General features: G+C 39.0%; 4 protein-coding genes and 1 long non-coding RNA gene across 7 annotated transcripts; 3 read left to right on the forward strand and 2 right to left on the reverse strand.

The window, feature by feature from the left end:
• The first annotated feature begins 6,015 nt into the window (after positions 1-6,015).
• LOC107761594 (uncharacterized) lies at positions 6,016-9,287 on the forward strand. Its single transcript, XR_001642617.2, has 2 exons — positions 6,016-6,483; positions 9,049-9,287. It is a non-coding gene; the product is annotated as an uncharacterized LOC107761594 (long non-coding RNA).
• Positions 9,288-19,999: 10,712 nt separating this feature from the next.
• Positions 20,000-23,581, reverse strand: LOC107808993 (uncharacterized). 3 transcript variants are annotated; one of them, XM_016633570.2, is made up of 2 exons: positions 20,670-23,581; positions 20,000-20,473 (listed from the first exon to the last, which is right to left on the reverse strand). In XM_016633570.2, exon 1 carries the CDS (start codon positions 22,757-22,759, stop codon positions 20,792-20,794), a length of 1,968 nt encoding a protein of 655 aa, XP_016489056.1. In that variant the 5' UTR covers positions 22,760-23,581; the 3' UTR covers positions 20,000-20,473; positions 20,670-20,791. The 3 variants fall into 3 exon arrangements, with proteins under 3 accessions (XP_016489056.1, XP_016489057.1, XP_075100743.1); XM_016633571.2 differs by having other exon boundaries at positions 20,000-20,476; XM_075244642.1 differs by having other exon boundaries at positions 20,619-23,581.
• Positions 23,582-31,305: 7,724 nt separating this feature from the next.
• On the forward strand, positions 31,306-32,165 carry LOC142175995 (uncharacterized). Its single transcript, XM_075243019.1, has 3 exons — positions 31,306-31,482; positions 31,531-31,707; positions 31,770-32,165. Exons 1-3 carry the CDS (start codon positions 31,306-31,308, stop codon positions 32,163-32,165), a joined length of 750 nt encoding a protein of 249 aa, XP_075099120.1.
• Positions 32,166-35,754: 3,589 nt separating this feature from the next.
• On the forward strand, positions 35,755-36,180 carry LOC142175996 (secreted RxLR effector protein 161-like). Its single transcript, XM_075243020.1, has one exon. It carries the CDS (start codon positions 35,755-35,757, stop codon positions 36,178-36,180), a length of 426 nt encoding a protein of 141 aa, XP_075099121.1.
• Positions 36,181-44,288: 8,108 nt separating this feature from the next.
• Positions 44,289-44,666, reverse strand: LOC142175997 (uncharacterized). The gene has a single exon (XM_075243021.1). It carries the CDS (start codon positions 44,664-44,666, stop codon positions 44,289-44,291), a length of 378 nt encoding a protein of 125 aa, XP_075099122.1.
• Positions 44,667-72,089: the final 27,423 nt, after the last annotated feature.

The raw sequence follows: 72,089 nt of genomic DNA on the forward strand, positions 1-72,089 counted from the left end.
TCAAAGAGCAAAGGCTTTTACCAGGCCAGGAAGATCACGGCCCGGTAGAAGACTTGGCAGGCACCAACCTCACTTGCACGACTACTTTGAGTCCACTTCTTGGGACATTGTGCCGTGCAAGCTACCGGCCAGAGGTACCACTTCACCCCACGGAAAGCAAAAGGGGTGAAGTGCCACACCAGGCCGGGGTAGGAAAGTGAGCAGCCCTTTATAGTCCCAACACCCTCGTGAGCAGCGGTGTATAATCCAAATACCTCCCCAAGATGGAAGATATCGGCTTCCCTATCTCCTCATCTCGAGCCAACGACGACAGTAATAAAAACAACAACAACAACTTCGTTTAATCTCCCTCGATAAGGAGGGGCCCCGGGAAAAGGCCATGGTATAACTAATGAGAACGCCACCAGGCAACTTTGAGGCCACGGGCCTTAGACATGGGAAACGACAGTGGATGAGGATGGAGACAAGAAATGGTAGAAAGACCTCCCCAAGATGGAAGATATCGGCCGCCCTATCTCCTCATCTCGAGCCAACGACGACAGTAATAAAAACAACAACTACAACTTCGTTTAGTCTCCCTCGATAAGGAGGGGCCCCGGGAAAAGGCCATGGTATAACTGATGAGAACGCCACCAGGCAACTTTGAGGCCACGGGCCTCAGACATGGGAAACGACAATGGATGAGGATGGAGAGAAGAAATGTGAGGAAGGCTGATTGAAGAACACTTGAATAAGGAATTGATTCCAGAAAGCCCCCATTTATAGAGAAAGGGCAGAGTAACCGGTGGGCACAATCAACACTCTTTTGAAAAACGCAACCGACGATGCCATCATTGTCCTTGAAAGACGTATCGACAGGCGCAATTAATGCATTTTGGGAACTGAATTGGCAGCGATATTATCGCTTAGAAGGACGATGATCGACTGTGCATTGAAAGACGCTAAAAAGACAAGTCAAAGGGATGCCTCGGTTGCCACAAAAGCCTATGTCATGAGTATGACATCATCAGCATAACATTATCGCAGAAATTCAGAAAGATGGTTATCAAGGTTGTTTCTTGTCATTCTACTCTAAGAAACGCGGGGACTATCTATATACGGTAAAATCGGAGGGTCCAATTTTTCATCGTTATGATGCCTCGAAGGCTCGAAATCACGGTCAAGTTTTATCCCTCGAGGGCCATCGACGCTCGACCTTGGGATAGTATGAGACTGACGGTTACAAGAAGAAAATGGGGAGTTCCCAAGGCGTGAAGCTAGAGCTGACAAAATCTGTCAGGCTAGTTTGAGCCCGTATCGTGACATTAACTAGGTGTCCCATCTCCATATCTTTGTAATAAATGCACGTGTACTATGTTGGGATTCCCCCCTCTTATATAAAGGGGATCCTTGTCATTTTGTAAACGTCTGTTGCTCCATACTAAATACACTAGAACATTCTCTCTGCTCTTTAACACATTATCTTGGTCTCGTTATCTCATTTATTGCTCATATTTATTATGTTCTATTTATTATTCATCATTTATTGCTTGTTATTGGCCATAAAGAGTCGTCTTTAATTTATTTATAAATGTTAGTCTCCATCGACCACCTTCGATAGCTCCCAACCGAGCTTCAGACTTGACCTCGAGACCCTCGAATAGGCAAGCTCGAGGCCCCGATTGTCTGCGATTCAATTTGGTTAACATCTCATTTTTAAGCTCTTATCTCGTTTCTAAGTCTTTCACGTAGCATCAACTGCCTAACAACTAGCATAAAAATAGATCATGTATTTTTAGAATCACTAAATCAAATTTAATTGTTATTACCATTTTCACGGTAAACAATCCCATAAATGTGTCAATTAAGCCTACTGCAGCGTGCAACTCGATCCCATAAATATCACTCACAAGCCGACCCTCAGGCCCCAACACAGTTATCAATCTCTCAAGTCTCGGGCTCACAAATCTCATGACAATCAACCCAAATAATTATAACATTTTGTAACAATAAATGATAACAAAGACCGAGATATGATATGCATGAATGTGACTAATTACATGATTGCAATTTAAGCAAATAAATCAACATAAGAAATGACCTCAGTGAGTCCCAATAGAATAAGCATATAGCCTAAGCATGATTTATAACATGGATAGCAACTCAATTACTCTAACACATAGGGATTACATGAATAGCAACAAGATTTGATAACTACGCCGTACCACAGAATCAACTAATTCACAATCATTATGGTGCACGCTCACATATCCATCACCTAACATGTGCATCACCTTAACATCAACCATATAACATGAAATCTAGGGATTCATACCTTCAGTACCAAGTTTAGAAGTGTTACCTCAAACCGGGCAAATCACAACTCCAACAAGCCCTTGCCTCGCGAATCGGCCTCTGAGCGACTCGAATCTAGCAACAAACAACGTAATATAATCAATACAAGCTATAAGAATCAATTCCATACGATAAAGCTAAGTTCTTTAACCAAAGTAAAAAAGTCAACCAAAAACGTTAACCACAGACCCACATCTCGGAACGCGACAAAATTTACAAAATTTGAACACCCATTCAATAACGAGTCCGACCATATCAAAATCATCCAATTCTGACCTTAAATCGCCTTTCAAATCCTCAAAATATAGCTTATGTTTCCATAAATTATCCCATTTTTTTTAACCCAAAACACTAATTAAATGGTAAAAACAATCATAGATTCATGTATACTAATCAAATCCGATTTAGAGTCACTTACCCCAATAAAATCCTTGAAACCACCCTTCAAGAATTGCCCAAAACCGAGGCCTCTAGCTCAAAAGATGAAAAATCGGGCAAATACTGCATGCCCAAAATTAGGCCTCTAGAATTGAACTAATATACTGCTGCCCAGATGCCCTTCTTCGCGAACACGAAAAGTGCCTCGTGTTCACGAATTACAAAATCTTCAGCTGCCAAAACTCCTCTTACGCAAAAGCGAGACCTCCTTCCCTAGTGAATGCGATGACCACAGAACCAATCCCTACGGGAACGCGACCCATCTCCCGCGAACGTGAAGGCTTAATGCCTAGTGCTCAACTGGACTCAACTTTCTACGTGCATGCGAGTCTCTTCTTGCGATCGCGATGCACCAACTCCGTAGACCTTCATGAACGCTTGACCTTCTTCGCGAACGCGAAGAACAAACTTCACCAGTCACCCAAATACACATTGTGAATACGAGACCTCTCTCACGAACGCATATAAGGAAACCAGACACCAGAAATTATGCAACTCTACAAGGCCAAACTCAATCTCGCCCGAGGCCCCAGGACCCCATCCAAACATACCAACACATCCTAAACCATCAAACGAACTTAGTCGAACCCTCAAATCATATCTAGCGACATCCAAAACCTAAATCGCACCCCAATTCAAGCCTAATGAACTATTGAACTTCCAACTTCTACAACCAATGCCGAAATACATCAAATCAACTCCGATTGACCTCAAATTTTGTACACAAGTCATAAATGATACAACAGACCTATTCCAACTTTCGGAACTAAAATCCGAGCCCGATAACAACAAAGTCAACTCTCGGTAAAACTTCTCAACTCTCCAAACTTCAACATTTCCAACTTTCGCCAATTCAAGCCAAAGTCACCTACGGACCTCCAAATCGATATCCGGACACACTCCTAAGTGCAAATTCACTATACAGAGCTATTGGAACCATCAAAACGTTATTTCGAAGTCATTTACATATAAGTCAACATCTGATCAATACTTTTAACTTAGGCTTTCAACCTAAGGACTAAGTATCCCAATTCATTCCGAAACATCCCCAGAACCAAACCAACTACCCCAGCAAGTCACATAACGACAAATGATCATATAACACGCAATAAATGGGAAAATGGAGCTACCATACTTAAAACAACCGGCCGAGTCGTTACAGTAACCTCATAATCAATACCACTCAGCCCAATATGGGGCCTGGCGTATGCATCACCTCATTATCATTATCAAATCAGCTCTATGGCCCATGATCAGTTATCAACCGCTCAAGTCTCAATGTTCAAATCTCACAGTACTCAACTCAAACCGTGTCATACATATAAGGACATAAACAAGATGTGAGATAACATATAAAGAATACACATATGTAACATTCTGACAGAGAATATGACTATAATTAAGGCAAAAAGCTCAATATAACAAGAATCGCCCTATTACGTCACAGATAAGCACAAAACCTAGTCATGATTTGTAGCATGAATAATAGCTCAAGTAGTCATACAAGTAGTGAAAACACAGAAATAACAGAACACGATAGCAAAACAAGGCATATAATAGCTTAAGGTCTACTCAAATAATGAATAACCCCAGTGTACGCATACACACCCGTGACCTAGCACGTGCATCACCCCCAACATATATTTAATACCATAACCAATGGAAAATTACCCCAAACCAAGTTAGACAAGTTATTTATCTCAAAGGGCGTGACTCAATATCCAAAAAGACCTTCCAACATGAATATACCTCCAAACGATTTGAATCTAGTAAAAAGTAACTTAATAACATCAAACAAGACTATATAAATTGATTTCAAACAATGAAGCTCCAATCTTTATCAAATTGCACAAAGTCAACCCATAAATCAATCGGGACAAACTTCTCAGAACCCAACCAAAGTCATAAATCCCGACTAGTCATTCCAACACGAGTCCAAATGTACAAGTTTCATCCAAATTTGACTTTGAATTGGGGTTCAAATCTCAATTATTCATTCTCTAAAATTTCTCACAAAACCCCCAATTTTCTCTCTTAGATTCATCAACCAAAAGCCAAAATCAAGGGTAGAATCACGAATAATAATCAAATTTGAGTTAAGAGTACTTACTCAATCAAAGTGGGTGAAAATCACCTCAAACATCACCACAATCCGAGCTCCTAAACTCAAAATACGATAAATGAAGCCAAATCCTTGAATAAGAGTGTTCTGCCTAGCGTTTCTCGCTTATGTGGCCTGGCTGTTGCTTCCACGACAGCGCATCTGCGAAAAAATCATCGTGTCCGCATCTGCGGAGTAGGCAGTTCCCCAGAGTTTGCGCATCTGCGAAAAGAAGTTCGCTTTTGCAGAACCGCACTTGCGATGATTTTTCCGCAGGTGCGGTCAACGGGCTTCAGCTGAGGACAGTGTTGCCATTTGCAATCCTAGTCCACTTCTGTGGACTCGCACATGTGGACCAAACCTTGCAGGTGCAAAAACACCAGACCAGAACTGTCATCCAACTACAAAATGTTCCTAAACACACCTGAGGCCCTCAGGACCCCGTCCAACGACACCAAAAGTCCTAATACTTCCCCAAAACCTATCCAAAGGATCAAAATACCGAAATTAACATCAAAATCATGAATCATCGATCAAGATCAATCTCTTAAGTTCATGAAAATCCAACTTCAAACGAAGCATCCGATTTAAGACTAAATAATCCGGAATAAACCCAAACTTTGCACACAAGTTCCAAATGACATAACGAAACTACTCCAATTCCTGAAACAAAATGTTCAAAACCCGATAGCCTCAAAGTCAACTCCTAGTCAAACTTATGAACTTTCCAAACCTTCAAATTTTAATTTTCGCCAAATAGAGCTAAATTAACCTAAGAACCTCCAAATCTAAATTCAGACATATGCCTAAGTCCAAAATTACCACACAAACATGTTGGAACAATTGTAACACGAATCCAAGGTCGTTTATACAAAAGTCAAATCTTGGTAAACTCTTACAACTTTATCGTCTAAGCATGAAGTGTTCCAACTCACTCCAAAACCTTTCAGAGACCAAACCAATCATCCCCGAAAGTTACAAAATAACAATCAAGCATACAGGAAGCATCAAGTAGGGGAACGAGGCTCAAACACATAAAACGACCGGCCGGATCATTACAAGTAAAGTGATGTGGAATCTCCTAAACCAAGATTAATATTTATCTGATCTCTCAGCTTTTTGCCATTTTTTGCTCTATTACCCTCTCTTCTCTACCCCGAAGTAACTTTTTTCTATTTCAGTTATATTCCTCACGTTCAATTCCCCTTTCCTAAACTGTCACTTTAACAATTTTTTGTTATGCCATGTTTTCTAGATTCCCTTAAATATGGCTTTTTGCTCTCCTCTTTTTCATTCCCAGGTAAAACTCCTCTTTATGTAGTTTATAATGCCTTTATCTCCTCTTCTCTTCCCACTCGCCACCTAAAATTCGTCTTCCTCTTCGGTGCCTTTTTCTCAATTCTAGGTTATCACATAAAGAAATCAAACAATTCATGCCATATACAGAAATCAAATAATTTAGTTTTTCTTTCTGTGGGTCTTAGTATGGTAAGCTGAATCATCTACAGGATAATGGAAGAATTAGTTATCTAAGGCTTATTGGAGCATATTCATATTGTGTACGTTTCTAAATCTCCAAATCTAGCAGATTATTTTTTCCAGAGGACAAGGTAAATATTTTTCATCAGTTAATGATAGAATTTAATGTTGTTATGTTGAGAAATGTTATCGTTTCTCTATGACAACTGTGGGAGATTATGTGGATACCAATTTACAGTTTTTTGATCAGTTTAGATTTCTATTCGAAGACTATTCTTTCGAATTCTATTTTCCTAACTTGCTACTTGTTTCCACCTATTTACTTCATCTGTTTAAATTCATTCCTACGTTGTTCTCAGGTATCAAGTTTTATTCTTTTTGCAATATTTATAAATCATCTTCAATTTTGTCTATTCTTCAATTTCATTTTATTTTAAATTACATATCAAGATGAAAGCTGAAGAGCGTCAACATGAGTTTGTTCTTTACAAATTTTTTAGTATGTAATTATATATCACTTGACTCAATTGTGTAAAAATATCTTGTCAAAGGATTGTTTCTTCTTCAGCTTCCCGGGTCATATCCTCCTCATTATTGTTAATTCAAATTTCTACTTGTGTCAATATTGGTTTAAATTAGGTTTTATTAAAATTTACGGTTTCTTTTGCTTAAAAAAAATGGTGCTAAAGCCGTTTATATACTAGTGTATCTTCACCAAAACAGAAAAACATCTCTCACTATAATTTAGAGAAAATCTCACTTTATACCCATTAAGCCTAAACTATTTACCCTTTAATGCCAATACCCAAACTATTGTAACGACCCGGTCGTTCGGTCTGAGAGTTATAGCCCTGTTTCCCCTATTTATGTTCTTTGTGTGTTGTTCAGCTGTGTTGTGTTGTATCAAGTTGGTAGGTTTGGGTTCGGAATAGTTTTGGAGTAAAATGAACATTTAGTCTCTTAGTTAGAAAGCTGAGTTAAAAAGTCAACCGGAAGTTGACTTATGAGTAAAAGAATTCGGATTTGGATTTTTATGATTCGATTAGCTTCATTGGGTGATTTTAGACTTAGGAATGTGGCCAGAATATAATTTGGAGGTCCGTGGTAGAATTAGGCTTGAATTGGCGAAAGTTGGAAGTTTAGAAGTTCTTAGGCTTGAATATGAGGTTGATTTGGTGTTTTGGTGTTGGTTTGGGTGTTCTGGAGGTTCGACTAAGTTCGGGTAGTGATATATGACTTGTTGGAATTATTGGTTTAGGTTCCGAGGGCCTCGGGTGAGTTTCAGATAGGTTTGGGTTGTGTTGCACTCGTTTTTCTTATGTTTCGACGTCGTTTCTTCAAGCATAAATGATATCATATTAAATAAATGAGCTCTGATTTCTTTTTTGATTGAAGCATTAGATCTGTATTGTAATTACGGACCCGTAGCAAAAAAAATCGTCAAATTTGGACATCGCATGAGGATTTTATGGTCATTTTACTACGAAATAGGTTGGCAGATATTTCAGAGTAATTACGAAATTGCCACTAACGGCGTATTTAAAAAATCTACACCATTTGCAAATATTGAAACCAACATATCTTATTCATTATAAGGTCAAATTGAGTGATTCAAAAGCCTAACTTGACTAGAATTTCACAAGGAATCCATTGGAGGCATAGAAAGCGAGTTTTGAGATCGTTTGGCACGAGAAACGATGCAGAATAGCTGGCAAAAAATATATAAAATTAGGGTTTGTTCATTCGGTCATATTTTGAGTTGGGGAGCTCGGATTTGGGCGATTTTGGAGGCAATTTTCACCATATGGATTGATGTAAGTAACAGTTCTAACTCTGGCTTTGAGGGTATAAACCCGGAGAATTTGATATCATGTGATTGTTTGGAGGTGATACCCATGCTAGGTGATGGGTGTGTGGGTGTATACCCCGAGGGATTGAGACTTGGACTGTGCTGTGATGCCTCATGGCCATCATCTGTGTTTACATAGTTACTTGTTGTTGAACTTGTCTGCCTTCGTGTTAGAGATCATGTTTAGGCTTTATTCATGCTCACATTATTTGTACTCACTCATAGAAATTATTGTACATGTTTACCTCAGTCTCTATTATTTGCTAATATGTTGTGATACTTGATGTGGGCTGTGTTCCCTTATTTGTTGATGATGGTGAGGCTAGTGAGGTACATGACTGAGTGAGGCTGAGGGCCTAGTTGTGAGGATATTGATACCATAGTGTGTGAGTTGTTCGCGTAGCACGTGAGTTGACCGTGCGGATCCAGGTATTGATACTATAGCGCGTGAGTTGTCTACGTAGCACGTTAGTTGACCGTGCAGATTCAGGTATTGATATGGTAGCACGTGAGTTGTCCGTGCTTAGCTCTTGGGCTTTGGGAGCCCCTCCGGAGTCTGTACACACCCCAGTGGCATAGAGTATTGAGTGTTGAGTGCTGAGTGATGGAGTGACATTGCTGTAAAGTTGCATTTACTTTTGCTGTTGCTGCATTTATCTGTTAAATTTCTTTGTGGTATTTACAGAGTTATGGAATTTACCTGTTTATTCATGTTTATTTTTTAAAAATTATGAAAATAAATAATTAGACTGTTTTACTTAGCTCGTCACTACTGCTCAGTTCCTTAGTTATTTATGTTACTATTGAGTTGGTTGTACTCATACTACATCCTGCACTTTATGTGCAGATCCAGGTGTGTTAGAGCGCAACGATCGTTGATTTCAGGCCGACTATTTGTGGAGATTGCAAGGTAGCTGCTAGCGTCCGCAGGACCTTGTTACTCCTTTTGTCATCTCTTTTTTTGGACAGTTAGACAGTTATATATCCTAGTTCATAGTTTTAGACGCTCATGACTTAGTGACACCCCGATGTTTGGAACTCATTTCCGTATTTTATATTATTTATATTTAGAATTGGTTTAGTTTATCAGGAATTAAATTATTAAAAATATTTTATTAAATTTTTATAATCAAATTAGTAGTAATATTTTGGGAAATAGGCTTGCCTTGTAACACGATAGGCACCATCACGACATGGTTAGATTTTGGGTCGTGACAAGTTGGTATCAGAGCCTAGGTTATCTAGGTCTCACGAGTCATGAGCGGGTTTAGTAGAGTCTTGCGGATCGACATGGAGACGTTTGTACTTATCTTCGAGAGGCTGCAGAACCTTTAGGAAAATTTCACATTCTTGAATTCTTATCGTGCGGTATTAATTCAGCTTGAAGTGTAACTCTTTGAATTTCTTCCACGCATTCGTATGCACACATGAGCGCTCGATATCATATGTGCATCGATGGATTATGATTCCCTGAATGAGGTGCGAGATGTAATTTCTGTGTGTTGATGTTGGGTCAATCTGGAGGACTTGAGGCCGAGTTTTGACTGTAGATTAAGCACTGAGGTGTTGATTGTGTGAGCGCGTGCTTGTGGACCTATATCCGGCAGTGTCCCTATTAGTAGAAATGGTGGCTGGATGGATATGTGATGAGTATGATGTGACCGCGAGATGAGTTCATATGATTTGAATGTGACGAGAAGGTATTGCTGAAGGTTTCACCTATTTGAGACTCCAGGTATGTTTCTAGACTCGTTCGAGGACGAAGGTTTGTTTAAGAGAGGGAGGATGTAACGACCCGGTCGTTCGGTCTGAGAGTTATAGCCCTGTTTCCCCTATTTATGTTCTTTGTGTGTTGTTCAGCTGTGTTGTGTTGTATCAAGTTGGTAGGTTTGGGTTCAGAATAGTTTTGGAGTAAAATGAACACTTAGTCTCTTAGTTAGAAAGCTGAGTTAAAAAGTCAACCGGAAGTTGACTTATGCGTAAAAGAATTCGGATTTGGATTTTTATGATTCGATTAGCTTCGTTGGGTAATTTTAGACTTAGGAATGTGACCGGAATATAATTTGGAGGTCCGTGGTAGAATTAGGCTTGAATTGGCGAAAGTTGGAAGTTTAGAAGTTCTTAGGCTTGAATCTGAGGTTGATTTGGTGTTTTGGTTAGTGCTGTATTCTGGGTCGGGCCCGGGCCTTCGTGGGCCAAACGGGCCGGGCTTTGTGGGCCTGGGCTCTGGCGGTCCCGGGCCTGGCGGTCCCGGGCTTCGTGGGCTCAATGGGTGGAACCGGCCCGTGACGGGCCTAAGCCCACATGGTCCTGTGCTTAACGGGCCGGGCTCGTGGGCTTCGCGGGCCTAGCGGGGTTTTTTTTTTAAGGCAATTTCTTGTAGTATCATGGCTATATTAAAAATATATATGTAGTATATATGTAGATCTAATTATTAAAGTGCTTGACGAAAAAGAAAATAACAAAACAATAGTAAAACACTAAATTGTCATGCATAATATATTTTCTTGTAGTATATATATTGTATCTTATGTATATATATTCTCTTATATATTTTCTTGTAGTATATATATTGTATCTTATGTATATATATTCGCATAATATATTGTCTTGTAGTATATATATTGTATCTTATGTATATATATTCTCTTATATATTTTCTTGTAGTATATATATTGTATCTTATGTATATATATTCGCATAATATATTGTCTTGTAGTATATATATTGTATCTTATGTATATATATTCTCTAATATATTTTCTTGTAGTATATATATTGTATCTTATGTATATATATTCTCTTATATATTTTCTTGTAGTATATATATTGTATCTTATGTATATATATTCTCTTATATATTTTCTTGTAGTATATATATTGTATCTTATGTATATATATTCGCATAATATATTTTCTTGTAGTATATATATTGTATCTTATGTATATATATTCGCATAATATATTGTCTTGTAGTATATATATTGTATCTTATGTATATATATTCTCTAATATATTTTCTTGTAGTATATATATTGTATCTTATGTATATATATTCTCTTATATATTTTCTTGTAGTATATATATTGTATCTTATGTATATATTGTAGCTTATATATTTTCTTGTAGTATATATATTGTATCTTATGTATATATATTCGCATAATATATTTTCTTGTAGTATATATATATTGTATCTTATGTATATATATTCTCTAATATATTTTCTTGTAGTATATATATTGTATCTTATGTATATATATTCTCTAATATATTTTCTTGTAGTATATATATTGTATCTTATGTATATATATTCTCTTATATATTTTCTTGTAGTATATATATTGTATCTTATAAATAATTCTAAGTAAAGACAAAGAAATATTGCGAAAAGATATTCAAGGGTAGAAGCAATAAATTTTATTACCAAAAATGGCATATCTTTCTTAGTCATCCTTCCCCCAATGGAATGAGCACAACAAGGTACTAATACCACCATTAGAAGGAAAAAAACTAAGGAAGATGTGCCAAAATACAAGTTACATATTAGTCTATGTATTATCTCTAACAAATCTCATAAATCCTTCAAGGTTCGGAGGAGGTTGCGTTGGTGGTGGTGGAAAAGAAGCTTGTTCATCACCACTTCCGGGCGAAGCCGAATCCTCCGCAAGTTCCGCTATCATTTCTTCATAAGCTTCATCTATCGCCGGTTGTGCTTCTGCAATTCCAAAGTTTCTTCTTTTCGAGCGGATCCAATCTCTAAACAGTACTGATTTTTCCAAGCTATCCCTCATAGACGCTCTATGATCACCTATTTGCAGTCTTGCTTGACTGAAAGCGCTCTCTGATGCAACAGTTGAAGCTTGAATTGATAAAATATCCCGAGCCATCCTTGCAAGAACCGGAAAATATTTTTCCCTTGCCTTCCACCATTCCAAAAGATCAAAAGAGCCGTCTGGATTCTCCTTTTCAAGTCCCTGAGACAAATAAACTTGAAGCTCATTTAGATGTGAAGTTTCATCATAATTATCACCTTGAGAACCCCTGAACTCCGTCCAAGATTTAAGAGCTTTTAAGCCCGCAACTCTTTTAGACGATTGTGAGCTAGACGAAGTAGGGGTTGGAATAGTTGGCCTAGCATGCTCTAAGGCAAGTTGATAAACATTATAAACTGTTTGGGCATTAATTTTAATTGAAGCTTTTGCATCTGCAAGTGTAGCAATTTCTTCATTTGAAAGATCTAAAGCCTTATAAATATTTGAATACGAAAAATGAGGACCTCCCAATTTCATTGTAGGATTTAGCATTGCAGCAAGACCATAAATAGGAGGGATAGGAAAAAATATTTTTTAAACTTTTGTTTCATTTCATTTATAGCAAGTTCATAAATGTCCCCACCCTCACCAAATTCAACAAACAAATCAGATAGTGCTGCAATATAAACTAAACAGTTTGAAATAGTAGGATAATATTGCCCAGAAAATGCATTTGTAGCAATTTGAAAATGTTCTAAAAAATCTAAAAGAATTTTAACATTCGTCCAATCTTGAGTAGTAAGCATTTCATCATCATCCTCACCACCTACCCGAGAATTAAACGTTGCATTAATTGGGTTTCTATATTCATAGGCAACTACTAAACTTTCGTACATACAATTCCATCTAGTCGGGCAAGGTTTAGGAACCTTTCTTTCTCTAAGGCCATATTCATCACATTTTTTAAAATACTCTCTAAGTCTACTTCTACGGTTTGAATAAAAAAGCCAATTAAGAGCCATTCTAACCTTTTCAATTTCTATGTTTAAAATTCGCATACCATCACCGACAATTAAATGATAAATATGACAAATACATCTAACATGGAAAATATTAGTAAATGCAGGATTTAGTGTTGTTGTAAGCATGCCTATAGCACTAGTGTTACTAGAAGCATTATCCATAGAAATTGCCATTATTTTATCGCTAAAGCAAAAATATCTACAAATATCTGCAACAGTGTTAGCTATAAAATTACCTGTGTGACGCGAATTAATTATTCTATATGCAATTATGCGTTTTTGCATTATCCATTCCTCATCTATCCAATAACTTGTAACAGTTAGATAATCACAATCATTACCACTTCTACCAATATCAGTAGTAATAGAAATCCGATTAGGTATATGAGTAAATAAATACCGCAAATATTGTTCATATTCATGTTTGAATTTATAAATATCACTCTTAACTGTTGCGCGAGGCCAACCTTTATAAGTAGGATTAAAAACTCTTCTAATATAATGAACCCAATTAGGATTAGAAGCAAAAGTATAAGGTAAGCACATAACAGTAATCATCTTTGCTAATTCTTCACGATCTCTATTTGGATCGTAATATAAAATACCTCCGGTGACAGTGTTAATTCCTGGTTGAACTAGATTTGAACCTGTACTAGGGTTAACCGCAGAATCTACACTTGTCCCCTCTAGCTGCGCTTTCATTTGAAAAAATCTAGCCTGATCTCTAGGGTGTGTTTTTATGTGCCTAGTCAAACTACCCGTGCCGCTACGGTCTTCAGTATATTTATGCGACATTAATTTCCCACAAGTTTTACACTTACCCTTATTTTGTTCTCTTACTTAAGTAAAAAAATTCCAAACTAATGATGTTTCTAGGCGTTTAGCAGATTCTTTATTAAAAGTAGGAGTTTCTACAGGTGGGTCGACCGGTGCATCAGTTGGGTTATTAAGAGGACTAGTAGGTGTATCATCTAAATCCGGTGCTTGGGTTTCATCATCATCCTCATTTTCCTCAATATTTTCTAAGATGGTTTCATTAGGATAAAGAGCATTCATAATTTCATCATCTAATCTTTCACCTGGTGCAACATTATGGTAAAATTCACTATCGGTAAATTGAAAACAAGGGTGATCACTATCAAGAATTAAAGAAGGAGGAGGACGTCTAGGTTGACGACTACTTTCAACTTGCTTATCTTTTCTAGGTCGGAGAGCCGGGGGAAGGGTAGTTGGTTGGCCACTACTTTCACCGGTTTTATCTTTTCCTTTACCAAACATTTTTTTCAAAGAAAATGCCATATTAATTATAATTATGCAATCTAAACCACACAAAAATATATTCTTAAAATGTAAGAGTTGAAACGAGTTTACCGGATTGCCGAACAACTTCTTGAAAATTGAAAATCGTTGAACACTTGAAAACTTCAATTCAACAACTTCACAATTTTTCACGAAATTTCAACAATAGATTAAGAAATTGTAGTAGAGAGATTGAGAGAGATTGAGAGATATTGATGAATTGGTGAATAAAAATGAAAGAATGAGGGGGTATTTATAGTTGAGAAATGGGGAAAAGTGTTATTATATAAAGTTTGGGGGCCAAATGACCATTTTCTAAAATACCAAACGGTCAAAAAAAGCCCCAAACGACTACTTTTTAAATATGGCCGTTGGGCTGTTTTTTTTTTTAAAAAAAAAAAATTTAAATTATAGTTGTTAGGCCCGCTGGGCCCGGACCAAGCCCGCCAGCTGGTCCCGGGCTAAACGGTCCCGGGCTCGTGGGCTTACCAAACAAGACCAGCCCGCCACGGGCTTAAAGAGACCACCGGGACCGGCCCACCAGGCCCGTGAGGCCCGTTAAGACCGCGGGACCGGCCCACAGTGCAGCATTAGTTTTGGTGTTGGTTTGGGTGTTCGGGAGGTTCGACTAAGTTCAGGTAGTGATATATGACTTGTTGGAATTATTGGTTGAGGTTCCGAGGGCCTCGAGTGAGTTTCAGATAGGTTTGGGTTGTGTTGCGCTCGTTTTTCTTATGTTTCGACGCCGTTTCTTCAAGCATAAATGATATCATATTGAATAAATGAGCTCCAATTTCTTTTTTGATTGAAGCATTAGATCCGTATCGTAATTACGGACCCGTAGCAAAAAGAATCGTCGAATGTGGACATCGTATGTGAATTTTATGGTCATTTTACTACGAAATAGGTTGGCAGATTTTTCAGAGTAATTACGAAATTGCCACTGACGGCGTATTTAAAAATCTTCACTATTTGCAAATATTGAAACCAATATATCTCATTCATTATAAGGTCAAATTGAGTGATTCAAAAGCCTAACTTGACTAGAATTTCACCGATAATCCATTGGAGGCATAAAAAGTAAGTTTCGAGATCGTTTGGCACAAGAAACGAGGTAGAATAGCTGGCAGAAAATATATAAAATTAGGGTTTGTTCATTCGGTCATATTTTGAGTTGGGGAGCTCGGATTTGGGTGATTTTGGAGGCGATTTTCACTATATGGATTGAGGTAAGTGTTCTCTACTCGATTTTGGTTATATTTCATGAATACATCATCGTTTGTGGGATTTGATTTATGATTTCAAAGTGAAATTGAGGGAGTTAGGGTTTGAGTTTTAAGTGAGGATTTAAGGGACCAAACGGAGTCCGATTTTGACGAATTTTATATGGTTAGACTCGGGAGAGAACGAGGATTATTATTCTGCCATTTTTGCCTGATTTCGAAACGTGGGCCCGAGGGCCGAATTTTGGCCGATTTCGAATTTTTGGCATATTTTATAGTTTTTATTGTGGAATTTGATTCTTTAGCACATGTTGATGGTATTAATCTGATTATGGTTAGATTCAGAGATTTTGGAGACCGAGCCCAAAGACGAGGGCATCTCGAAGTAGAATTTTATGCTGTTGAGGTAAGTAACAGTTTTAACTCTGGCTTTGAGGGTATAAACCCGGAGAATATGATATTATATGAATGTTTGGAGGTGATACTCATGCTAGGTGACGAGCGTGTGGGTGTATGCCCCGAGGGATTGAGACTTGGTCCGTCTCGTGAGGCCTTATGGCCATCATCTGTGTTTACGTAGTTACTTGTTGTTGAACTTGTCTGCCTTCATGTTAGAAATCATGCTTAGGCTTTATTCAAGCTCACATTATTTGTACTCAGTCGTAGAAATTATTGTACATATTTACCTCAATCTCTATTATTTGCTAATATGTTGTGATACTTGATGTGGGCTGTGTTCCCTTATTTGTTGATGATGGTGAGGCTAGTGAAGTACATGACTGAGTGAGGCCGAGGGCCTAGTTGTGAGGATATTGATACCATAGCGCATGAGTTGTCCGCGTAGCACGTGAGTTGACCGTGCGGATCCAGGTATTGATACCATAGCGCGTGAGTTGTCTGCGTAGCACGTGAGTTGATCGTGCGGATCCAGGTATTGATATGGTAGCACGTGAGTTGTCCGTGCTTAGCGCTTGGGCTTTGGGAGCCCCTCCGGAGTCTGTACACATCCCCAGTGAGCGCAAAGTGTTGAGTGTATTGAGTGTTGAGTGCGAGTGATGAGTGATGGAGTGACATTGCTGTAAAATTGCATTTACTTTTGTTGTTGCTGCATTTATCTATTAAATTTCTTTGTGGTAATTACAGAGTTATGGAATTTACCTGTTTATTCATGTTTATTTTTTAAAAAATTATGAAAATAAATAATTGGACTGTTTTACTTAGCTCGTCACTACTGCTCAGTTCCTTAGTTATTTCTGTTACTATTGAATACTACACCCTGCACTTTATGTGCAGATCCAAGTGTGTTAGAGCGCAGCGATCGTTGATTTCAGGCCGGCTATTTGTGGAGATTGCAAGGTAGTTGCCAGCGTCCGCAGGACCTTGTTCTCCTTTTGTCATCTCTTATTTTGGACAGTTAGATAATTTATATTTCTTAGTTCATAGTTTTAGACGCTCATGACTTAGTGACACAAAAATATTTTTATAGCTTTACTACTTAATTCGAGAGAATTCAACTATGTGCTTCATTTACAGAGATGTTAATTGGTTTTTGGTGAAAAACGTTACTCCTATAAGACTAATTTATCATGCTTCTACTCAGTGATCAACATGTTTACTATTGATAGCACTTCATATAAAAATGTAGTTAAGCTACATTGAGAAACATGTCTACTATGTTAGACAGGGAATGGATGGAAAGAAGAATACAACTAATAAGAATATATATTTTGGCCCTAGCCCCCAAATCCCTTCTATGCAATCACGAGACATAGCTCCGAGATCGTGATGAACTGCTGTGCACCAGCAAACCAGCCATCCAAACTTAACTCAAAATGATTCGAAACCACCCTAAAACTCATCTGAACCTCCCAGGACCGTCTAATCCCCCTAACAAGTTCGTATACCATATACAAACTTCAAATGCTTAAAACACTATAAACAACATTCAAACCAAGAATCAAACATCTCAAACTTTCTTAAGTTCAAAATCCAACTTTCAACTATTAGTGTGGGCCACCCGAGCCCCAAGAACATACGTACAAATCCAAAATCATCATACGAAACCTATTAGAATCTTCAAATTAGCAATCCGATGTTGTTTACCCATAATGTTGACTTTGGTCAACACTTCCAATTTATGCCTCTAGTTAGCAACTATATTGTCCCAAATCACTCCCTAACCCCTCGAAAACCGAACCATCTATCCCCACAAGTCATAAACGTCAAAGCAACCTATGCAAAGAATCAAATACGGAAATGGGGTTCTAGAACTTAAAACAACCGGGCGGTTAGTTATATTCTCCATCTCCTAAAAAAATTACTATATATTGATAATCAACTATGAAATAATAAGCAAAGTCACTCACACATGATAATATTTCTCAATAATTTCATCTCTAATTCTATCACGCAACGCCTCCATAATAGTAGAAGACTTGTCTTGCATTTCAAAAATAAGAAAAGTCAAAAATAAATTTGAAAAGTTACAAGATGATTCATGTATTTGATATCTTTAATTTTTAAAATAATGGTAGAAATTAGAAAAAAGAAAAAGAAACAAGATGATTCCGAATGTCAAACTTGAAAGATGGCATTGAGCGTAAAATAGAAATAATTTTAAATATATATAAAAAATTATTATTTTCGTAAAAAAATAGTTAAGTATGTTTAAATTAAAGATAAAAAAGAGTAACTAACTATTAACAACACATAGTGCATATTTAATTTTTTAAAAATTCAAATTAAAAAATAAACTAATTATTATTACCTAACCTAACTAACTTTCTCCCAAATTGCAAAGTGACCTATGGTGAGACTGTCACTTGGCTTAATGTGGAGACATTTTAAAAAAAATAATATATAGATTATGCGATGCAATTATAAATTTGTTACCTATTTGTAGGTAATTTTCACAAATTGGATTTGCTAACTATTTTAATGATTCGGGAAGTAATAGCCTATAACAGCAGAAATTATAAATGATTATTTGTAAGAAGAGAATTGATAATCCAAAGAAGGATGTAGATAATTTGCTTTCGTGTGAAAAAAAAGAAGATAATTTGGAAAGTAACAAGACATGACACAAAGAAAAAATCAAAAACAAAAAAAGTCAAACAAGAATTTGGAAAGTTACAATATATTCATATATATGATATCTTTAATTTTAAAAGAATGATAAAAACTAGAAACAAAAAGAAAAGAAAAAAACTTAAATTAGTAAGGAATAATTTGAAAAATATAAATTTATGGTGAGGATAGTTATGTCTTGAATAAATTAAATTTCTGCTTCTGCTTCTTGGAAGAAGCTAGAATTTTTTTCTTCTTCCCAAAAGCAGAAAAACTGCTTCTGCTGCTGGCCAAAAGTACTTCTCCGTCTTGGCCAAATAGGTTAATTTTTTTAAAAAGGACTTTTTTGGAGGAAGAATGTACTTTTAACCTCCCAAAAGCTTGGCCAAACATGCTGTAAATCCACTTGCAGAGAAAATTATTGTATACTTTTTTCTTTTTGAAATGGTAATAATTGTATTCATGATAAGCACAAAAGCAGTGCCGGAGTTTCTGAACAAGTGAGCAGAAAAAAAAAGAAAAGAAAAAGCCAAAATCATAGCCCTCTTCTAATCCTAGAGGGACTCGATGAAAGAGTAAAATTTCTACCTCATTTACATATTCCTTTTCACATCAAAAGTGAAATAACTAAGATTCAGGGTGTGTTTTGGTACGAAGGAAAATGTTTTCCTAGAAAATATTTTCATGAAAAATGAGTGATTTTATCACTTATTTTTCCTTGTTTGGTTGGTGAGTAGAAAATTTTTTTCGGAAAATATTTTTTAGTGTTTGATCAGAGAGTAGAAAATATTTTTTTATGTTACTCTCCTCACTTCCCGTTCCCCAAGTTCTCATGTTTCCTTACCCCCCCCCCCCCAATAACCCAACGTTTTCAGGACTTTTTTTTTTCAAGAATTAAATTATTCTTCTAAAAAGTCACACAAACTCAAATAAACTAATGTACTGCTTTATTGTTTTACACAAAAATAACGTTGAAAATTGTGCTTCATAATTAAAAAGAATATACTCTTTTTTTGGTTGAAAAAGAAAGTATTCTTTCTACAGCATGAAAATAAAGTACTCATATTATTAAAATAAGAAAATGCTTTTTCTACTTCATGAAAAGAATATACTTTTTTGTTAAAATAAAAAAATTATTTTTTTATATCATGAAAAGAAAATACTCATTTGTTGAAATGAAAAAAAAAATTCTATCTATAACATGAAAAGAAAGTACTATTAATAATATTTTTATTTAGGGTGGGGGTGGGGGTAGGGGGTGCGTGGGAGTGGGGTAGGAGTAGGGTGAGTAGGTGGGGTGTGGGGGGTGGGTTGGTGGGGATGGAGAATATGGTGGGGAAGGTTGAAAAAGAGTTTTGGAAAATGGTTTCCCTTCTCTTGATAGGGAAAACATTTTCCTCCAATTGGAGAAAAATAAGTTAACAAGAAAAATGTTTTCCAAAACATTTAAGCAAACCAAACATGGGAAAACATAACATACCAAAGTCCAAACACATCCTCAATCTAACTTAATCGTCTGGACTGATTTTTGCTTCTCTTCAAAACATCTTGTGTTTCCGTTCTATCCAAATCACTGATTAGGCACAAGTTGGAATCGTGTACCACCAGCAATTTCAAGCTTTATCCAATTAAGGACAGAATTGCAAGACACGTATCCCGTGAAAGATGCATTCCAGACAGGAAAAGAGGTCAAAAGATAAAAAACAAGTAATGTTACTGAATAAGCCAATGCCAGTGATGAAGTTGTATATGAGATTTTGGCTTACATGATCGTTTACAGCAAATCACCCCTTGTCACTCTATGCATAATGGCCTCTTGCAAAAATTCATGTGTCTGGCTCCCGGTTCTGCGCTGCACTCCTTGAGATGCCCCAAAGAGATATCCTTGGTAGGGGTTTCTCATGAAACTTCTTCCAACCGATATTGAATGGATATAAACAATTTTACTATCAGTATCAAAATAATGAAGTGCAACAGCAGGATATACCAGGCTCCATATAATAAGAAGCAAGTTAGAAGAAAAAGCAAATAACTACAACACCAGAAACGCACCCTTTCCAGCAAGAGGATTAGGAAGCAGAGGGACCAATCACTAAAAGATACCTGCAGAGCATAATGCATGCCACTTCATCAATGCAGTTTCCGAAGATGGACCCTCCATGATTAAACCGCAACCACTGCTTTTATATCCACAGTAAAGCTTTTATGTGCAATCATTCCAATCTTCAATCTGCTGCCAATATACTCTCTAGATGCTCTAGTGCACTTCCATAACCCATCTTGCTAAACAAATGACGGACTAGAACATTCCACGTAGATATCTTGGGTGGAATGCCATCATTTATCATCCTTTGAAGGCAACCGATTGCCGCTTCCAAACCAATCCAACTGCACAGTCCATCTATCAGACAAGTATAGGATATGAAATCTGGACGCAAGCCCACTGGACTCATAGCATTCAGAAGTTGTTTTCCAGATTCAACTTTACCACCCTTACAGTATGCATTCATAAGTATGTTGAACGTGAGAACATCAGGCTTAATTCCCCTAACCAGCATTTTTGCCACAACTTCTTCAGCTTCCTCAAGCATCCCCATATGGCAGAGACCAGATGCTATAGTGTTGTATGTAACTAAATTAAACTCAATATCGTTTTCCTCCATCTCCCTAACAAGTTCAAGTGCTACCGTAAGGTTGTTACATTTGAATAAGCCATCCAACAACTCATTATATGTGGCAGTATTACCTGAGCAGCCAAATCTTTCCATTTGATTATATAGCACCATTGCCCATTCAACTCTACCACTAAAACACAAACCTTTAATAAATTTATTAAAAGTAATGGTATTTGGTGGGATATCTTCTATTATCATGTTATCTAGAAGACTATAAGCTTGTTCAAACATGAAATTTTTGCAGAGTACATCAACCATACATGTATATACCACAACATTTGGACGACAACCAAGAGTTATCATCCTATTCCATATCTCAGATGCTTTAATCACATCTCCAGATTTAGCAAAGCCATTAATGAGGGTGCTGTAGGTTGTCGAATTAGGATGGCAATCACTTCTCTCCATCGCATTACAAACAGACAGAGCCATATTCATATTATCAGCCAAACACAGACCATGGAGAAGTGCATTATATGCTACAACTTTGGGCGAAATTCCCTCTTTGATCATACCATCCCACACGTAAAGAGCTTCATGCCATTTGCCCCTCAATGAAATTCCCTTAATCAAACAAGTAAATGAGTGAACATTTGGAGAACAGCCACTAACAAACATCTTGCTCAACATGGCAAAAGAAAGACCAATATCTCCTTGGTCAGCAAATGCATTTAAAATCGTGGTGTACGTGATGACATTAGGATCAACCCCCTTGTCAGCCATCTCATCCAACAAATCAACTGCCTCCTTTGTACTATATATCTTACAAAGCCCATTTATTAGAGCATTATAAATAGGAGCAGAAGGAGTAAATCTCATCGCTACTTCTCTAGCTTCTTTTACTTTACCAAGCTTACACAAGGAAGAAACAATTGTTGTATAGCTCACTTCATCAGGAGAGCACCCCCTGTTTGACATTTCCACAAGTAACTTCTGAGCGCCGTCAATCCTATCGTTCTTGCACAATGCTTTCAGAAGAATGTTATAGGTATACACATTGGGAACAACACCATCTTTCTTCATGTTACTGTAAATAGGATTAATCATGTGAAACCTATTCTCGCTGAGCAATGCATCCAAGAGATGGTTATATATCCTGACCGTAGGCTTACACCCAAAATCCTGTATCCTATAGAAAGTCTTTAACGCTTGCTCTGGCGCATTTGCTCTCCTATACGAATCGATCACATTGATAAATATATGCTCGGAACAACTAATACCCTCCAATTTCATCTGTTGTAAAAGGTACTGAACACTATCCATCTCCTTGTGCTGCCCGAGTTTTTCCATCATTATTTTATATGTTAAAGGGGTGTGCTTGAAAGATGTTGAATTGGCAACCCATTTGAAATACTCCAAAGCAGTGGAAGTATTTTCTTCATATTTCAGTCTCTTCAACACATCAGATTCCTTGAGCTCAACTGGGATTTTACCATTAAGTTTATCAACAGTGAGGATTAAAGGAACGGACTTTTTGTGGACTTTTAACAGCAATGAACATCCTTCTTTCAAGTACATAGTACAATCAAACACAATTTTTTATCAATATTAAATGCAAGAAGAAACCAAAGTAGGGCAACTGGGTATTGAAAAAGAATCCGAGTGACTCAAATCAGGTTATCAAAAGCACAACATAATCAGGAGAGTAATTTAAAGAAGAAGAAATTGATACTGAGTTTTTCGGTAGAGAAAAAGAAATTAAGATCAAATTACTGATTTTCACGTTTTCCAGCAGTTAGGGGAATGCCGGACCGTCCGTTAAGAGTCGGAACCCGAATATGCTAAGGCCTAAATAAGGGTGAGAACCGATTGGCCCAATGCAGACCCAGAAATCTATACCCATTTTTAATTTTTTTTTTTAACATATATCCAGTTTTTAAACAACTCCAGCCCATTTCTCCTCCTCATTCTCTTACTTCGTTTTCTTCTTCTTCTTCTTCTATTAACAACTGAAAGGCACTATGATTAATTCTATAATACTACCACCATTCCATATGTTTGACCAATTACAAAATTACAAGTTAACAGTTGACTATGGCAAGACTTATTTGCTTCGAATGGTGAACACTGTAATGAATAATCAATGTTCTTCTCTGTGGCAAATCATCAAATTACAGTAGTAAGATAAGATGCTGCCTATTTAAAGCCATTTAAAACTGATTATATTATCCCCTGGACAGATCATTGATCTATTACTTGAAGCAAATCAACACCTTAGCCACTATTACATGGCTTCAAGAGCTTATAGTAGCAATCCTGGAATTGGATACGATAACACAACCACCACAAGACTCATTTTCTCTCAAGTCTCACAAGATGTTAGGAGCTGTAGACAATGCACCCACAGATATCCAATAGTATGTCTTCTTAACTATCGAAAAAGTGAAAGAAACAAATACCTATGAAGAAGGGGAGAATTACACTCATGGTGTAAATAGGTTAAAACCAGTTACAAACAAAAACTTCGCCAATTACAAAACAAAAATTTCAGCTCTAGAGCTGAACTTCAGGCCCAGCTACTAGAATGCTAAAGTTTTGCGTGATTGCCTTTGCTACTTCAGTCCCATATGCTGAAGTTATGCGAAAAAGCGGGTACGCTTGCAATTTTTTTTTGCAAAGCAGGCACAAGTTAAAACGTGACACAAAAAGCGGATATAGATGCAAATGCCCCAGAAACGGCCTTTATTTTTTGACCCCAATGATGGGATTAGGCATATGGATTTTGTAAGCAACTTTTACCTCTATCCTTTGTTTTAAACATACTAGTTAATCGGGCCGGGCTGATCCATTTTCAACCCGTTTCACCCCGGTTCAGCCTGTTACTGTAGTATATTAGGGCGGGCTGGGACGGATTGGACGGGGAGCGGATTTTAGACGAACAAATTTTGGATACCGGTGCACCAAAACCCGCTAAGCTCGCTAGCCCGTTAACGGGCTGCAGCCCGGTTCAGCCCGTTATCCTCACATTTTTTTATTTTTTTTTAATTTTGTGGACTGTTGCCAACGGTCAAATTCAAAAATGACCGTTGGGCAATGGCCAAATTTTGCACAAATGGCCATTTCGGCCTCCCCCATTAAGAAAATAGCCCTCCCACCCCTAATAATTGATAAATTACAATTTAATTCTTCAAAGTTTGCAAATATTTAAGTATGAATAACATTGAATGAGAAAAACAAAATTTATATAAAAAAAAGCTCGATCCGGCCCATTTAAGCTCGAACTCGTACGTGCCCAATAAAACTACAAAAATACAACCCACTAACAGCCCGGAACGATAACCGTACGGGTTGATTTTTTTTGTATACATCCCGTCTCAGCCTGCCCGTTAAACACCTCTAGTTTTAAAAGGCAGAATTGGGACTCGCCCGGAGCTCGCCCTGAAACGGAGCACTCGTAAAACGTTCCTAGGCTTTTGTGTGAGGCTTAGTTCTGTGAGACTTATGCCTCGGACGCCGGGGATTACGCCCGGACATGCCCAACACCTAGGCGTACTGAGCTCACCTAATAGAACTTTATGCAATTGTGTGCATCTAACCTTGTAAATCCTCAAATTTTCTTAATAAATCGTTAACTATTCAAAATTACTTTTTTCTTAATCATAAATCATTAAGTTGAGAATATTTTATGTCATAATTAAAATAAAAATTATTGCATGTTATCCACTAAAACTGCTATGATAGTAAATTTGAAATAAATCATTTATTTAAAAGTATTTTATTTATTAACTTTTGTTATGTCTTTATTGTATAATAATCCATAATTTATTTTTATAATTATTTTTTAAAATATTATTTTTTTCACGTTTACGAGATACAATACTTATTAATTTAATAGCTCGGTATTAGCTTGTAACTATTTACAAATAATTAGGTATCATGGTATAGTATGGTGAATTATGTTACACTTATTAACTTGTTGAAACTTAAAAATAAATGAAGCTAGAGAATCATATTTAAATTGTGAATTATGTTTTTTATATAAATTCTCTTTCAAATAGAAAGCATATTAAATAAAAGAAGTATTTTTAATAAAATATCAAATTATAATATTGAAATTCTTTCAAGATTCATTACTCCTTAAGAGACATATAAGATTTCGCATCGAATATATAACTTTTGATGTTTGAGTTGTAACAACGTTGCACCTAATTTGCATATTATGATATATGTCATACTTTTCGTATTACTCGTAGTTGAATTATAATTTATAAATATTTTAAATAAATTATTTATTATAGTTTTGTGATTTTAACGTAATTTTTATAATTATTTTTTATTTTATACTATCTTAAAATTCTTGAAATTAGTAAAATTTAAAGATCCGTGAGACTTACGCCCCATGTCTCAGGGCTTATGCCTCGCCTCGTTAGAGTTAAAATGCCCCGCCTCACGCTCCCGCCTTTTAAAACATTGCTCCTATCAATACTATATTATCAATTTATTTATCTCTTTTAGAGAGATTGTCATTTTATTACATTAGTTTATATATTTATTACTATATAACAAAATATATATTAGATTCTAGTCTTACCCATTTTAGACTTTATTCTTTTCTATTCCTCCCCCTCCCCCTCTCTCTCCAACTACAAGTACTCTCTATCTTCGTATCATTGCTTTTCTTCATTAGTAGTTTATTTGTTTCAGCTTTTATTTGTTTTTGATTTTTGGGTTTCTGATTGCAGTTCTTTGATCGTATTTGTTGAGAATTTAAGCTGACAGAGCGATTCAAGCGGGTGATATGGATTTTTAATTAAGTTCTTTTTGATTTTTTTTTTGTGCATTCAGTTTGCAACTAGTTTTATCTTCTTTTACTTTTTGTTGGTTAGAGGTAGCTGCTTGTATGTCAATGTTGTCAATAATTGATCACGACTAGGGAATGATGAAACGTGAAGACATGAGTTTAAATTATATTGACGGCCATCAAAATGTTTTGAAGTTTTGAATTCGAAAATTGAATTTTGTAAAGTTGTTATTTGTTTGAATTGAGTGTTGTTGCAAATAATTTAGAATATGTTTTGTAGTCTATATCTCAATTTTAAAAAAAGATTCGCGTTGATTTTTGTTGGAATTTCATATTGAAACTCAAATAAGAAGATATAAATAATTGTATATATTTTGTATGTCGGGTGTATAAATGACATACAAAATACAACTAATATAATTATATGCACATTGTATATAAGTTATATGTAAATTCTAGGTTTTTTCACGCAATTCTATACAAAAAATTATATATTAGTTGTATATAATTTGTATATTAGTTGTAGCTTTTGACCTGATTCTGAAAAAAAAATTTTTATATTCAAGTTATATATATATTAATTATAGCTTTTGATCGAATTTGTAAATATTTTTATCAAAAAATTGGTTACTTTTTTAAATAGAAAAATATAGCTAAATGAGGTAAATATTATCCTAATGTTATCTATAATAAAAAAAATCCTTTTTGTAACGTGTTAGTACAAGATTGTCCTAGGTTAGAACTATCCCCATTTTGTAATTTTCAAAAATAGCATTTTGCTCCAGACGATAGAAAGTGTGATATTTTTTTTTTTCGGTCATGAAAGACAAACATTGCATTAAACAGCAAAAAAGTTACATAAAGTGTGATTATATCATGTTTCCTTGCCGTGTTTTACATTTTAAATTTTTTCTAGAAATTTTGAAATAGCTTTAATCTTCCTTTTTCACAAAAGGCCTACATTAAATTAACTTATTTCACTAAGATAATTTTATATTTTGACATAGAAAATTTTTAACGGAAATCATTATATTACAACAACAACAACAACAACAACAACAACCCAGTATAATCCCACACGTGGGGTCATTATATTAGTGAGCTCCAAATTGGTGGCAGTTGGTATTTTTTTTAACCGAAACTAGTATCAGTACCCGCGCGATGCGCAGACAAATTATTTCGAATTGCGATGTAAGTTGTTTGAATCATGTACAAATAACCTTAAAATATAAACCTCTCAGATAAAAATTATATAACATGAAAATTTAATTATGAAACATGATATGAAATTATTGTTCAAATCTCGTACTGAACAACCAATCTTTTTAATATATATATTTGTAGCAACCTAACCCCTTGATTTTGGTACTTGTATTTCGTTCCACTGTCGATATTAAAGAATACTAAACATGCCATATTGTGATCAATCTTGTTTGAGCACATTAGATCATATTATCTTAACAAAATTCTTATTATCACTTTATTTTTATCTAGAAGTCATATATATCTTATTCATCACATCACTTTTACATAAATTCTTTTTTTTGTTCTTTTCTTATAGTTATTGTATTATTTAATATTTAATATTATTATACTATCATATAATTTGTTTATTAGCTTATAATTAAATTAATGTCTTACTTTTTATCCTTTTAATAGTATTTAATAAAAATAAATATTTTATTCTTGAAATTTGGTATATTTTTATGCTTTTATCCTCTTATTCATAATATTTTAATCATTTAAATTTATCAGTAATATTTTTAAATATAATTTAATTATTTTATTTTATCTATTTTTAAATTAATTTAAAGTATAAGTATCCTCCACACTACCTCTATTTTTTTTATGTGCATTTTCTTCCTTACTACAAATGTTAATTAGTTTTTATATTAATGTTTTATCTAGAGCCAAAATAATATCATATTTTGTTTTAAATTGTAACTTTTAATTAGTCTAAAATATTAATACATAAGTTATTTGATTATCATGTTCCAAATGTATTGAGTTCTCTTATAATTAATTTTGTATTAGATGCAGTTAAATTTTCTTCCTTTTTTAGCTATAAGATACAATTTAATTTTTAATTTTCATTAGTAAGATTACTAATATTAGAATTTATTTTTTATTTTTAAAATTTTATTTAATCATAGAAAAAAATTTCTTAATTGTTTGAACACATTATTTCTAAATATTGTAGTAATATTTTTTCTGTCATTTTAGTTCTTTACATAATATTTTAAAAACCAAAAAATAATCTCATCTCAAATTCAAATAATTCTTATCATTCTATTTTCTAAAATGGACCGCATTTTTAAAAATTTATGCTATGCATTCAAACTCAAACTAACTGTAGTTGATTCAGATATTAATCATAGAAAAATATTTTCGTAATTGTTTGAACATATCTAAATGTTGTAATAATATTTTCACTGTCATTTTATTTCTTTACATAAATTTCTTTCTTTTTTAGTTTTAAGATATAAATTTAATATTTGTAAAAATACTTATAATAGAAATTTATTTTGTCATTTAAAAATTTTAATTTTTATTATTATTATTTTATTTTTCATAAGTAAGACTTCAATTTCGTGGTATTATCCATAATTTGAGCATTCACATCATAGTTTTAAGAACTTTCTAATCTCAAATTCAAATAGTCTTTTCTTTTAATTTATAATAGTAAATTTCTAATAATTTAACATAATTTTGCTATTTTTTTAATGTAATATATAGTCTTATTACATTTTATGTGGCTTTTCATTAACTTATAAATTTATTTAATATCATTATCAACTACTTTTTTTCAATAATATAAGATAAATATATAATTTTTTTAATTATGAACTAAATATTTATTTTGTTTTAAAAACATTGCTCGAAATTTTTTTAAGTATTATATATTTATTTTATTTTATTTTCTAAAATTATGATTTATAAATGTCCTTACATTATCTCTAATTTATTTTTATTGTTCAATTTTTTTAGTTTTTGATTTTAACTATTAGACTTGAGTTATGTGGACATATATTATGACTTTTCTAAGTATAATATAAAAAACTTTCTCATCTGAAATTTAAATAAGTTTGACCCTTTTTCCTATGATAAACTACTCTCCTTTTAATATAATATAGATTGACAAGTCATTTTCCAGAACCTATTCTCTTAACAACAGTTATTAAGTAGATGCTTGTTAAATTAATATAATCTTAACTTTTAAAATTTGTTTAACCTAATATAATCTTAACTTTTAAAATTTGTATTGCACAAGTGTCACTCATTCAAATGTCTACTTGAAGAAATATAGAGAAAGTGTAGTGCAAAAGAGCCAGAACCCTAATCTAGCAACTGATGGACTGACCATCCGACTTTAGATGCCAAGTCATTTCGGAGCTTGGACAAGTTGATATTGGATCGAAGGTCATCTAAATGATTTTATGACTTTTCACATCAAAGTTAATAGGACAACGGGAAAATCAAACTAGGTTATTAGTGGAGTTGCAGTTCTAATTGCAATGACCACTTGCATGCTCACTAGACTATTTGTATGGGTAAAATTGGTTAGTGAAAGTTGGGCGAATGACGAAATGACACGTAAAATAAAAGATACGTGGGATGTGAGTCAGCAAACAGTTGGCACCGGATACAAATATGTGACTGAGGTTGAATGAATCCCAAAGACAGAGTAGCCGATAACAAAGGTTCAAAATATTGACACCGGATTGCATTCAATGAAGAGAATATTTGCATTTATAGCCAACCGTTATGCAGTCATCAATGACGATTTTATTCGCATTTAAGAGGAGCTTGATTTAGGGATCTTGTCTCCCTAAATAAGGCTGTAAATAAGGGAATTAGCGTCATTGGTAGAAAAAAATTATTCTGTACGAAAAAAGCTATAATCTGCCATCATTATATAGAATTGCTTTATTTATTTTATTATTTATTTTGTTCTTGCCACTTCTATAGAGAAGCTAAACACTTATCCATGCTTGTGTTTTCTTTTATTTTATCGCATCAACTTATTTCTATTCTTATTTATTTCGTATTTTTGGATCAAATTGATTTACTTGTCTATAAACCGCATTACAAATTTAACTATATCACTTTATGGGTAAATAGTTTAGCGCCCACCATGGGGCATAGACAATTGTGTAGTTGCTTTGATACATGTTACTAACAAAATTTTATTCCTTCCTTTGTAAGAGAAAAATTAGGTATGGCAGCTAATGATATCAATAATGTCTGCTGATAGGTTACAAGTACTTTGGTCATAAGTACTTTACGTTATGTTTTAATGATCTAACAAACTTACCATCCAGAACCAGATAGGGAACCTATAACACATTTACAAGACCTTAAGATCGCAAGGTTCCAGGTTGGGATTCAGCGTGGGATATGATTCAACTCTTCAGAGTGGAAGGAACAACCGAGGGAACAGGTCCCTACAAGTTACCGATGAGACTATACGAAGTCAACTCTCTAGCTGGAAAGTTGCTGCCTGCACACGCTACAGTGTAGGATCAGTGCAACAGTCAATTTTCTGTGGAAGACTTTTTTACCTACCTTGCTTACATCATTGTAAGTGATATCACACATGTATATGTACAATCAAGGAAGGTAAAACACATTCACTTGAACACTTAGAGATTTTACTCAAGCTCACTCACATGACCATCCAACAAATAAGTTTCAAGTGCTTCAAGAACAAAGAACAAAGTAACTACGGACCAGTTCCCACATCGAATTATTATATATCCTTAGATAAGTTGTAACTTTGTAATATTTCTTCAATTGTAATTCCTACCTAGCTTGTTTAGAAGCATTATGTAGGAAACTCTTTGTAAACCTTAAACATGTGTGTTTGAGTCTTGGCTCGAGTTAGTCATGTTGTAAAGTCTTTGTAATAGAGTTATTACAAAGTGTCTTGTAATAGAGTATTACAAGTTAGTGAGGGATTAAGAGGTTAATTTCTAGGTTGCATAGGTTGAAATCTAAAAGTTGCTCAGTAGTGAAGTTGAAATCCTACAAGGGTAGATCGTGGTTTTTAATCCCGTTGAGCTGGGAATTTTCCACTTAAAATTCCTCTTATAATTTATTTATTACCGTGTGTGTGTGTACTATTGAATATGATAGAGAACCTGGTTCTATATAGAGTTTGTGGACCCTTATATTCTATTAATTGTTATAAGAGCAGGTTCTTTCTATCAAGTAAACACCTAGAAAAGATCCTTATGGCTGCTTCTCCAAACTTTGAAGAAGGCAGTCTACTTACAGACCTCTTAGGTTCAATGGATAGTATTATGGATGGTGGAAAACTAGAATGCATGACTTCATCATGGCTGAAGATTCGAAAATATGGGATGTCATATGTGATGGACCCTTTGTCCCTACCAAAAACCTTGGCGACCCACCTGTACCCATTCCCAAGACAAGGAAAGAATTCAATGATGCAGATAGAAAGGCCATAGAGAAGAACTTTCATGCAAAGAAAATTCGAGTGTGTGGTATTGGACCTGATCAATACAACAGGATATCAGCATGTTAGTCAGCCAAAGAAATCTGGGAAGCCCTTCAGACAGCTCACGAAGGAACAACACAGGTCAAGCAATCCAAAATTGACATGCTCACAACTGAATACGAGCTCTTCAAGATGCAAGACGATGAATCTGTCCAAGAAATGCATACTGGTTCACCTCCATTATTAATAAGCTTCACTCCTTTGGTAAAACTATTCGAAGAAATTAGCTGGTTAGAAAAATCCTCAGTGTGTTGCCTAGTTCTTAGGAAAGCAAAGTGAACGCCATTACAGAGGCGAAGGACTTGCAGGAGCTAACTATTGATGATCTTCTTGACAATCTAAAAACATATGAATTAAAGAAGAAGAAGGACAGTGAACGAAGAGAGCCCAAGAGGAAGAAGAACCTGGCCCTCAAGACAGAAAGCAATGACTCAAGTGGTGAGGATGGTGATATGGCATACTTCACAAGAAGATTCCAGAAGATGGTTCACAGGAATAGAGGCATTCCAAAAAGAGGAAGTTATAGCAAGCCAAAGAATTATGACCTCTGTCATAAATGTGGCAAGTCAGGACATTTAATCAAGGATTGCCCTCTCCTAAAGCAGGATCAGTACAAGAAAAACTCTAATAAAGCAGCCAAAAGGAACCCGGTTCTTGATTGACTTTTCAACAGAAAAAACATTGCTGACAATGTCGTGAGACAAACTCTTGCTGCAGGGGGAGATTCATCAAGTGAATCTGGAGAAATGATGAACCAATTAACAACTCTATGATGGTAGTAGACAGTGAAGCAACCGAGTATGATTCAATTTGCTTTGATAGCCCAGTCTGATGATTAAGATGACGATGAAGATGAGGTAAATTTTTCTGGATGTTCAGAGAAATATGAAATCTTATTCTCCTAAGAAACTCATGTCTTTGGCAAATGTGCTAATCAACGCTTATCATAGTCTTATAAATGACAGAGATGTCGTAACAGTTGAACTATGAAAAGCAGAATAGTCTAGAGATGACCTAGTAATAGTTGTAGTTGATTTAAGAGAGTCAATTGAGAACCTGAAGAAAGAAAGAAATGTCTTAGATAAAAAGATTACCAATGTAGAACAAGAAAGAGATGAGCTTCTAGTGGTGGTAACGGATTTGAAGGAAACAATTGGGAAACCTAAAAAGGAGAGTAGGACTGAAAATTATCAAAAAGGACAGGAAGTTGCAAGCGAGGCACACATTAAGCTTGAAAGTGAGCTAAATTCAGTGAAGTTTAGTATGTGTGCTGAGCTTGAGAAAAACAAAGAACTTCAGGAAGAACTAGGTAGAGTGACGAGTGATCTTGAAAATCACTCAAGTAGACCTGGTCCTCTGATTCTATCATTGCCATGTACACCAATAATGGGGAAAACAGATAGGGGATTGGGTTTCAAAGGAAAAAGGTTCCCTACAACCCTCATAGCAAGTATGTTACTGTACCCGACAATTAGCTTTGCACTCACTGCGGTAACAATGGGCACCTTAAAGAAAACTGTAAGGCCAGATTTCTGTCATAGAAGAAAACAAATCCTTTGCTGAAAAATTAACTACTAATAGAGAACCTGGTCCCCCATTTAAAAAACGTATAATGCCTGGATGGACCAAAAGATCCCTGATTCACCCCTTTCCTCATTACAAGGGACCCAAATTAGTTTGGGTTCCTAAAGCTAAATCCTAATTTTTCTTATGCAGGGAACAGTAAAAAGAAGCAACCTACAATGGTAATGGACAGTGGCTGCTCAAAGCACATCACTGGAAGTACAAATAATTTTCTTTCACTTAAGGCCCTACAAAGAGGGAGTGTATCCTTTGGAAATGGCAAAAAGGGATACATACTAGGAGTTAGAAGGATTGGGAAGTCTTTTTCTCACTCAATCAAAAATGTGTATTACGTGAACGGGTTGAAGTACAACTTGATAAGCGTTTCCCAAATCTGGGACAAGGGAAACAAAGTGGAATTTGTGTCAAAAACATGTACAATTACAAACCTAGTGACTAGTGAGGTGGTGCTAGTGACAAAAAGATACAAGAATATCTATATAATTGATTTTGAGTCTCTGAAGAATGGTGATCTAAGCTGTCTAAGCACTGTTGATGATGATACTGAATTATGGCACATAAGGCTAGGTCATGCAAGCTTCACGTTGTTAAACAAATTAGTCAGGAAGGACCTGATTCGTGGTCTGCCAAAGTCAAGCTTCAAGGATCACAAAGTATGTGATGCATGTATAAAAGGGAAGCAAGTAAGATCCTCATTCAAGCCCAAAAAGGAAGTCAGCACCGCAAGGCCACTTGATCTCCTTCACATGGATCTATGTGGACCTATGAGGGTGCCAAGCAGAGGAGGAAAGAAGTACATCTTTGTGATAGTTGATGGCTATTCCAGATTCACCTGGACTTTATTCCTCAGGACCAAGGATAAAACCTTTGAAGTGTTTGTTGCTTTTGTCAAGAAGATTCAAGTGAAGATAGGTAATAAAGTAGCATGCATTAGGTCTGATCATGGGATGGAGGTTGACAAAGTCAAATTCGATGAGTTCTGCACTGAAAATGGCATCACTCACAATTTTTCAGCTCCGAGAACACCTCAATAAAATGGTGTTGTGGAGAGAAAGAATCAAACTCTTGAAGACATGGCAAGAACAATGCTAATTGATAGTGGGATCGCAAAGTATTTCTGGGCAGAAGCTGTCAATACTGCGTGCTACTTGGTAAACAAGTGCATGATCAGGTACCTTTTGAACAAACTCCATATGAACTGCTAAATGGAAGGAAGCCTAAGTTGACACATCTAAGAACTTTTGGGTGTAAATGCTTTGTTCATAACAATGGAAAAGAAGCTCTTGGAAAGTTTGATGCTAAAAGTGATGAAAGAATTTTTCTGGGATACTCATCTCCAAGCAAAGCTTACAAGGTATACAACAATAGGACTCAATGTGTCGAAGAAAGCATACGTGTGATCTTTTATGAAGCTCACCTCTCCTGTGAGAAGGACAGACATATTGATCAAGATGGAGAGCCCTTACCTGTTTCAGGTGAAGTAATTGACATGGCAAATATAAAGGCAAATATGATGAGCCATGTCAAGGAATCTAGTGAAGAATATGCAAATACATCTCCATCCATTGGAGAGGAACCTGGTCCCCCGATTACAACAACTGAAGATGAAAATAGAGTTGTTGATGCAGTCCAAGGAACACCACTTTGTGAAGTAAGAAGAGCTCAAGAACCCCAGTCAGATATACCTGGTTCCTCTACCAATGAGACTCAAGCACCAAATTAGAGGTTCAAAAGTTCACATCCTCTTGACAACATAATCACTCCTCTTGACTCAGGAGTTCAAACCAGATTCGAAAGCAAGAAACTCACTTGCCTTCTCAGACTTTCTTTCCCAAATAAAGCCCAAAAATATAAAAGAAGTGTTGAAAGATGTAGACTGGATCACAACCATTCAATAGGTGCTGCATCAATTTGAAAGGAACAAGGTATGACACATGGTTCCTCGACCTGCAGATCGAACCATTATAGGAACTAGGTGGGTATTTAGGAACAAACTTGACGAGTTGGAAATACAACAAAAAACAAAGCAATGCTTGTGGTTCAAGGCTACAATCAGGAAGAAGGGATTGATTATGATGAAACATTCGCTCCCGTAGCTCGAATGGAAGCCATTAGAATTATGATTGCCTTTGCATCTCATATGGAGTTCACACTATTCCAAATAGATGTCAAAAGTGCATTTCTAAATGGCTATCTGAAAGAAGAAGTCTATGTCAAGTAGCCTCCTAGCTTTGAGTGTCACGAGCACCCTGATCGTGTGTTTAAACTGGATAAGGCATTGTACGGCTTAAAACAGGCTCCCAGGTCTTCGTATGAGAGGTTGTCAAAATTCCTTCTAGAAAATGGCTTTACAAGAGGGAAGGTTGAGAACACTCTTTTTCTATAGAAACGAGGGAGGAACCTACTCATTGTTCAGGTCTGTGTTGATGATATTATTTTTGGAGCCACAGTTGACTCTCTCTGCGAAGAATTTGCAAAACTCATGGGGAGTGAATTCAAGATGAGTATGATGGGAGAACTGAATTTCTTCATAGGACTTCAAGTGAAACAATCTAAGAAGGGAACATTGATAAGTCAGCAGAAGTACATTAAGGAGCTGCTGAAAATATTTGATATGAAAGCATCAAAAGTCATCGACACGCCATTGCCATAGCTACCCGTCTAGACATGGATGAACCTGGTTTCCCTATAAATCAAACCATTTATAGAGGGATCATAGGGTCGCTCTTGTATCTCACTGCAAGTATGCCATATATTGTTTTTATCGTGGGTATCTGTGCAAGGTTTCAATTCAATCCAAAGGAATCTCATCTGAAGGTTACCAAGAGAATACTGAGATATCCCAAGGGAACGCAGGACCTGGTCCTCTATTATCCCCCACAAGACAGCTTTGATCTTATTAGGTATGCTGACGCTGATTATGCAGGATATCTGGTCGATAGGAAAAGCACGTCTGGAATGACACATTTCCTAGGTTCTTGCTTAATCACATGGGGTACAAGGAAGCAGAACTCTGTGGCACTTTCAACTGTAGAAGCTGAATATGTACCAGCTGCCTCTTGCTGTGCTCAACGTCTGTGGATCAAGCAATAATTGGAAGATTTTGGAGTACTCTCAGGCTGTGTGCCTCTCCTATATGATAATATGAGTGCACTCAACATGGTAAAAAATCCAGTTCAACATAAGAGGACCAAGCACATTGATGTACGCCATCACTTCCTTAGAGACAATGTTGAAAAAGGACTTATATGTATGAAATTCTACAGTACTGCAGATCAAATTGCAGATATATTTACCAATACCTGAGTAGAGAATACTTTGAGCAAAATCGTCTGGCATTGGGGATGATAAAACCCAATTGAGAACCTGGTCCCTTAATGATTGGCTATGAAAGAAAGGTTCAGGTAAACTTAACTAAAAGGTGTTTTCTGGCAAAGTCTAACTTATCTCTATACCATTATAGGTAGACACGCTTGATGATTACAGAGCAAATAAGCAATTTAGGGTGTATACACGGGTAAAAAAGGCAAAGCTTGCAGATAAGAGATCAGTCATGGAACCTGGTTTGCCTAACACCGGTTAGTAGTTTCTCTGTTCTCTCATGCATAATTCTGAACAATTAAAACAAGTGCCACATCATCAGCATGTCAGTTTTTAGTTTTGTGTCTTTTGAACCCAAACGTCTCACTGGTTATTAATCGACCCATCTCCCTAAAACCTGTCACCCTTTCTAACTGATCCCTCTGTTATCATAAATACATCTATCTCTGTCATCACACTCTATACATCCACACTTCCAAACCTGTTTCCTATTATTTCTCTCTTCAGTTCACCAAATCTTCTCTCTTCTTCTTACCACGGCTAAAAATCAAATAATTTCTAGTATCATCGAGTCCTCACCAGTTGAAACACCAACGCCCGACTCCCCTCCTCACACTACTGATAACCAAAACCCTAGAACATAGTCACCCCCACACTCCTTCTCCTCTCTTACCCATTCGAGTTCCAGGTCAAGAGGTGTTGCCCAAAGCTCTTCTCTTACCTCGACAGAAAAGAGGGATGAAACGAGTATTGCTGAAAAAGAAGAAAATCGGGAAATTTCAAGTTCTCCTATAGAAGAAGGGTCAAAGGTAGACAAGACTGAGGGAAATGAAATCGTTAACTCAACAGAGACTGCTCCTGATCCTTTGTCCGCAGGTACCGCTCCTACTTCTCCTAAGTCTCTCATAGATCTACAAGAAAAGGAAGCCATAGAAATATGATGTACATCGTCAATGAAGGGTTTTTGTCGAAGGAAGCGAGGATGGCCTTAAGACTCAGGGGGAAGCATCTGAGCCTATTGGAGAGGATAATGAACTTGTGCCTATTGAACCTTTAGCATAGGAAGGTGTTACTAGGGAACCTGCTGGAGGACCTAATCCACCTTCTGAGGATCCAACTCCGGGTCTTTCTCAAGAACCCCAGGTCAGTTTTGATCATGCTTCCTCTTCTCATTTGGATGTTGAGCCTCTAAGTGTGATTATGCCTGAGACAAGCCTTGTGTTTGAAGAACAAAAGGAGGATAGTGAAGAAGATTTTGATGATTTACCAATTGCCAGTTTGCCTAGGCATAGAGTAGCTATTGGTGAAGAACCAACTCCGAAGTGACCCACAACAAGGTTGCAAAAGAAAGAGGCTCTTGAGTCTGCTCTTAAGAACAGTCAAGCTAAGTCAAAGAGAAGAAAATTAGTGAAAGATGGCAAATTTGTAAATGAGAAGATAGTGCTTGTTGTGAATGTGGATAAATAAGAAGCAGAGGAACCTAGTACGTTGACTAGGAAGTTATCACAAAAGCATGGTCTTCTCAAGCCAAAAGGGGGATCTTCTATGTATGCTAAACGTCTGACTAGGTCTGATGATGCTATTACTACTGAGAATGTGGAAAAAGAATCAGGTGAAAAATCTGTAAAGTCTAATAAGAAAGAGAAAGGTGTTCCCAAGCCTGCTAAGAGAAAGGTTGATACTAATAAGGAAACTGGTTCCTCAAAGAAGGCCAAAGTTGGTAATTCGGGGAGTGCTGGGAAACAGAAATTGAGAAGTTAAAAGGTACTATGGGGATGCACATGTGCCTCTGATGTCTTAGAGGAAGCTGGTATGAGATAGTTGGTTGAGATATGTGATTTCCAACAATGGACACACTTGTTCACAAGTGATGCTGTTAGGGTATATGAGGAAGAAGTTCAAAGTTTTTATGCCAACTTGTACAAGGTTGAAGATGTTCATATTTGTGCCTTAGTGAATGAGGTTGATATGATAATGGAATCCTCCTTACTGGGATCTATTCTTGGTGTGCTTATTGAAGGGCTGTCTAGTGTTCAGGGAGCTTCTTGAAGGACAAAGCAGTTCAACAGGGGGAACGGGTTCAAAAGAAGGCCCTCCTTCATGTTTACCAACTGCTATTTGAGATTGTAAAAAAAGTGCTGCTGCCTCGAGCTGAGCGAAGATCCATCACCTCTCGTGCAGACCTGTTCCTAATGGAAGCACTGGGCAACTTCATTACCTTCAATCTGCATGGGATCATAATAGAGCACATGAATAAAGTGGCAGACTTTAAAGATTGTAATCATGGGCTGCCATATGGGTTCCTTCTTACCAAGGTCTTTGAGCACTTCAAGGTTCCTCTCGGACAGTTAAAGGGGGCACCAAGAAGCAAACTCTTTCAAAAGGCGCTCTTGAAGAATGTGAGTGTATAGAGAAATTTGGAGGGGTTGCAAACACTTCTACCATATCTCAGTTAATAAATGCTCAAAACAGTTCTACTACTGAGATAAGGCAATTGAAATCAAGGAATGCTATCCTAGAGACTCAGATAAATCAGCTGCAAGAGGCACCTTGTTCCAGTCGCTCTCAAATCGAAGAGGTCACTCGCCTGACAAAGGAGAATGTTGAGCTCAGGAAACATGTGGAGGACTTGAAAGACAGACTGCTCAACGAGCAAATGTTAGCAAATGCTCGAATGGATTTAGTCACCCAAACAATTTCCTCTACCTCTAAACCTTCTCCTCCCAGTGCATCTAAAATTATGTCCCCCCAATCTAGTTTCTGGTCCCATCTCTCAGTGTCAGTCTTATGATGATAACATGTGGTATTTTTGTTGATTGTTCTAATTTGTGTATGTAGTAGTAACACTAACTCTACTGTAAGCTTTTCTCTTGTTGCTATTTATACCTTTCTTTTATGCTCTATTTTTAATCATGGCTATGTACACATAAGTGGCATGATATAACTTAAAACTAGACTTCCTTCTTGCTTAATTGCCTGCAACAAATCTTTTTATGATGCCAAAAGGGGGGAAAATAATTGTACTAATTAAGGGGGAATGTAGAGATTCAGGGGGAAACTTAAGGTCTTTCTGGTTCACAGTCCGGTTCTATGTGACTTTTTCTGGGATTTTCAATTATGAGTTTATCATCATAAAAAAGGGGGAAATTGATAGGTTACAAGTACTTTGGTCATAAGTAATTTACTTTATGTTTTGATGATCTAACAAACTTACCATCCAGAACCAAATAAGGAACCTGTTACACATTTACAAGACCTTAAGATCACTAGGTTCCCGGTTGGGATTCAAGGTGGGATATGATTCAACTCTTCAGAGGGGAAGAAACAACAAAAGGGAACAGGTCCCTACTGGTTCCCGAGGAGACTGTATGAAGTCAACTCTCCGGTTGGAAAGTTGCTGCCTGCACACGCTACAGTGTAGGAACAATGCAATAATCAACTTTCTATGGAAGACTTTTTTACCTACCTTGCTTACATCATTGTAAGTGATGTTACACATGTATATATACAATCAAGGAAGGAAAAAATATTCACTCGAACACTTAGAGATTTTACTCAAACTCACTCACATGACCATCCAACAAACAAGTTTCAAGTGCTCCAAGAACAAAGAACAAAGTAACTACGGACTAGTTCCCACATTGAGTCATTATATGTCCTTAGTTGAGTAACTTTTTAATAGTTCTTCAATTGTAATTTCTACCTAGCTTGTTTAGAAGCATTCTATAGGAAACTCTTTGTAAACCTTAAACCTGTGTGTTTGAGTCTTGGCTAAAGTTAGTCATGTTGTATAGTCTTTGTAATAGAATTATTACAAAGTGGCTTGTAATAGAGTATTACAAGTTAGTGAGGGATTAAGAGGTTAATTCCCAGGTTGCATAGGTTGTAATCTAAAAGTTTCTCAGTAGTAAAGTTGAAATCCTACAAGGGTATGTCGTGGTTTTTAATCCCGTTGAGATGAGAATTTTCCATGTAAAATTCCTCTTGTCATTTATTTACTGCCGTGTGTATGTATTGTTGAATATGATAGAGAACCTAGTTCTCTATAAAGTTTGGTGGACCCTTATATTCTATCATCATCAATGTTGGAGCACACAATGAATAAGAAGATGTGTTCCAGCATGATGATTCAACCAGCGAAACCCGCAACGAAGGAGATGAAGCAACCCTAATTCGCGAAGGCTAGTATCCTCAACATATGAGGGGCACAACTCCTAAGGATGCAGATGAAGAACACATTGTTGAAAAGGTCAAAATCTTGAGAGAACAACAAAAAGCGATTATGGACACCTCTCAAGGCAAGATCAAGTGTTGATAGAATTGAAGTACACGCTATCGGGTGCTTCCAATAATTCTAATGGAAGGGCTTTGATTCCTCCCAACGTTCTCACAAATGAGATAGTTCAAAGCATCGACAACGACAATCCAAGGGAGGAGATCGATTTCGACAAGGCAGAAGGTACCGGTAGTGGATCTGGGAACAACAACTTTAATGACCCTTTCAAAACCGAGCTCATGAGATTCATGAGAGAAATAAATGAAAGAATGGATCAGAATGCAAAGAATTTCATGCTCGGATGGATTATATCTAGGAGTATCGCCGGTGTTAAAGGGACTGGATTCCAAGAAGTAACACAATTGTCATTTAAATTGAGTATGGCTCCAGAGTTGATCCCAAAGAGGTTTAAGATGCCAGATATACAAAAACACGATGGGACTTCAGATCCACAGGAACATATCATGACCTACACTACAACAGTAAAGGGAAATGATGTTGTGGCCAAACGAACACGCAAGTATACGTGGTTGTCAAGTAACAAAGTGACTCGAAAGTCGGATGTCGAACCCACAAATACTTAGATCAATTGTTAACTAAGCAAACTAAATCAAATAACTGTCCAAAATAACCGAGAGTGATGTTTTTCTAGTAAACTACAATTGCAGAAATTGTACAAGTAACAACTAATTTATCAAGAATGAAAATGTGTAAGATGAGATTTTAATTCAGAGGAGATTAAAATTCTAGGGTTGTGGTTGGTTTATCAATCCTATTAAGTTCAATAATCATACTCGTTAATCCAGATTATTTCTGGTTGCTAATTAACCGGATCGTTTATATGAATAGCATGTTCCCATAATACTACTCGCCTGTCCACAATATATCAATCATATATTCCTATGGTATTGAGTCTATCATGAACGAATATATTATGGTTTTTTAAATAAACAAGAATATTAGGTATATTCTTATCCTAAATCGCGAAACCTTTTCCCGAGCCATGGGTTCAGAAACAAGCTCTCTTTAATTCTACTCTAATCTAAATACGGTTTTCCAAGCATAGCACAGATAGTATGGTGAATTGGTAGCTACAACAATTCACAAGTTAAAACTAGAATTAAAAAAACAACCACAAGACGATAATCCGGATTAACGAAGATGTAATTAATAAACGTTAATAATCATGTCAACCATAACCCTAGAAACTAGAGTTCTTAGCCATTCATGTTCATAGTAACAACTTTTCAAGTATTTTGCATAAAAAAATTACAAAAAAAAGATGAAGGAATGAAGAACTCGATGATTTTCTCCTCCAACCAATGTTCCCAACGTCTTCTCTTCTTTCAAAATATTCACCTTAGGTTAGGTTTAATGTATGTCAAAAGTCCCAAAAATAATGTTTTTACATGTATTTATACCAAGTAGGGTGGGGCCCAAATGAAAATACCTTTTCCTATGCAAACTAGGATAATAACTCTGTAATAACTGCACAGGCGCGCCACATGGGGTGATGCGCCAGGCACGACAGTAGTGGACTTTATTAGAGAGCGTACAAAATCAACTAGCAGCAAAAGGGCAGCCGTGGTGCCCTACATGCCGCCCCATGCGCCGCGACTATGGACTTTTCTCAGAGTGAACCTTTTTGCTTCGTTTTTGATGTCCAGACGTGGTTCTCAACCCCCGAATGCGATCTCGGCTTAATCCATTGGGCTTTTACTCAGACTTCAAAGCTCCAAATAGCTCGATTTCATTCCGTAACATCAACATAGCTCGAAATCATTCCTACAAGGCATAAAACACATAATTAGGGCGAAACACTAGCGATTAAAGCTCAAACTCAATTAAAGTGTAGTAAATTAGAGTACGATAAGCGACTAAAATACGCAATTATAGGCCCGAAATTTATCGAACGCCCACACTACAACAAGCAACTCCTTTTCTGTTACAGTATAATTTATTTGAAGAGGAGTAAGAGTCTTGCTTGCGTAGTAAATGGAGTGAAATATTTTGCTCCTCCTCTAGCCCAATACAGTCTCAATTGCACTATCACTAACGTCACACATCAGCTCAAATAGCTCGTTCTAGTCAAGAGCCTCTATGATTGGTGCACTCACTAACTTCTTTTTCAGCTCCTCAAATGCTTTCAAACAAGCATCGTCAAACTTGAATGACACATCCTTCTCTAACAACCTGCACAAAGGAGAGGAAATTTTTGAGAAATCCTTTGTAAATCAGCGATAAAACCTGCATGTCCCAGAGAACTCTTAACTCTTTTCACTGAAATCGGTGGTGGAAACTTTTCAATTGCTTCCACCTTAGCCTTGTTAACTTCCAGTCCAACTTTGGACACCTTGTGCCCCAACACTATACCTTCACGTACCATAAAATGGCACTTTTCCCAATTTAGTACCGGATTAGTCTCTTCGCACCTAGCAAGCACTTTAGCAAGATAGATCAAACATTCATCAAAAGAAGGACCAAACACAGAAAAATTATCCATAAAGACCTCCACAAACCATTCCACCATATCAGTAAAAATAACCATCACACACCTTTGAAAAGTCGCAGATGCATTACACAACCCGAATAGCGTTCTCTTAAATGCATAAGTGCCATAAGGGAATGTTAAATTGGTCTTTTCTTGATCTTTCGGGGCAATGGCAATATGATTATACCCCGAATAGACTTCAATGAAACAATAGTATTCCTGTCCGGCTAACCTGTCAAGCATTTGATCAATGAAGGGAGAGGGAAGTGATCTTTTCGTGTAGCATTATTCAACTTCCTATAATCTATGCATATTCGCCAATCAATCACAGTCCTAGTTGGGATTAATTCATTTTGTTCATTCACTACAACAGACATACCCCCTTTTTAGGTACATATTGAATAGGGCTTACCCACTTACTGTCGGAGATAGGAAATGCTATACATGCGTCGAGCCACTTAATCAATTCTTTTCTTACCACCTCTTTCATAATTGGATTTGGGCGGCATTGATGTTCCACGCTAGGCTAGTGTCCCTCCTCCATGAGTATTTTGTGCATGCAGAATACAGGGCTAATACCTTTTATGTCAGACATTTCCAACAATTGGTATGCTTGTGCTCTAAATATGCATAATGAAGATGAGATGGTAAGGGTTTAAGTTCCAGTTTTGGGGCCTCCTCAAATGAGGGTTTAAGGGGCGGGCCGATTGGCTTCTCTATAGGCTCAAATTGGGATCTTTCTATTATGTATTCACAAGATGCATCTAGAATTTGCAGCATCTCCTCAACCTCTTCTTCAAGTTCCAAGCGATTGAACAACATCAATGCCTTTTCTAGTGCATCTTCTTTAAACGCACTTGGCTCTAAGGTTGGTTTGTTTATCTCCACCACAGAAATCATGGCCAAGTCCTCGTAATGATAAGGTAACTGAATGGCTTGATATGCATTGAAGACTGCTTCTTCATTTTCCACCCTCATGATCATCTTAGCTTCTCGAACTTTGATAATTGCTTCTCCAGTGGCCAAGAGAGGTCATCCCAAGATGATAGGGACTAACTCATTATCCTTGTAGTCCAGGATGATAAAATCTATAGGGAAAATAAACTTTCCAATCTACAGCAAGACATCCTCAATTACCCTCTCAGGATAAACATAAGATCTGTCAGCTAACTGTAGCATCACCGTGGTAGGTCTCGGAGCTCCTAAGCCTAATTGTTTGAACACTGACAATGGCATCAGATTGATATCACACAAAGCTCTTCCCACATCAATTTCACCAATCCTCATGGGGATGGTAAAACTACCAGGATCCTTAAGGTTTTGTGGAAGCTTCTGTTGAATCATGGAAGTGCACTCCTCAGTAAGTGCGACAGACTCAAACTCAGTTAACCTCCTTTTATTTGCCACTTTATCCTTAATATATTTTGCATATTTTGGGACATCACAGAGCATGTCCACCAAAGGGATGTTCAAGTGTATCTTCTTCAGCATATCTAGAAATTTGTGAAATATGTGATCATCATTCTTCTTTCTCAATCTTTAAGGAAAAAGGGGTGGCATCCTCTCTGATATATGCTCAGACTCTACTTTGTTTCTCTCATCTACCTCTAAAGGTTTTGACACTCTTTCTTCTTCGAGCCCAAACTGCTCCTTTTTTTTCTTAGGCACTTCTACCAACTCTCTCCCATTTCTCAACGTCACTTCATTAACTTGAGGATTTTTCTCTGTATCACTTGTGTCACGACCCGGATTTTCCACCCTCGGGATTCGTGATGGCGCATACTCATGAAAGCTAGGCAAGCCGAGTATTATAGATTCATTAACCTTTTCACTTAACCTTTTTAACAGTTCAATATAACAGGTGATCAACAACGAAAATATTATAATAAACAGAAACGCAGAAGACGAAAAACTAATAGTTTAACCATATACTAGTGCAGAATCCAACATACAACTCTACCCAGAATTTGGTGTCACAATGTCACGGACTATCTACGAATACTACAAATAGTGGTCTGAAAGATAAATACAAATCTGTCTCTGAAATACATAAAAGAAACAGAATGGAAAGATAGAAGGAGACGCCAAGGCCTGGGGACGCCTGCAAGACTACATCGGGTCTCTGCCACTGGACTGAAGGTAGAACCTCACTGTGATCCAAAAGCTGCAGCACCGGGATCTACACACAATGTAGAGTGTAGTATCAGCACAACCGACCCCATGTGCTAGTAAGTGTCTAGCCTAACCTCGGCAAAGTAATGACGAAACTAGGACAAGACTATCAAATAAACTTGTGCAGTTATATCATATACATCAAGTAATAATGACAGAAACTAACAGTTAAAGATGGGAAGGGAAAACATGCTGCGGGGAATATCATGTACAAACAAAATTTCAGTAAAAAAGTGAAAGGAACACGAAAATTCAACTGTAAGCAAGAATAAGGAAATCAATGACAAGTGCACGACATCACCCTTCGTGCTTTTACCTCATATAATCATGGCACAGAATTATCCTTCGTGCATTATAACTCATATCATGGCACGACATTGTACATCGTGCAGCACGACATCACCCTTCATGCTTTTACCTCACAATATCGGCACGACATCACCCTTCGTGCATTAACACTCTCTCACAAATATCATGCACGACATCACCCTTCGTGCTTTTACACTCTTCCTTACCCAAGCAACGATCACAAAGAAATACGGGCAAGGGAATCAATAAAATCATAATAGAATCTCGGCAAGGGAACAATGGCATAACAACAATATCCCGGCGAGGGAAACAATATCATGAGTAATAACATCCCAACAAGGGAGATAATATCAAAAGCAATAACATCCCGGCAAGGGAGACAATATCATAAACCTCTTCTCTCTTCTACAATTACTTCACAACTCAAGTCTCAACTTGAGCCAATGCTCTACAATGTTCAATTACCAATAATACTTCCACAAGCCTTGTTCAACAATAGAAATCATCATATAGAGCATGAACAATACGAAACGGAGTCACATCAATCATAGTATAAGACTCATGAGCATGCTTGACACCGATGTATAGATACTCGTAACCACACCTATACGTCGTACTCAACAATTAACACATAGCAAATAATACATAACTCCTAATCCCTCAAGCTAAGGTTAGACCAAACACTTACATCAATGCCACGAACACAATTCAAGCCTCAACTATCGCTTTACCTTTTGTTTCCACCACCAATTCGCTTGTATCTAGCCATAATTTACTTAATGATATCAATAAATACTAAATGAATCAACTCTAATGCATGAAATAGGTTTTCTAAAGATTTCCCCAAAAATCAAAAATCGACCCCAGGCCCACATGGTCAAAACTCGAGGTTCGAACCAAAACCCGATTACCCATTCACCCACGAACTCAAATATATAATTTGTTTTGAAATCGGACCTTAAATCGAGGTCCAAATCCCCAAAATTTGAAAATCCTAAGTTCTACCCAAAACACCCAATTTCTCCCATGAAAACCCTTGATTTTGAATTGAGATCATGTGAAAAGATGTTATAGATTGGAGAAAATGAGTTAGAAACAACTTACAATTGATTTGGAGAAGAACCTTTCTTTAGAAAATTGCCCAAGAGAGCTTAGGATTTGAGGGAGTTTGAAAAATGAAGAATTTTCGTCTAAGTTATGATTTACACAGGTGCAGATATCACAATTGCGACCAGGGTTCGCAATTACGAACCCCTTTGGAACCTGTTGTCTTTGCAAATGTGAAGAATCTATCACATTTGCGACCATGGAAAAATCCTTTCTCCCTCGCAATTGCGAAAGAAACATCGCATTTGCGATTGGGAGGGCTTCGCAATTTCCACCTGGTGTTCTCATTTGCGAAAAAGGCCTGCCCAGGCTTGGTTCGTATTTGCGACACTGAGGTCGTATTTATCAAGCCTGTCCACTTTGCAATTGCAAAGCCTGATCTCAGAATTGCGAGATCATAGTCCTGGGCAAAAATACCAGATACGAGCACTTGCTCCTAAGTCCAATTTCACTCCATGGCCTATCCAAAACTCACCCGAGCCCTTGGGGCTCCAAACCAAACATGCATGCAAGTCCAAAAATATCATATGGACTCGCTCGTGCGATCAAATCATCAAAATAACATCAACAACTATGAATTAAACCTCAAATTCATGAAATCACTCAAGAACATCAAAATTACTATTTTCTCAAATAAGGGTCCGACTTATACTAAACGAACTCCGATTCTTACCAAACTTCACAGATTCAACTTAATTATTATATAAGACCTATGCCGGGCTCCAGAACCAAAATACGGGCCCGATACCATAAATTTCAAACCTCTTTTTATTTCCAAAAACTCTTATAATTTCAGTTCAACAATTTCTTTCAAAAATTCATTTCTCGGGCTTGGGACCTCAGAATTCGATTCAGCAGAAACGCCCAAATCTCATATTTTACTACGGACCCTACGAGACCATCGGATCATGGGTCCGGGTCAGTTTCCCTAGAATGTTGACCAAAGTCAACTTTAATTAATTTTAAAAGCCAATTGCCTTATTTTTACTTAGTTTTCACATAAAAGCTTTCCGAAAACATGCCCGGACCATGCTCGCAAATTGAGGTGAGAGAAAAAAGAGGTCTTTAAGGCCTCAGAACACAGAATTTACTTTCGAAATGAGTGATGACCTTTTGGGTCATCACATTCTCCACCTCTAAAACAACCGTTCGTCCTCGAACGGACATAAGAAAAGTACATGAGTCTAAGAAATGATGGGGATATTAGCTTCCATATCAGACTCAGACTCCCAGGTAGCTGCCTTGGCAGGCTGACCTCTCCACTGTACATGAACAGAAGGAAACTCTTTGATCTCAACTAACAAACCTGTTGGTCTAGAATAGCTACTGGCTCCTCCTCATAGGATAAGTCCTTGTCCAACTGGACAGTGCTGAAGTCTAACACATGGGATGGATCGCCGTGATACTTCCGAAGCATGGACATATGAAACACTAGATGCACGACTGATAAACTCGGCGGAAACGCAAATCTGTAAGCCACCTCTCCCACTCGATCAAGAATTTCAAACAGGCCAATGAATCTAGGGTTTAGCTTGCCCTTCTTTCCAAATCTCATCACGCCTTTCATAGGTGACACCCGAAACAACACCCGCTCACCGACCATGAATGCCACATCATGAACCTGATGGTCGGCATAACTCTTTTGCCTGGACTGAGCTGTACGAAGCCTATCCTGAATAATCTTAGCCTTGTCCAAGGCATCCTGTACTAGATCTGTAGCCAACAACCGAATCTCACCCGACTCAAACCACCCAACTGGCGACCGACACCGCTTACCATATAAAGCCTCATACAGAGCCATCTAGATGCTCGACTGGTAGCTGTTGTTGTAAGCAAACTGCATTAAAGGCAAGAACTAATCCCACGAGCCTCCAAAGTCAATGACACAAGATCAGAGCATATCCTCCAAAATCTGAATAGTACGCTCGGACTGACCATCCATTTGAGGATGAAATGTTGTGCTCAACTCAACCCGTGTGCCCAACTCACGCTGAACTGCCCTCCAGAAATATGAGGTAAACTACGTACATTGGTCATAAATGATAGATATGGGCACACTATGAAGACGGACAATCTCTCGGATATAGATCTCTGCCAACTGCTCAGAAGAATAGGAAACCGCCACAGGAATGAAATGTGCTAACTTGGTTAGCCTATCAACAATAACCCACACTGCATCGAACTTCCTCTGAGTCCATGGGAGTCTAACAACGAAGTCCATAGTGTTATGCTCCCACTTCCACTCAGGAATCTCAATCTTCTAGAACAGACTACCAGGTCTCTGATGCTCGTACTTTACCTGCTAACAATTCAAACACCGGGCCACATATGCAACAATATCCTTCTTCATCCTCCTCCACCAATCATACTGCTGCAAATCCTGATACATCTTAGTGGCGTCCGGATGAATATAGTACCAGGAACTACAGGCATCCTCTAGAATCAACTCTCGAAGTCCATCTACATCGGCACACAAACTTGACCCTACATCTTCAAAACTCCATCATCTCCCAATGTAACCTACTTGGAACCACCATGCAGCACTGTGTCCTTAAGGACATGCAAATGAGGATCATCATACTGCCGATCTCGGATACGCTCAAATAATGAAGAACGAGCGACTGTATATTCTAACACACGACTGGGCTCAGAAACGTCCAACCTCACGAACTGATTAGCTAAAGCCTGAACATCCAAAGCAAGCGGCCTCTCACTGACCGGAATATACGCAAGACTGCCCTTACTGGCTGACTTTCTACTCAAAGCATCGGCCACCACATTGGCCATCCCCAAATGATATAAGATGGTGATATCATAGTCTTTCAATAGCTCCAACCACCTCCTCTGCCTCAAATTTAGCTCCTTCTGCTTGAACAAATACTGCAGACTCATGATCTGTGAACACCCCACATGACACGCCATATAAATTGTGCCTCCAAATCTTCAACGCATGAACAATGATTTCTAACTCCAAATCATGAACTGGATAATTCGTCTTATGAATCTTTAACTGTCACGAAGCATAAGCAATAAACTTGCCATCCTGCATCAACACCGTACCAAGTCCAATACGAGATGCGTCACAATAAACTGTGTATGGCCCTGAACCTGTAGGCAATACCAACACCGGCGTCGTAGTCAAAGCTGTCTTGAGCTTCTGAAAGCTCGCCTCACACTTGTCCAACCACCTGAACTGGGCACCCTTCTGGGTCAATCTGGTCATCGGGTCTGCAATAGATGAAACCCCCTCCACAAACCAACAGTAATAGCCTGCCAAACCCAAGAAACTCCAGATCTTTGTAGTTGATGCAGGTCTAGGCCAGTTCTTGACTGCCTCTATCTTCTTCGGATCTACCTAATACCCTCTGCTGATACCACATGACCCAAGAATGCAACCGAACTCAACCAGAACTCACACTTTGAAAACTTAGCATACAACTGACTATCTCTTAAAGTCTAAAGAACAACTCTCAGATGCTGCTCATACTCCTCCCGTCTGCGGGAATAGATCAAAATATCATCAATGAAGACTATAACAAATGGATCTAAATAAGGCTTGAACACTCAGTTCATCAAATCCATGAAAGCTGTTGGGGCATTTGTCAACCTAAATGACATCACCAAGAACTCATAATGCCCGTACCGAGTGCGGAAAGTTTTCGAAGGGACATCGGATGCCCTAATCCTCAACTGATGGTATCCAGATCTCAAATTAATCTTCGAAAATACCTTGGCACCCTGAAGCTGATCAAACAAATCATCAATCCTCGGCAATGGATACTTATTCTTGATTGTAACCTTGTTCAACTGCCAATAATCTATACACATCCTCATCGATCCGTCCTTCTTCTTAACAAACAACAACGGCGCACCCCAAGGCAAGACACTAGGTCTAATAAAGCCCTTATCAAGCAAGTCTTGCAACTGCTCCTTCAATTCTTTCCACTCAGGCGAGGCCATATTATACGGCGAAATAGAAATGGGCTGAGTGCCCAGAGCCAGATCAATGCAAAAGTCAATATCCTTGTCGGGTGGCATAGCCGACAGGACTAAAGGAAATACCTCAGGAAACTCACGAACAACATGCACAGAATCCATAGAAAGAACCTTGGCACTAGAATCACGAACATATGCCAAATAGGCTAAACATCCCTTATTAACCATTCACCGAGCCTTCATATATGAGATAACCCTACAGGTAGAATGAACATGAGTCCCTCTCTACTATAAACGAGGTAAACCTGGCAAGGCTAAGGTCATAGTCTTGGCATGACAGTCCAAGATAGTGTGGTAAGGTGATAACCAGTCCATCCCCAATATGACATCAAAATCAACCATATCCAAAAGTAACAAATCTACTCGAGTCTCAAGACCCCCCAATCACAACTATACATGAACGATGGACATGATCTACCAAATAGAATCACCCATTAGTGTAGACACATATACAGGAGCACTCAAAGAATCACTAGACATGACCAGATACGGTGCAAAATAAGATGACACATAGGAGTATGTAGATCCTGGATCAACTAGAACTGAAGCATCTCTACTACAAACCAGAATAGTACCTGTGATAACTACATCGGAGGCCTCAGCCTTATGCCTAGCTGGAAGAGCATAACATCGGGGCTGGGCCCCATCACTCTAAACTACCTCTCTAGGACGGCCTCCTACTTGCTGTCCTCCACCTCTAATACCTCTACCTCTACTTCTATCCGGCTGAGTAGGCGGTGGAACACTCGGTGCCTGAACTATGGCATGGGAACCCTGATGCTGAGAGCTACTTAGTGTGAGAGGGAAAAATCTAGCAATATGCCTCGTTTCACCACAAGTATAACAAGCCCTCCGGCTACTGAGACTCCTAACCCTAACAGCCTGAATAACAACTCTAAAAACTTCGGAGCGGAGGTGCACTAATAGGAGCTGGCGGTGCACTATAGGGCAGCTGATCAGAATACTGCATATGAGAACCACAACCACCTGGAGCACCGTGAGAAGCCTAAAGTACTGAATGAAATAGCCTGGAAGAATGGCCCCTACCAAAAGAATCTCTGCCTTTAGATGAGGCACCACTAAACCTGCCTAAATGACGAGGCCTCTTGTCAGACCCCTGACTACTCCCCTGTGATAGAACCATCTCAACTCTCCTGGCCACATTGGCCGCATCCTGAAAATAATCTCGCTCTCCGTCTCCTTAGCCATCTACAATCGAATAGGCTGAACGAGTCCCTCAATGAACCTCCTCACTCTCTCTCTCTCAATGGGAAGTATAAGGAGAGCATGACGGGCCAAGTCAATAAATCTGGTCTCGTACTGAGTAACAGTCATACAACCCTACTAGAGTTGCTCAAACTGCCTCTGATAGTTCTCCCTTTGAGTGATAGGAAGAAACTTCTCCAGAAATAGCTGAGAAAACTGATCCCAAGTCAAAACCAGTGACCCAACTGGTCTAACCAAACAATAATCCCTCCACCAAGTCTTGGTAGATCCAGACAGTTGAAAAGCAGCAAAGTCGACCCTATTGGTCTCCACTATCCCATGTTCCATAGAACCTCATGACAACTATCCAAATAATCCCAGGGATCCTCAAAAGAAGTACCACCAAAAGTAGTAGTGAAAAGTTTGGTGAACCTGTCCAATATCCACAAGAAATTAGCAGACATAGCTGGCCCTTCTCTGGTCTGTGCCACAACACTAGGCTGAACTACCCCAATTAGCTGAGCTGCTGGAATCTGAAACTGGGGAGCCATCTGCTCCAAAGTATGAGTAGCAGGAGTCTGGGCTTCTCCTCTAGCTTGAGAGACGGCTGGTACTACAGGAAGCAAGCCTGCCTGGGCAACACTCTCCATAAGGACCACTAGACGGACCAAAGCATCCTGAAGTACCGAGGTGGCGATGAACCCCTCTGGGACTTGAGCTGGTCCTGCTGGAACTGCCTGGGCTGGAACCGCATCGTCAAACTCAACCTGAGGCTACGCTACTGGTGTTGTTGCTCGAGCTCTAGGCTGAGCCCTGCCTCTGCCTCGACCTCTGCCGCTCGCAGGAGCTGCTACTGGGGGCTTGGGCTGCTGGTCAGCTGATGAAGCGGTACGTGTTCTCACCATCTGTGAAAGAACAGAGTGGAAGTTCAATTAGATGTGAAGTTTTTCCTAACTCTGTAGCCTCTAGGGGATAAATACAGACGTCTCCATATCGATCCCTCAAACTCTACTAAGCTTGTACGTGAATTGTGAGACCTAAGCAACCTAGAGCTCTGATACCAACTTGTCACGACCCAGATTTCCCACCCTCGGGAGTCATGATGGTGCCTACTCATGAAAGCTAGGCAAGCTGAGTATTATAGATTCATTAACCTTTTCACTTAACCTTTTTAACAGTTCAATATAATAGGTGATCAACAACGAAAATATTATAATAAACAGAAATGCGGAAGACGAAAACTAATAGTTTAACCTTTAAATAGTGTAGAATCCAACATACAACTCTACCCAGAATTTGGTGTCACAAGGTCACGGACTATCTAAGAATACTACAATCAGTGGTCTGAAAGATAAATACAAAGCTGTTTTTGAAATATATAAAAGAAATAGAATGGAAAGATAGAAGGAGACGCCAAGGCCTGCGGACACCTGCAAGACTACCTCGGGTCTCCGCCAGTGGAATGAAGGAAACAACCTCACTGTGGGCCAAAAGCTGTAACATCGGGATCTACACACAGTGTAGAGTGTAGTATCAGTACAACCGACCCCATGTACTGGTAAGTGTCTAGCCTAACCTCGGCGAAGTAGTGATGAAGCTAAGACAAGACTACCAAATAAACCTGTGCAGTTATATCATATACAGAAAGTAATAATGACAGAAACTAGCAGTTAAAGATGGGAAGGGGAAACATGTTGCGGGGAATATCACGTACAAACAAAATTTCAGTAAAGAAGTTAAAGGAACATGAAAATTCAACTGTAAGCAAGAATTAGGAAATCAATCAAAAGTGCACGGCATCACCCTTCGTGCTTTTACTCTCGTCCTCACCATAAGAATCAATATAATCGGCACGACATCACCCTTCGTGCTTTTACCTCACATAATCATGGCACAGAATTATCCTTCATGCATTATCACTCATATCATGGCACGATGTTGTACATCGTGCGGCATGACATCACCCTTCATGCTTTTACCTTACAATATAGGCAAGGCATCGCCCTTCGTGCACTAACACTCTTTCACAAATATCATGCACGACTTCACCCTTCGTGCTTTTACACTCTTCCTTACTCAAGCAACAATGACAAAGCAATACGGGCAAAGGAATCAATAAAATCACAATAGAATCCCGGCAAGGGAACAATAGCATAACAACAATATCCCGACAAGGGAAATAATATCATGAGTAATAACATCCCGGAAAGGGAGATAATATTAAAAGAAATAACATCGCGGCAAGGGAGACAATGTCATAAACCTCTTATATTTTCCACAATTACTTCACAACTCAATTCTCAACTTGAGCCAACACTCTACAATGTTCAATTACCAATAATACTTCCACAAGCCTTGTTCAACAATAGAAATCATCATATAGAGCATGAACAATACGAAACAGAGTCACATCAATCATAATATAAGACTCACGGGCATGCTTGACACCGACATATAGATACTCGTCACCACACCTATACGTCGTACTAAACAATTAACACATAACAAATAAGACACAACTTCTAATCCCTTAAGCTAAGGTTAGACCAAACACTTACCTCAATGCCACGAACACAATTCAAGCCTCAACTACCGCTTTACCTCTTGTTTCCACTACCAATTTGCTTGTATCTAGCCACAATTTACTTAATGATATCAATAAATGCTAAATGAATCAACTCTAATGCATGAAAATAGTTTTTTTTAAAGATTTTCCCAAAAAGTCAAAAATCGACCCCGGGCCCACATGGTCAAAATCCGAGGTTCGAACTAAAACCCGATTACCCATTCACCCACGAACTCAAATATATAATTTGTTTTGAAATCAAACCTCAAATCGAGGTCCAAATCCCCAAAATTTTAAAATCCTAAGCTCTACCCAAAACACCCAATTTCCCCCATGAAAACCCTTGATTTTGAATTGAAATCATGTGAAATGATGTTATAGATTGGAGAAACTGAGTTAGAAATGACTTAAAATTGATTTGGAGAAGAACCTTTCTTTAGAAAATCGCCCAAGAGAGCTTAGGGTTTGAGGGAGTTTGAAAAATGAAGAATTTTCATCTAAGTTATGATTTACATAGGTGCAAATGTCGTAATTGCGACCAGGGTTCACAATTGCGAACCCCTTTGTAACCTGTTGTCTTTGCACATGCGAAGAATCTGTCGCATTTACGACCATGGGAAAATCCTGTCACCTTCCCAATTGCAAAGGAAATATCGCATTTACGATTGGGAGGGCTTCACAATTCCCACCCAGCGTTCTCATTTGCGAAAAAGGGCCTGCCCAGGCTTGGTTCGCATTTGCGACACTGGGGTCGCATTTACCAAGCCTGTCCACTTTGCAATTGCGAAGCCTAATCTCGCAATTGCGAGATCAGAGGCCTGGGCAAAAATACCAGATACCAGCACTTGCTCCTAAGTCCAATTTCACTTCGTGGCCTATCCAAAACTCATCCGAGTCCTCGATGCTCCAAACCAAATATGCATGCAAGTCCAAAAATATCATACAGACTTTCTCGTGTGATAAAATCATCAAAATAACATCAACAACTATGAATTAAATCTCAAATTCATGAAATCATTCAAGAACATCAAAATTACTATTTTCTCAAATAAGGGTCCACTTATACTATACGAACTCCAATTCTTACCAAACTTCACAGATTTAACTTAATTATTATATAAGACCTGTACCGGACTCTGGAAAAAATATGGGCCCGATTCGGACCTCTTTTCATTTCCAAAACTCTTATAATTTTAGTTCAATAATAACTTTAAAAAATTCATTTCTAGGGCGTGGGACCTCGGAATTCGATTCCGGGCATACGCCCAAGTCTCATATTTTACTACGGACCCTACGAGATCATTGGATCATGGTTCCGGATCCGTTTACCAAGAATGTTGACCAAAGTCAACTTTAATTAATTTTAAAAGCCAATTGCCTATTTTTACTTAGTTTTCACATAAAAGCTATCCAGAAACGCACACGGACTGTGCACACAAATCGAGGTGAGATAAAAAGAGGTTTTTAAGGCCTCGGAATACAGAATTTACTTTCAAAACGAGTGATGACCTTTTGGGTCATCACAACTTGGGAGAGCTCCAACAAGTCTAAATATTCTGATTGTTAGCCGTTTGCCTAAACTGTCTATCTAAATTTCTGAAATCTGTGTGCAATTATTGATTCTCAGCCCTAACTTGTTGATTCTCAACCATAACTTTCTGATTGTCTATCAAGAGATTTTTTATCATGTCAGTCAAACTCTCTTCTACTTGCTGTGGAGGTTTAGGTGGCTAATTGTAATTAGTTTGAGGCCTGTTATTCCAATTTCCACCCCACGAGAACTTAGGATGATTCCTCTAGTTCATATTGTATGTGTTACCATATTGAGCATTTTGATTCATCGGCCCTCTAGCTTGTTGCCCCACATAGTAGAATCAGGATTCACGAGGCATATGTCACTTGTGTAACCTTCACCACATAACTCGTAGCAAGCAGACATCTTTTGCACATGCTGCATCTGTTGTGCTTGTTATATTGTCATTTTATTCATCTGATTTGCTAATCCCACTATAGATGCCCTCATTGCTTAGAAATCATCAAGGTCAATTACACCTGCTGCCTTTTGTTTAAGTGCTATTCGTGGTTCCCCATCTCCTTGCATATTATTTTCATTAGCAGTGAAATCATTTAGTAGGATCTGGATTTCACTATACGGTCTTGCCGTACAATTACCCCCACATGCTAAGTCAAGATTCATCTTTGATGTCTCGTCCAACCCATCAATGAAAGTGTGACACAACACCTCATCAGTCTGGCAATGATGTGGGCAGTCTCTGAGTAGCGTCTTATATCTTTCCCAAGCTTGACAAAGAATCTCACCATCTCGTTGTTGAAACCCAAGAATCTGGCTCCTCAACGACTTTGTCTTCGTAGTGGGAAAAAACTTGATTAAGAATTTTCGGCTAGATCATCCCATGTCGAACTTGCTGTTGGTACTTTGAATATGAAGGGAAAGGACAACATAACAATCGAAAGTTGTACTTGTTGTTGTTATTAGATTGTTGGGCTATTTGAGGGTGAATTATGAGATGAATAGGAGGTTAGAAGTCCTCCCATTGTACTTAATATCATGATGGCTATGTTGTTAAGTTAATGAATGAATGACTTTGGGGTTAAAGTGTTCAAAGGAGATTCAATCTGAGCTTGCCGTTTGTCGTGTTAAATAGTAGTTTTGTTGGTGATGTTTATGCACTTGTTGTTGTTTATATTGATTTGTGTGGCGGTGCTTAAAGTATATACGTGAAGGTTGTATGGGTTAATGTTGGTTGATGGACTTGGTAAATCAAGGAAAACATGGGAGATGCTTCCCGTTTTAATATAAAATAAGCTTGTAGTTTGTTGTATGATATTTGCATCTTTCGTAGCTTACCGATTGGTTTATTATCGTTACTATAAATTGAAGTGCGACGAGAGGAGTTCAACATGGTTATTTGATAGATTGTGATAAGGTATGTTAAGGCTATCCCTTATTTCCTTTGGTATAATCCATATGATACAAACGAAACAAGCAAACACGGAGCTTTGACAAATGATTCTATTCTTAGAAGTACTAGGGGTGTCTATGTTCTCGATTCACCATGTATCCTATTATTATATCAGTTGTTCATAAATTTTAGAAAATAAGTAAGTTGATAAAGTTTATTTCATGATATTAACCGAAGGCATATTGATCTTATGACATCCCGAAAGATCTTATTGACTTACTTCTTATGCATTGCATTCATTTATACATATACATCAACCCATGACCAGATAACATTATATACACGTATGTTATATGTATATGGGGTATGGAGAAAGGTTATGGCGCAAAATATGCACCAATACCTGATCAACTGGTATACATTGATAATTTCGCCCACAGAGGCCGCGATGATATGATGGGATGCCCTAAAAGGTTTAATGATGTTATGTACGCATATACCTAGGCATAACATGACATTTTTATGAATATGCATGATATTATAAATGTTTATGATTCACAAAGCTATTCAAACTTATAGGTAGAGTTCTTTGCTCCATGTTTCTTTTATGTCTTTTATATTTAGCTTTTCATGCCTTACATACTATGTACTTTATTCGTATTGATATCCCTTCTGCCTGCGGATACTGCATTTCATGCCTGCAGATCCTGATAGATAGGTTGGCAGTCCTCCTAGTAGGCTATCAGCTCAGCGGAAGGTGTTGGTGTACTCCACTTGCTCTAGAGTTGCCTATTTGGTCAGTATGATTTGGAAATGTATTGATTTGTATAGCGGGGCCTTGCCCCGACCTTTATGATGTTTAAGTACTCTTAGAGGCTTGTAGACATATGCCATATATATGGATACTTGTATGGCCTTGTTGGCCTATGGTTTGAGTGTACAAATGATCATGTCGGCCTTATAGGGTTGTATGTCACATGTATAAGTTTCTACATCATATTGGGTCATCATATATCTAGTATTCTCTTATGTTTTATTCTAGTTATATTATGATGGCTCTTTTGGCCCATTTACCTATGATGGTGAGATAAGAAATATATGTTACGTAGGTACTCGGTTGAGTAAGGCACTGGGTGCCCCTCGTGTCTCTCAGATTTAGGTCGTGACATTAGACATGAACCAGGATTGCCGCTTGACGTATTATTATGCTGGTTGTGTTCCATATAGCTACTGGTTGTTTTTTGGATTGTTGCTTCCATATAGGACGTTGGTAGGACATGGGAAATGTAACAAAATTAGGGGAGATGCTGCCCGTTTTAATATAGAATGAGCTGGACGTTCGTTGTATGTTAGTTATACTTTTCATGGCTGTAGATTAAGGTGCAACTAGTTGAGTTCAACATGGTTATGAAGCAGGTTGCTATAGGTATGTTAAGGCCAAACCTTTCCTTCATTTTGGCATGATCCCATATGCACATGCATTTGATAACGAGACATAAAGAGAAGTTCATATTCCTCAACTTATGTACATTATCCTAGTCTCACAAGTTACATTATTCTCCCTTATTGGGACTTTATATTTAAATAGAGCATATGGTCTATGTGTATATATAGAATTACAGTATTTTCACAATCATCGAGCTATAATCGGTGGGCATGCCCCTATTGGGCAGCCTCTGATCAGATGGTAAGTTATATACTGAGCTTACTGTGGCCAAGCGCCTATGAGCAAACCAGAATGGCCGAGATATCGAGACTAGTATGGCTGAGCGCCTATGAGCGAGCCTACTACGATAGATCAGTTACATATATTGAGCCTTATAGGGCCGGACAACTATTTTACTTACTATGTTGAGAGAGTTAAGTGAGTATCAGTAGGTAAGCATATCTTCAGATCACCTTTGACTCCTAGTTACTTTTAGTTATTATATTATTAGTTCAGTTTCAGGTTTCAATTATTCTATTGCCTTACAAACTCAGTAAAGTCTTTTGTACTAACATCTCTTTTGTCGGGGACGTTGCATTTCATGTCTGCAGATCCTGATAGACACCTGGATAGACCTTCCTAGTAGACAGAGTCAAACATCATCTTGGTTGGTAAGCTCCACTTCGTCGGAGTTACCAAGTCTAGATTGGAGTCCATTATATATATATATATGTTTGATGGGTAGGTCAAGGCCCTCTCCCAACCATGATACAATTCAGTTATCTCTAGAGGCTTGTAGACGAGTCTTGTATATTCTGTATATCAGTATTGTGGCCTTGCCAACCCTGTGTACTTATTAGTTTGGTATTGGTGGTTGTAGAAATTCATGGTGGCCTCATCATTCTTAATTGGCTGACAACTCGTAGGTAGGCCTCGTTGGTCTAAATTGAGAGTTACCCCTCCAGGGTTCACAGTTACAGAGTGGTACATTCGGGCCAAATATGGCATTTGTGCCGACCACTCCTCCCTTTTTGGGGCGTGACTAGGCCCGGGGTTGAAATTTTGGGTTGGCTTTTTTTATTTTGATAAGGATCGAAGCTTTATTGTTTGAAGTTTTTTCCTATGGCATTATTTGATGATATTAAGTTGTTTGTGACTAGATTCGAGTTGTTCGAAGGCCGATTCGCGTGGGAAGGTTTTTTTGGAGTATTGTTTGTGCGTTTTGAGGTAAGTAACGTATCTAAACTTATATTTGAGGGTAATTATTACTGGGAACTATGTTATATGTTATTTATTGGGGTGACACACATGCTAGGTGATGAGCGTGTGTGCATGTACCAGAGTAATCCTAATCCGAGTTGACTTTTTAACTGTTTTGGTATCATACCTTGTTATATCTCTGATTTTCCTACTTGTTGGATTATCAGAGTTGTGATTTATGTTAGAAATCATGTTTAGGCTATGTGGTTATTTAGTTGAGACCTAATGAGGCTATTTCTGTTGTTTTGAGCTATCTGACTTAACTGTAGTTATACAGTCAGTCATGATTCTTCTTTTGCATATCATATCTTTGTCTCTGTACGTTATTAATTGTTACATCACATGATGTTATTGTTTTTCCATATGTGATACTTTTTGGGCTGAGTGGCATGCGATTGTGAGAAATTGAGACTTGAGAGGTCGATGACTGAGGTGGGCGTTAGAGCCATGTTGAGAGTGATATTTTAAATGGGTTGCACATCGCAACAAGCCATATTGGCTTTTGATAAGCGCTTGGGCAGGATCTGCACCTACGGAGTTTGACATGCCAACACTGAGTGCAGGCATACTAATATATACATGTGCTTTGGTGAGGCCCATTGATGCTCGACGCACATACAATACTGACTGATTGTATGTGTGTGATGAAGTGGGCATTTGAGTCTGGTACCTTGAGTGTGCTGAGAGTGAGCGTACTTGATGATATCATTGTGAAATCATTTACTTGACTTGCATATTTGACTTGTAGCCATAGAGATGTAGTTTCCTCATGCTAGTTGGTAAAAGAAATGTTCTTATCCGTGTTGGGATGTAACTGTTATACTTGGAAGCATGTCTAAATTTCTGTAATCTAAACGAGCTGAATATGATAATTCCTTTGAGATATTTACTGTTACTGGAAACATTATATCATGCATAGCTATTGATATTGGTCTCTGAGTGTTTCATCAGAGCTCTTCACTACTTTCAACCTAAGGTTAGGTTTATTACTTATTGAGTACATGGGGTCGGTTGTACTCATACTACACTCTACACTTTGAGTGCAGATCTAGGTACTTATGGACGTGGTGATTTCTAGAGCTGTATTGGTACAAGTACTTGAGAGACTATAAGGTAGCTGCTATTACGTCCACAGACCTTGAAGTTCTCTTTCCTTATTTCTTTTATTACTGTTCTGCTATTCAAACAGTTGTATTGAGGATTTGGTCTTGTATTTTGATACTCAGTAGTGCTCATGTACTCGTTGGCACAACATCTTTGGAATGATTGTAGCAGTATTGTTGTCGAGTTCATAAGTTATTTCAGAATATTTCCGTTCTAAGTTTATTAGATCATGTTTATTAAAACTCTTTGTTATTGTGTGATTTTTGGCTTGCCTAGCGAGTATGTTAGGCGCCATCGCGACTCCGCTGGGAGTTGGGTGATGATCGTTATTAAGCCATTTTTTGTAAGATTTGAGCTAAAAAGAGGTGAATTTTGAGAGGAAAAGCATTTTTAGAGCATTCATTGAGGGTTTTTGAGGTAAGTAGCTTGCCTAACTTTGTGTGGGAGAAACTACTCCATAGGATTTAGTTTAATTGCACTATTTGAATTATGTGAAAGACGTGTACACGAGGTGACAAGTGTGTACATAGCCTTATATATGGAAATTGATCGGTTTAGACTCTTAGGTTTCTGATATGCATTTTGATTAAAGTTGTCATATCATATTATATCTTTTATTGTCAAGTTTACTCTTAGATGCTTTAATTGAAGTTGTTATTACATGTTCTATCTTACATAGTTAAGTTTATCCTTACACATATAATTGGAGTTGTAGTTGTTGAGAGCTATTAACATATTTTAATTGAAGTTGTTATTTTGTAGAATATCTTTCATTATTGAGTTATTTCCATTTCATTGTGTTGTTGTTGAGACTTTTGTATACATTATTGTTAACCCATGGGCTATGCGTTGTTGTGATATTTGTATTGTTGTTTTGGAAATGATGTGGCATATGGGCACGTGTGGTGCGAGTTGTTATGATTGTTGATTGTGACTTTGGCACATGTGGAATTGTTGAGAGAATTGTCGGGGTGTTTGCATGAGGTTTGGCCGTGCTATTGTTATTATTAATATTTGCACATATGGCGAGACAAGAAAGGCTAAATATTTATATCGGGTTTGCGCATGTGGCGAGACAAGGCAGGATAAATGTTGAGGCGCGTATGATGAGATAAGGCGGACATTTACTTTATTATTATACACACGGCAAGACAAGGAAGACTATGTCAGGGATGATATGTGTTGGCCTGGGGGCATATTATTGATGATATTCATGTGGTGGTGTGATTTATTTGTGTGTGTATCATGCATATTGTGTAACTTGTTTTGTTGTTTTCCAATATGCTATTCGGTGTCTCTAATATTACTTGTTGATTTGAGTTGTGATCGTACACTTGCACATGCATACACCGTAACATGTCATCTGTACCGGTCCAAGAGTATGAATCTTGATGTTCAATGATCGTGTGCATATATTCTTGTATGTACTTCTATGTGTGGATTGGACTGGTAGCACGTGAGTTGTCCTTGGGGATTTGAGATATTGTTGTTATTGGCACGTGAGTTGTCCGTGCAACACGTGAGTTGTCCGTGCAGTTGTGATCATTAATGAGGGCACCAGAAACCATGTGTATATGATTCATGATTTGGGACTCGTGATCAGTGATAGTAGAGGTCTTGTACCTCGGGGTGATTGTTTACCATGGAAATGGTAACAACAATTAAATTTGTAAATAGGATTCTATAAATACGTGATCTATTCTCGAGCTAGTCATTTAGGGCAATTGATGCTAATATGAAGTTTAATGATGAAATGCAAGCTAGGAACGGGGTAATAACCAAACCTAAAGGCTTACTATCCGAGCGCGTTATATCATAGGGATACGGGCTAAAATGGGGGATTGGACGAACTGAGAAACCTGCTGCCCGGATGTAAGACTGGTCGATGGGGGACCTTGGGGTCGATCTCAGGGTCGAGCTTGAGGTATTGTGGATAGTCGGGAATGGGGTAACAGTTAGATTATGATCAAGCAAAGCTCTATATGGACAATACCAAGCGATAAATAAAGAACAAGTAAGAAGGTAATAAATGCTAAATGGCCTCGAGCCAGTGAGGGCAGGCGAGTTAGAGAGAAGAAAGAGAGAGAGATATTATTGCACTTGAGTAGAATAGTTGGAGCTCTGGCTTTACAGGGTGTTAGCGACTCCCCTTTTATAGAAAAAGGGAGCCCAAACTTTGTACAAGATACGTTGTGTGATAAAAGAAATGGGATGGGACAACTGGCTAGCTTTATGACGTACACGTGGGCCGATGTTGAGCCGCTCGAATAGACCTAATCGACCCCGGATGCATTCCTCAAGAGATTCCTGCATTCGTCGGGATTTTGGTTGGCATTATCTTTGGCAGGGCACCAACCAATTTTGAGGGGAGTGACCCGCTCGAGATCCCGGGCTTCCGGGATCACCCTTCAAAGCATTTTGTCAAGGAAAAATTGGCCTCCCAGATTTCACCGCACACAGATAGTCTCCGCGTTTCTTAGAGGGAAGTGATAAGAAATGATTTTGACACCTCACTTCTCGGTCTCTCATGACGACGCCAAGCTGATGGTGCAGCCTCCCTTTTACAAGTGCCGAGGCGTTTCATCTTTCTGCTTCTCCAGGATCACCCGAAGTTTCGCGACCCTTCGTTTTTCGGAGTTACGTTACTGCTATCGTTTTAGCTTCTACGAATCCATTGATTGCGCCTACTATTACGCTTTTCGGGGGCGGTAATGATGCCGTCGGTTATTTTGCCCTCCCTATAAATGGGGCTTCTTGTGGTTGGCTCCCTTTGTTCCCTATCCTTTCTTCCTTTCTTGCTATCTTGAGTCTTTGCCATCTTGTCATGTTTGAGGCCCGTGACCTCAAGATATTATGCCATATGCGCCTTGGCCCAACTCTCGATCCCTTTTTGGTTAGATGAAGTTGTGCCGCTGTGATGCTGTTGTCATTGTTGTTGTTGTTGCAGTCGCCGTTGGCTCGGGGCGATGAGGTAGAGGGCAGATTTCTTCCAACCTTGGGAGATACTTTGGATTATACACCACTGCTCAAGAGGGGTCTCGAATTATACACCGCTGCTCACCCTCCCCCTCAGCTCGTTGCGTTACACCCCTTTTGGATTCTTGGGGGGGTGTACCCGTGGTCCCTGCTGGCTGTTGCCTCCCGGGCCGAGGCAATGTCTCAAGAAGTGTCTTCAAAATGGTAGTACTGGTGGAGTTCGTACTAGCCAAAATTTTCACCTAGCCACTTCTTGTCTTCTTCCGGCTTCTCCTTCGTCATTTTGCTCTTCTCCCCCGCCTCCCTCTTCTATACCCTTCCTTTTGAAGATGCCATTCCTGGAGTATTAGGATAAGGTCCCGAGGGGATTGAACTTGGAAGATATTGTCTTTGAGGTCATACGTCTGAAAGGATGATGACAGAGATGCAGCATTTTAGGGAATAGGCTAGATCCTTAGGCTCTTGTTGTATGCGTATCATTTGTACTTCCTTATCTTTACGTAAGCGTCCCCCTACGGGCTTTTGTAATCATATGTAAAGACCCCTCGAGGGCTGTTGTACATGGATTTTTATGAATATGAATATGCCTTATTGACTTCTGGTTTTGGTTCTTGCCTTATAATTGCATGCCCTCATGCCCTTCGAGTTGTAGGGAGATAATATGTTGAGTTTCAGAGCTTTTGAGAATGTTATCCTGAATGAAGGTCAGTTTTGGGTACCTGGGGGTCCCTTTTGATCTTGATGTAGATAGCTTTTTAAGGCGTATGGGATAGACTTATGTTGAGGAGTTGCCTGTACTCAGGCACTGCCTCGAGCCTTCGTGGAGACTTCGTGATCAGAGCTTCGTGTGCTTATTTTTTAGAAAAGGAGAACATGAGACCGGGTACAGCCTTGAGTCAAGCGATGGCGTTGAAAGCTTCCCGAAGCTCGGCTTCTTCTTTGGCGGAGGTCCTCGGGGTCGGATGCTGCCTCGAAACTGGAGATAATACAGCCGACTACTTAAGTCGTGGCTTCTCGTCCAGGGATGCCTCTGGGATTGGGTATCACCCTATCGATCTGTATCATGGCTGTTGGCTTCCCGGGGCTCACTCCGGGTAGGCGAGTTGTCGCTATTTCTCGCATATATGTGGGGTGGCTTTGTCTTCTTCAAAAGAGGTCACTATTTTAGATAGCTGTCCTCCCGCTTTGGCATAGGGTTCTTCATTTCTTTAGGCGCAAAAAGTGTTGGCGCACGTCCTTGCTCTGATTTGTCAATTTTACCATAGTCATGGAAACTACTTCGGGGCCATCCCGACAGGGAGTGGGGAGTGCCTCTCCCGGCGCTCAGGGAACGTGGGAGTTTGCTCTGAAGACCGTGTATTTGATAAGAGAGGAACATCTGGAGATGGTGAGGAGATACTGTGGATGGATCGAGAGGATAACGCGGTAGGTGCTTTCCCCGGACGAGAGTATTACAGACTCCGATGATGGATTCTTGAGCGTGTACCTATATCCTTTCGCATTTGGCCCCCTTGATAGGGTCGTGCTTGATTTTTGCTTCGGATTACTTTGGCGCAGATACATCTGTCATTTTGGCGAGTGGTGCTGATGATGAGGTCCTTTGCGGAGAGGGCTGGGCTTGAATTCATGCTTAGCCACCTCGTCAGGCTATACTGGCCCTTTCATCACCAAGGCGTGCTAACCCTGAGGTGTCGTTTGTCCACACCCTTTGTCGTTGATGGTGAAGAAGATAGAGGTCGAGAGTGGGCCAGTTAGTTCATCCTGATTCGACGACCGACATTATCCCTGTGGAGCTTTTGCCATTTCCCGAGGGATGGAATTATGCGCATGAGTGGAGCGTTTGGTGCTTTTTCAGATTTTTGCTTATAGCAAAAATCAGTTGAGTAATTGTGTTTTTTTTCTTTTTTCAGTAACATCATAGACGCCGGGCGAAGTTCTTGACCTGCCCGGCTAGGTCCGGAGGCTGGTGACCCATTCGACCTGCGATGAGCGTAGGTGGCGAGCTGTATTTTGCATTAGATGGGGAGCGAAATACCAAGGTATGCGCGCATGCTGCCTTTGCCTTGGCCTTCATATATTTGAGATGACATTTTCCCCTTTCTTTTGTACTGGCTTTGCCGTTTGTAGATATCAAGCGGTTTCTTGGGATGAGGTAGTGCTCTTCAAAGAGGGGAAGGAGGCGTCAGCCTCCGAGCTAAGGGACGATGGCGATAAATGGGATTGACACCCGCAGTGTGATGGAGCTTTTAGTGGCGCTGAACGGGCCCGTGTCTTCGAGGAGAGGGCATCGTCCGAGCCTCTGTTCCTGGGGTATCTGATTCTCGGACGGTGGTTCCTCCGAGTGAATATGCTTCGCTCGAGGTTGGTTCTCCTGGGGCCGAGGAGGCAGGATCAATAGGAGTGTGCTCTGACTTCGAGAAAGTCTGCCAGCTTCACTTCATGGTGAGTGTAGGCATAGTTTTTCTGCATTGCGCGTCCTCCAATCTTCATCGAGTTTTCCTTTTGTAGGCCTATGATAGGCTCAGGTCTGAGCTACTTCGTCAAGGAGCCAGGATTTGGAAAGTTCTGGACGAGGGCGAGTCCCTTAGGCTCCTTAGTGAGGAGAAGGAGGTTGAGTTGCTGCATTGGCGATATGAGGCGCACCGGAGCTTGAATTATGAGAGCTATCTGATGGAGCATGTAACATTTTATAGCATATGCTTTGCTCCTTTCGGACCTTAAGGCTAACCCCTTTTTTGTTATATTAGCTGTAGAAAAAGACGGAGGACTTGGAGTACCTCAAGAGCGACATCGACCGTGTTAGAAATGCTTGTGGTGAGCTAAGGGCTCAGGTGTGAGCTCAAGCTCTAGAGGAGATAGGTGCCCTGGACAAGGTCCCTGCCTTTGAAGCCCAACTCTGCTTGGCCCGTGACAACGCTATAGTTTAAGCAGATATGATAGGGAAAATCGAGCCTGATCTCTCGAAGATTAGGGCAAAGATAATCGGTGTCTGGGCTGAAGCGGCATTAAGCCGAACCAAGGCTAATCAGGAGATGGCAATTCGTATGAAGAACGCTGCTGATGCCAAAGCCGAGTTGAAGCGGGCCCTCATCTAGGAGAAGATGATCGAGGAATACATTCGTTGCAGGTCCCGAAGAGAGGTACTCAAAGAGATCGGCGCTAGGGGCTTCGTTCTCTCGGAGGAATTGGATCGAGCAAGGGCAGACGAGCGTGACACCCGATCACTTATTGCTGACGTTGCAGAGAGTGAATCTGACAAGCTGTAGTCCTTTGGAGCGGAGTGTAGATTCCACTGTTTTTCTACTTTGTATTTGATACCTGTAGAGCATGTTTGTAGATGGAGAGTGTGCCTTTTTTGTGTATATAATAGATGAAACTTGAAGCTTTATTTCTTCTTCATCTCTTTCTGTGTTGCTTTTGACCAGGCGGGCTGGCTTCGTATTTGGAGGGAGCCCTATAGGTCTGGAACTAATTAGGCAGGCCTGGAGGCTTTTAAGTGCGATCTTTGATGTGAGCAGGCATTAGGGCCTTTGTGCTTTGCCCGGCTGTTTAGGCTCACTCTCCAATTCAGGCCTTGACTCGAGCTTGTTTGACCTTCGGTCTTCTATGCCCGTGCGGGCGGATGATGATTGTTCTTATTTCTTGCCCTTGGGCATTCGTTGTTTCAACTATTTTGGGTCCAGTCTCCGAGTCGCGTTGCAATTTGAGCTTTAATTGAACCTTAAGTTCTTTCCTGCCTGCATGAGCGGACAACGATGGCCTTTATTTCTCGCCCTTGGGAATTTGTTGTTTCAACTATTTCGGGTCCAGTCTCCGAGTCGCGTTGCGATCTGAGCTTTAATTGACCCTTAAGTTCTTTCGATTTTCAGACCGGCAATAGTGCCTCTTACGCTATTTTGGTTGTTGAGACCTTTTAATATGTGGCCCGGATTCTTGTATAGTTAACTATTTTGGATCCGGTCTCCTAATCGGGTTACGATTCGAGGTCACTTTAATCCTCAAGTTGTCAATTTTCAAGCTGGAGACAATGGCTCTTATGCTGTTTAGTTGTAGAGACCTTTTAGTGTGCGGCCCGAAGGCTCGTTTAGCTGGTGATAATGGCTCTTATGCTGTTTTTCTCGTGGGCCTTTTGTCGGCGTTGTTTTCCGCCTGTTAAGGTCTTTTGAAATAATTTTGCCTTACCCGTCGTCGGTTACGGAAGAACCTCGATTTCAAGCCATTATAGGCAATGTTTGAGCACCTTGGAAGGTTCATAGCTCGTAGGCTGAGTAGGTCAAAGCCTTGTGATTTTGAGCTAACAGGGTCGAAGCTCGTTTTTGCCTATTGAGGGAAGCCTGTTTTAACCGGTTCTTTACGAAGTATATTCGAAGTAGTAGCCTGTGATTTTGTTTAGCGACAGTCGGGCGTCCTCGAGTCGCGTTAATTTGGATGTATCATCCATTTTGACCATAGTCATATGTGTTTGTCCGGAGCCATTTTTTGATCCCGAGTGATAGTTTAGGCATCTACACCGAGGGTATTCCCTTTCTGGATTCTTACAAATGCGACGTATAGCCTAAACTTCGGGATTTTCATGCATGTTGAGGTCTTACAGTTTTATCATGCCTGTTGAGGTCTTACAGTTTTATCATGCCTGTTGAGGTCTTACAATTTGTGTTGCTTTGTAGAATAGATCTGGTTACACTGAGTCTGCCTGCTCGGGGTCTTACAGTTTCAGATTTTCCAGTGCATGTCGATTGGCGACAGTCTCCGAGTCATCGATTTTGCTTAGGCTCGAGGGACATTATTCGTGAGCTCAAAGTTACCTTGCGGGAGTTTTATGAGCCCAAAGTTCCGACCCTGGGGTCGTGCGGGTGCCGAATTGTTGACGCTAAGTCCCCGAGTATTTCAGGATGCATTCGGTGGAAGGGTTCCTACCAAGAATGCACTGCGATTTCCTTGTTTGGAGAATGAGATGCTAAAAGATACCCTTTTATTGCTTGGCATGAACACATATTGTTTCATTGTTATGAGCTTGGCCCGCGGGGGCGCGACTCCTCGGACCATTCGGTCCGGTACATGATTTCCTATTGAAACTCAGTCTATCGTTCCCTAATCCTTCCGAGGGGATGGCGCCCTCGAAAGAAGATCATCGCTCGTCGTTTGACTGTAGAAGAAGGCCTGTGATCTCATCGGATCCTCCTTTGGGGGTACGTTGCTCCGCTAATAATCTTTGCTGGCGAGACCCTCTTTGGGGCGGAAGTCTGATTTGAGGGAAAAGAGCGCGACGGGCCCTGTGAAAGCCTTGGGATTCCCGGGTGGAGTTAGAATTTCCAAATGTCCTGGCCGGTTGTCTGCATATAGGTTAGTGAAAAAATAACAAAGGAGTGAAGCGGTTCTTCCTTACCGCGAGATGCGTAGGCGACGCTCCTAGATTTGGTATGTTCTTGCCCTTTTGAGGCGTGAGCCCTAATACAGCCCTCCGCTGTGTTTAATCAGGCTCGGCTGAAGATGTGGTTTGCTTACCCTTTGATCCTTCCAAGATTGGAGGCATTGATGTCGGAGATGCATTATATAGCGAGGAATTTCTCCTCGTCGCGTATTTCTCCCTGTCGACCATTTTAATTCTGCCCCTTGCATTGGATTTCATTCTTTTAGTGAAATGGGGCCGATGCTGTGTCTGGGTAGCGTGCTCATGGCCGTCTGAGTAAGACGTCTGTACCTTGCACCTTCTTTGGTGGTACAGAGCTCGGCGTCCCAGCTCGAGCTTAGATGGGATGTATTGAGAGAGTGGTCTTCCTACTTGTTGTGGTGATTATCGTTTGGAATTCGTCAAAGATTCGAGGTGCTGAAGTGATTTGGTTCGTTAGTCCGAACCGCCCCATCAACTTTGGTCTGACATCGTTGGTATGATTGTTCTAACCACCTGAATTCATGAACACATGTTTTATTTGAAATAGATCAAATGAGGGAGAGGGTTACCAATGTGTTAGTGTGAGGCCGAGGTGAAGTCTCGGTCTCCTTTTCTCTGGATGTAAGGGTGTCCTCTGGAATATATCCCTGGACCCATTTTTTCCTAGAGACAAACATTTTTATTCTCCATTTTATGAGTCCTTGGAGGGTGTTGCCGCTCCTCCACTGTTGTGGTAATACGTCGCAATTTGTTTGCTTCATTCTTCCCGGTTGCCTTCCTCCCTTGGGGCTAGATTCAAGCCTGATCCCTAGACGGTACTCGGTGGCGATTTTTTTGAGTAGAACGGCTGTTGTCCTCCTGAGATGGTGGCCATTTTTTACCCCGTGGCCGCGCGCGCCCTGCAGTTCCCGTGCTAGGTTGCGGTTCTTCGGAGGGGTCTTGATCGAATAGGTCTGAATCGTTCGGTGTCGTTGATTTCGCTTATGGTGATCATGATGTTTGGTATAGCAGTGCTGAAATCGTATTCTACTGGGCGGGGTGCCCTTGCCGGCCATGCCTCGTTGAATCTGGTTCTGCTTAAGATTCCTCGAGGATGTTGCCCTCGAGCCACTTCCCGATCGTTGTGAGTTAGGTTGCATCTTGTGACATTCCTCCTATCCGCGGCGCATGGATGGTACCTCTATCTGTTTGGCATTAGTTTCTTTACTGGAATCCTACTTGGGTATACCGAGCCCGAGGAGGCTCCCAGATGGTCGTCCACGGCCCTGATTCGTGGTTGGTGTCAGGTATGGGCATTTGACCAGATCTCGGCTAGGTGTCTGATCAAGCTTTGTTTGAAATGTCCTGGAGTTGTCGGGCATGGTTCGTTTAGGCTTTGGCGAAGGCCCGTGTTTGCCCAGTCATAGGAAACCGGGGGAGATCTTATTCGCTCTATCAGGGAATGAGGCGTGACTTCCTATGGCATTTCATTCTATCTTTGTTCGGACTCATATGTGTCGGGCTCTCCCATTGCTGCTTCGATGGCATCGGCGTGTGCTTCTGTGGAGGAATCTGCTGGTACGGTAAGCGAGTTTATGAGGTCAGGCGCTAGGCTAAGACGCCACATCATGGTTCCTTTTGAGAGTGTTTCCCCAAACTTCTTCAATGAGACGAGCTCAAATCCATCATCCTGAAGGTCACTACCTTTTCCTGTGCACGTGTAAGCGGTGGTGCGCTCATCGAGATTCGAGGTCCTGTCGTACTTAGGGAGTTTCAACATTCTGGATTTCCGTGAAATAGGTTCCGGGACTGCTTCCTTAGGGGACAACTGTTGTATGAACTTCCACGAACCTGACTCGATCCTCTTAGAGAGATCCCCAAGCATCTTCGCTATGGCAGGGTCTGTTATCGATCTATTGTTGCATGATCTCTGGGGTACTCGATCGGCACAAGGAGCTATTTCCAGCGCTACTGTGCTGGGAGTCTTCGGATGGTTCTACAATTGAGCGACAACCAACTACTGTGCCTGCAACATTTCAAAAATATCATGAAGACTAACTTCTTGTGTTTCCTGAGCTGGGGTTCGTTGGGCTTCCTGTTGGTCGATATGCTGTATACTCCCATCGGTGTACGAGGCTTCGTCGACCTGTTGCATGCCTTGCGAACCCGCATCCTCTAGAATCGGCCCAGATGCATTATCGAGATTCTGCGGCGTTGCACCAACCACTAGAACAACCACACACTTTCCGCCGTGATTTTCGGGGTGGTCGTTCTCGACTCTGGTTACCGAGCCAGATATTTTGACCTAAAATCAAGAGATCTTTGGACAAGACAAAGTGTGAAAGATAACGTGTGTTTGTGCAATGAAACTAGCAAGAAAATAATCACTATTATTTTTAGCCCCACGGTGGGCGCCAAACTATTTACCGTGGAAATGGTAACAACAATTAAATTTGTAAATGGGATTCTAAAAATACGTGATCTATTCTCGAGCTAG

Source organism: Nicotiana tabacum, chromosome 22, assembly GCF_000715075.1.
Source record: "Nicotiana tabacum cultivar K326 chromosome 22, ASM71507v2, whole genome shotgun sequence".
In the NCBI taxonomy this organism is placed as follows: Eukaryota; Viridiplantae; Streptophyta; class Magnoliopsida; order Solanales; family Solanaceae; genus Nicotiana; species Nicotiana tabacum.

Bases quoted from the DNA above. Each gene is read 5' to 3' on its own strand.
- LOC107808993 (XM_016633570.2), bottom strand. From the start codon at position 22,759: ATGTACTTGAAAGAAGGATGTTCATTGCTGTTAAAAGTCCACAAAAAG.
- LOC142175997 (XM_075243021.1), bottom strand. From the start codon at position 44,666: ATGCTGAAGAAGATACACTTGAACATCCCTTTGGTGGACATGCTCTGT.
- LOC142175995 (XM_075243019.1), top strand. From the start codon at position 31,306: ATGCATGACTTCATCATGGCTGAAGATTCGAAAATATGGGATGTCATA. The intron at 31,483-31,530 runs GTGTGTGGTATT...TCAGCATGTTAG, and splicing joins TTCATGCAAAGAAAATTCGA to TCAGCCAAAGAAATCTGGGA. The intron at 31,708-31,769 runs GTAAAACTATTC...CCTAGTTCTTAG, and splicing joins TAATAAGCTTCACTCCTTTG to GAAAGCAAAGTGAACGCCAT.
- LOC142175996 (XM_075243020.1), top strand. From the start codon at position 35,755: ATGGATGAACCTGGTTTCCCTATAAATCAAACCATTTATAGAGGGATC.